The 72089-nt window shown below is 43.0% G+C and overlaps 1 long non-coding RNA gene across 1 annotated transcript; it reads right to left on the reverse strand.

Moving 5' to 3' along the window:
- Nucleotides 1-9762: 9762 nt before the first annotated feature.
- LOC142020704 (uncharacterized) lies at nt 9763-37783 on the reverse strand. The gene is made up of 3 exons (XR_012647486.1): nt 37667-37783; nt 35410-35454; nt 9763-9961 (listed from the first exon to the last, which is right to left on the reverse strand). It is a non-coding gene; the product is annotated as an uncharacterized LOC142020704 (long non-coding RNA).
- Nucleotides 37784-72089: the final 34306 nt, after the last annotated feature.

The raw sequence follows: 72089 nt of genomic DNA on the forward strand, positions 1-72089 counted from the left end.
TCCACCTGGCGACTGGGGGCAGCGGGTGGCTGCACATCGGCCCTGCCGGCCTCCACAGTCCAGCCCTGAAAGAAGGCCTCCCCCTTGCTCTCCACCAGGTTGTGGAGGGCGCTGCATGCGCCCATAATCTGGGGGATGTTGGTGGGGCCCGCATCAAGGTGGGTGAGGAGACACCTCCAGCGCCCTTTGAGGCGGCCAAATGTGCGCTCCACCACCTGGCGCGCGTGGTTCAGGCGCATGTTGAAGCGCTCCTGGCTGGCAGACAGATGGCCCGTGTACAGGTGCATGAGGCAGGGCCGGAGGGGGTATGCCGCATCTGCGATGACACAGAGGGGCATGGTGGTTTCCCCCACAGGGATCTCCGGCTGGGGGATGTAGGTCCCCGCCTCCATCCAGTGGCACAGGCCCGAGTTCCGGAATACCCGGGCGTCGTGGGTGCTGCCAGGCCAGCCCACATAAATGTCCAGGAAATGGCCCCGGCTGTCCACCAAGGCCTGGAGGACTACTGAGTGGTAGCTCTTCCTGTTTAAGTAGCGTCCACCACTGTGTCCCGGGGCACGGATGGGGATGTGAGTCCCATCCAGAGCCCCGAGGCAATTGGGGAAGCCCAGGGTGGCAAAGCCCGCGATGGCGGCATCTGGGCCCCAAGCCTCACGAGCCTGTGGAGGAGCAGGGCGTTGATGGCACGGACGACCTGCAGGGGAAGCACATGGGAGACCACCAATGAGGGGTGTGCAGGGTGTGTGTGGCCCTCCCCTGCTGCCTCCCCCACCCCCGTGGCTCCTCTTACCTCCATGAGGACAGCCCCAACGGTGGCCTTGCTGATGCCAAACTGCTGGCCCACGGATCAGTAGCTGCCTGGAGTGGCCAGCTTCCAAACAGCGATGCCGACCCGTTTCTCCATAGTGAGGGCACACCGCATGAAGGTGTCCTGGTGCCTCAGTGTGGGGGTGAGCCACTGGCATAGCTCCAGAAATGTCTGCCGGCTCATGCGACAGTTCTGGAGCCAGCGGTCGTCATCCCACTCATCGAGCACCAGCCGCTCCCACCAGTCAGTGCTCGTGGGGTAGCTCCACAGCCGGCGACGTGTGCGGCGGGGGGTGGGGGTGGGTGCTGCGGGGTTGGGGGTTGCGTCCTCCTCCCCTGCAGGCAGCTCCTCCTCTGTGGCAAGGAGGTGCTCAGCTGCCTCCTGCGTGGCATGGAGCAGGGCGAGCACTGCTCCTGCAGGGGTGGCTGTGTGGACCTCTGGCTGCTGCTGCTGCTGGGGGTCCATGACTGCGTCGCTCGAGGTGTGCGTGCCTATGGCTCTGCAGACCGCGTTCTGTGCAGACTGCGTGTGTCTGGGAGAGGCCCTTTAAGGGAGCGGCTAGCTGTTGCCCCGGAAGCGCTCGTCCGCCCTGTGACCCTGTCTGCAGCTGTTCCTGGCACCCTTATTTTGATGTGTGCTACTTTGGCATGTAGATGTTCCCTCGCGGCGCCTATTTCGATGTGGTGCTGCCCAACTTCGACGTTGCCAGCCCTGGAGGACGTGTAGATGTTATTCATCGAAATAGGCTATTTCGATGTAGCATTCATGTGTAGACGTAGCCGAGATGAAGTTTTTAATCATCTTGGTGTAAATGCTACACATTTCATTATAGTGATTTCATAAACTTGCCTGCATTTATTAATGCCACTGTAGCAGAGGCATCACTGAAATCTCCCTTTCCCATTTAAAGCATGCTCAGATTAAGCACTGATACAGATGTACACAAAAGAAGACTCCTAAAGGTAACATGCCATGAGCTTTTAAGCATGTTATTTAAGAGTTTGAACTAATGTCTTGTATGTTGTGTCAGTCTCACAGCACGCTGCCCCTCAAGTACACTGAGAAAATATTCTGAGTGTTTAGTAGATAAATGGATCACCATCAGTATTGTGGACAGCTCTGCAAAGTTACCACTTGCCCCTAACATGAAGATCTTTTGGTTGTGCTGCTTGGTGTCAGCTACCCAGTTCCACCTGCCACAAATCTCACAAATACCCCACTCTTGGCCTTGCAGGTCAGGCTGTCTCTTTCCAGGTCTGCAATAGCCACCCAGCAACCCCTGAGCCCTCTTAACATCTTCCTGCAGTGTCTAGATCCTGTTTCGCTGAACATATGGGCCACATCTACATGGGCACATTCCGTCGACAAAACTGGGCTTTTGTCAACAAAAGTTGCTGAGCACCTACACAGCCAAAGTGCTCTGTTGAGAGTTTGCCGACAAAACTCATCTGTTCAGTTGGCAGTGTTATACTTCTCCCTGATCAGGTATAGCACCTCTCGACAGTATTTTGTCAACAAAGTGCTCTTTTAGACAGTTCTGTCAACAACAGGGCTGGTTCTGTTGACAAAGCAGACAGCGTGTGTGGTCGGTTCCTGATGAGTGAAGGGATCATTGTTCTGGGCCCCTTTGGTATGTGGATGGGATCTGTTCACAGATGTACTGATGAGGTTTGTCTGTCAACTGTGACCTCTGTCAACAGAAGCTCTCCGTGTAGATGTAGCCATGCAGTATTCACACATCCACTGCTGCCAAAGAAGTAGTGCACCCCAGCTTACCAGTTTCACCTCAGAGCACCGTGCCGCTTCACACACGGGACTAAGATACGTTTCTGGTAAAAGTTTGTTAACCAAGACTAGATCTTCAAGCAGCAGCAAGTAGAAATATTATACACAAGTGATCACCTATAAAATAAATTCAGACTGTTCATTCTCAGCCTAGACTTAATTAACAAGATGGTCTCCTATTTAATAAAGTATTGCTCACCAGCACTTTACAGCTAGTCTCCTTCCTGTAATTACCAAAGAGGTTGCAGGATCTGGGGTTCTATACATATTAAAATAAACACGGATTTCATGAGGCACCATGTGCTGTCAGCTAAGTCCTAAGTGACGGATCCAAGGTGTGTCCTGGTATCCCTAGACATTACAAGCCAATCTTTTGGCCTTGTTCATAAACAAGCACTTGTTCATAAACTCCCTTCTGACTTTTTCTGCTCGTGTCTGGGTTTGTTTTTTTTCCTGCCAACTTCAAAATCTCTTATTTACCATCAGTCTCAGTATGCAAACAAAAGTACATTGGGAGGAAGACAATGCCCAATACACAGATGACGAGACAGAGGGATAAACATCTATTACCACCAGCCTGAAAAGAACATTCCTGAGGTATGTCATCTCCTGGTTATCTGCCTTAATCCCTGGTCCTTAAGAATGTAACTTCTTGATAGACCATTGTCCTATTGAAGACAGGGTCACATTCCACCCTTCTGAAAGCCCACTGAAGCCAAAAACATTACACCACGGATGGAGTTGGCCCATGCTGCATATTTTAGTAGTGCCTGAGTAATGCAAAAGAACCATGAATGCCAGATCAAAGAAATTAACATTTGGGTCAAGGGAATGGCTAAAACAATTACCAGAAGAATATCTAAAATCTTTGGCAGTTCCTGCGCTTATTCTCACCTTCTGTCTCTTAGCTAGAGGGGAAAGACATTAACTACCACCAAGTCAGTCATCTAGTTTTCAGATATCTTTCTGAGGTAACATGAATCTTCATTCTGGTCTTTATTTTTTTCACTTACAGAGGCTGGGGCAGTCAGGTACCATCTCACATGGGTGAATATCATTATTGTAGCAGGGTGGTAGCCATGTGATTGCACCAAGTCTAAGAGGAAGTCTAACTGGAAGGTTTGAGTTTTTGAAAATGATCAGTACAAAGCATTCTTGTCTTGCTTCAAAACACTTAGAACACTTGCAATAGTTTTGTAACAGTATGGAAACAGGTATATCCTTTCATCAGCATGCCAAAATGTAGTCATTCAGGCAAGGTGAGTTTATCACCTGCTGAAGGAAGTTCACCTCTTGCTAAACTGAAGAACAGCAGGCACTTATTAAATAAAAAATTACTCAAGCGAACAAGGACACCCAGCTGCAGCTATTCAGCCAAAATTACGTTATGAGTTCCTGAGCCCATAACTGCTGCATTAACAGCTCTTCAGTCTAGTTATTAGTTGTTTGCAGTGTTTAAAATACCTTTGTTTTCACACAGGAGTGGTTCTCTCATTTATCGGTCAGTCAGAATGGCCTTTAGTCCCTGTTTTAATTTGAGAACTAACTGCATTCACTAAAATCTTTTTCTTTTAAAAGTTTATGAGGTCCAGCATAAGAAAGAAATGGGGAAGGTGTAGATTATAAATAGGGAGGGGAGAAATGGCTTGGGAAGAAAAATGAACCCACTTGAGCAGGGGTCCAAAAACCAATCAAACACAAAACTCCTTGATCGCTTGAAAAAGCTGAGGAATTGTTGTTTCAGGTCAGCCATAAATATATTAGCATATTGTGGGGCCATGAGGCTGACCTGGAACAATGAAAACTCCTTGAGCTTTGGAAAAGTTTGGCCATCTTAATAAATTCTGTCTCATATTATTATGTACTTCTAATTCTTTATTTTCAAAGCACAGAGCAATTTCAACTGGAATAAGAAACTATTTCTTTATTGTAACTTACTGAATGATTTAATATTTGAGGCTGCAATTTTCCAGTGTACCTACAGTAGCTAGACATTAAATTCCTAGCCAAAGCCAGTAAGCACTGAATGGTTAACTCCAATAGACACTCTTGAAAATTTCAGCCTCAGTGGCCATTATATGCATAGATCCGTTCTGTAAGACATTGTCTACACTATCCCTCCCCTTTCAGAAGAGGCATGTAAATACAGTGGATTGAAAATGCTGATGAGGCACTGGTATGAATATTCAGCACATCATTTGTGTAATGATAGCCACTGCCCATTCTAGAAGTGCTGTTTTCAAAATGTAAAACAGCCATTTAGATGGGGTTCCTTCAAAAGGAAGCCCCCCTTTCAAAAAAAACCCCTTCTTCCTAAAAACAAAATAGGAAGAAGGGTGCTTTCAAAAGAGGGGGCTTCCTTTTGAAGGAACCCCATCTACACAACTGTTTTGGCTTTCAAAAAAGGCACTTCTGGAATGGCAAGTGGCTGTCATAATGCAAATTAGGCACTGAATATGCAAATTAGCACTTCATTTGCATTTTCAATCGGCCACAATTGCATGCTGCTTTTGAAATGGAGGAGCACTGTAGATGCACCTATCCAGATCAGCTTTCTGTCAACAGAATCCATCTAGAGGTGTTCTGCATGACAGGGGAGCAGCAGAACACCTCACAGACATGCCGCATTCTATAGATTTATTGTCAACAGAATGTGCCGTGGGTTTTGTCAACTCTCTGGTATAGACATAGCCTTTGATGCAAAGTCTTTGAGCTGGACAGGACTACTGGCATGCCAAGTTACATTCTCCGCCTCCTTGTTGAATCTGAAAATGGGTTAAAGTTACAGACACCCCCCCCAAGAAAATCTATGTCTATGCACGGAAGTTCCCACCTCTGTATGGAAGATGGACGGAAAAATTCCTTATCAAAAGATCCACAGGCCTGGAAAGGGACATGGATTCCAAATTCCATGGTCTCTTGAAACCATGTTGCAGAAAAGATGTGTAAGGTCAACTAAAAACTTCTCTCCACTTCCTCTCTTCCTGTGGATTCTTCCTGTCTACCCAAACTTTACCACTGAGTGGTCAATGTATATATACAAATCATCTTTTTTGGATCCAGCTATTATACCTTTTTTCATTTAATTAACTCCAAGCATTATGGGGCACTAAACTCCCAAATAAGGTTTTAATTTAATCCTGTCAAGTCAAAAAAAATCTAAAATATTCCCAAGTGACCTACAGGCAAATGAGAATTCATGTGGGTGCTAATTCCATCTTTTGGCATGCCGCTTTCTTACATATATTCAATGGTATTTCCAGTGGGTAAGGTTTTCTGCCTGTGCAAGTCTGTTTGCAGATGCTAAAAGACTGTTAAGTGTTGAAATCAGGGGATTTGAGGACAGCACCAATGGATTTCTTTTGACTTCAATGGGTTTTGGATGAGTTCCCATAGCGAATTTGCTCCCAAAATTCCCTGGCTTCTGAGAATTTAAGCCAGAAATTTATTATTCTAAACTATTTATATTCTATTTATTATTTTTGCAAGTAACTTCCATATTTGTTGCAGAATTATGAAATTAAACATCTAAAGGAATTATCTGGGCCTAATCCAACCCATTATTATTATAAATACAAAACCAGCCCAGGTGGGAAACTTAGAAAATGTAATTAACATTCCTCTATAGATTTTTGTATTTACATTTCAAATTTACCACTTAAGACTTTAATTCTCCATTAAACTGCTTAAATATACATAACTGCAGAGTTATTTAAATGTTTTATGAGCTTTCTGAAATGATCAGCTAATCAAAAACACTTACCTAATTTAGTACCTTCAACTTTATAAAGCCTCTTTTTATTTGGGAAGAAGTGGATTTAATGTCAACCTTTTGTTCACTTTCTTTGTTAGAAAATGTTAATTTTAAAAATCTCCATGACTTCAAGGAGGGAAATGAGTTTTTCAGACCCAGAGACTTATGTGAGGAATATTATAGCTCATTACTTCCTCCTAGCCGGCAAATTTAAATTAGTGATAATCATTAGCTACCATGTATGACACTGCATCTATAATTAAGAAATAAATTTATTACAGAAACTTGGAAATATCAATTAAAAAGTAGTCAAAGCAGTCCCATAAGGTCCTATGTGATTACCTGCGTTATCTCGGCTGTCACTTCCAATGCTGGTTTGAATCTCAAACACCTCAGAGGGGTGCTCAGTCTGTCAAGTTAAATAACTTAGACAACCTTAGCGGAAAAATGAAGTGATACAAGCAGGTGCAAACACAACTGTTTAATAGGGGAACAAAGATGTCAGCTGCAGCCTGAGTATTATTGACAAAAGTGTTCTTCTCTTGTACTGTACCTTTGAACTGGCTGAGAGGACAATTCAGTTTGCAGCTTTACCACAAGCTGCTCATCTGGCTGGAAGAATAGAACCCCAGGGACACTGAAGGACACTCAGATGAGTTACATTTGCTCTTACCTGCTACATTTTGTGTAACATTCACAGAGTTTAAGGTCAAAAGGGACCATTAGATCAGTGTTTCTCAATTTATTTTTAATAAATTACCCCTTTTAAAAAAAATTAAGTATCCCCCAGATTTCTCTGTCATACTCCTTAGGGTTGAGAAACATGGTCATAAAGTAATCCAAGGTCTTGAAACAAGTACCATTCAATCTTTCAGATTACTGTATCCTTTGCAGGAGTCAGATATGTTTTGCATACTCCCAAATTACACTTCTCTTACTTACAAAAAAATGTGAAACTATAACAAAAGACTAATACTAAAAACTTATACTTCAGTGCAGGGCATGTGAAGCAGTAGAAACAAGTTGCTGTCCCAATGAACTTTCAGATTGTACTGACTCCATTGGTGGTAGTTATGTAGCCTGTTGTAAAACTAGACAAACTTTACATGATCTGATTTGCCCCCTGGAAGAACTTGGTGTACCCCAAGAGTACCTCTATCCTTGGTTGATTAAAAATGCTTTAGATTTTCTAATGTGACCTCCTGTCACATTACATTTCACCCAGTTACCCCAGTGTCTTCCTTGGTGTTGAAAATATAAGTAACTTCTATTGTCTGTTTCCCACCTCACTCAAATATTCACCTTTTAGCCCATTTCTAGAAATGAACCCAAACACTTTGAAAATTCTCAAGTTTCTGATTAATTATTCTACTCCCCTCCCCATTTCCTCACATCTGCATTTGATCACATACTCTTCCAGATTCTGGCCACAGCTGGAAATGGAACAGCTAGAAAATGTCACACCTTGTGCTTTTCCAACACGCTCAGGATCAAGGAATACCCTATATCTGTGGCAAGAAGAGTCTTACTGAAAACATTCAGCTATAAAGACTCTCCTATCCTCTGTGTATTACCAAGGCTGATGACACTGAGGGCCTAGTCATAGCACAGGTTACCCACTCACATCAGTAAAGCACAAATCTTGTTCTAAAAGGCAATAAACTTTCTTAAGCAATAAGAAATTATCTGACACCAGTTAAAATGAAAGTCACTGATGTACCTTTGGTCACACTTTACAACTCCACAATTTCTCCATGCAGCGCAGAGTTAGTGACACTTAAGAGAAGCCAGGAAAGAGGGGTATGATGCTTTTAAGCTCTTATATATGATGGAATACCTGCAGTGTCTACTAGAGCTCAAACAATTCCTTCTCCTGGCACAAAAATGCAAGAAGCCAATTTACTGTGTTTGTTTTCTTTAAAATTACACTGAGCCTATCAATATCACTGTGCAGTCTTGGCATCTGGGAATGCCAAAAGGGACAATTTACAACTTCCTTAGTCCTTCGTGCAAATACATAGCATCAATATTTCCCTGCATTTGTCCCCTTGTCTTTCAAAATGTGTACATCAAACTCACAGGAAACTCAGCTAATTTCAAATCCCAGTACAAACTCAAAACACAGAGCAGATTCTTAGAAAAATTCATCAACCCATTAAGTGAAAATTGGGTCAGTGCCAAGAAAATCCAGGCAGATTAATGTTTGCTTTAAATCATCATCATCTGACATTCTCTGCATCTGATGTGAAGCTCAGTTTTTACTCTTCCTGTTGAGACTGTGAGATTGTTCAAACATGAAACTCAAAGCAAAACTCAAGGCACTCACAGTCATACCTGACGAATGTGCTTGTGTGAATTCCTTCAAGGCAGCCCATCTCTCTCCGGCTCTCTTAGCACCCTGTAACATTACTGAAACTTTCTGGGGGCATGTGTTTTGAACTGTACACTCATGACAAAACAGACTAGTAAATTAGTTATTTCTACACTTCAAACAGTGGACCAGAATGCAATACCTTTACTCCATTGAATAGAACTGTGCTCCACCATTAATTCCATTTAAGTCAAAGGGAAATACTTGTAGAATCATCAGTTAGGGCCACAATAAGTAGTTCTGGAAATTATCTTCCAGCTATAGTTGTGTCTGGCAGTGTATAAAACTCCAGCAAATGGGAAGTGGATGAGGAAGAGGGGAGGACAACCAATGATCTCATTTCTGTTAGCACTGACTAAACATTTGTTCCAACTGCCTGGGTAATCAGAAGGCTCCATAAATACCTTGCTGTGCCTGTGGGATCTCATGCTAAGTTATAATCCATCACTGGAGCAGGCAGCCACTCAAGAAGACATTCTAAAGCATTTCTGAGGTTGAATGTAATTCATTGCTATGTTCTCTTGTTGCACATTTGTTTAACACAGCAGGTGGAAGTGGCTATACAAGGAGCGGTTGTATGTTCCAAATTTCACTTAAACTTTGCATCATGATAGATAAGTATTGACAGAAGACTCTATAAGTTATTCTGTGATTTATTATCTTCTTAATGCTAAAATTCTTTGTCAATAACTTTTACAGGCAATAACAATACCTTGACATACTGTTTCTTTGCATTTACACCCATGTTACTTGAGATGTGTAATCGTTTTGAGGATCCAGGTAGGTAAGCATATTTAGCTAACATAAACATGGACCTAACCTTTTCCATGGATTGAAAAGCCCACTGCATTTTATCTCTTTTCTTCATTTCTGCTTTCTTTCTTATTAAATGACTGCAAGGAAGTTGCTCCTTGTAATATTTCTCACTGTACTGGAATCTAGAAGGAGGACAACAGACTGTGCTTGGAATATTTTCTGTCCAATTTCTAGCTTAGCACAAGGTTTGGGCAAGTAGGCAGGTTTGGGCATGCTGACGTGAACTGAACCCTTGCACTTTTGAAGCGTAGACTCTACTACTTCATAGTCAGCCTTGAAAGATATGTAGAAAAATCAACTCATACGAAGAGAGATCTGAGCTCCATCAGATCACAAGGAGAAGTTTTGCTGGCAATTGAAAATCCCATTTGGTCACGGATGATGCATTGTTTCTGTCATTCCAACAGACTGCAATTAACCTTTGAATCTGAAGAAAAATAATTTATCATTTTAATGAAGCATAACTATATAATTTCATTGCATGCTAGATAATATCTGGCCCTGGTTTGAGGGGGGATCCACCAAGTGCCTTTTTATGCCCAACAGACTTCTTGGATGACAGTCATATACATTTATAGAAGTACAATGATGAAAACTTTGAGGCAATTAAAGTAGTTGGGTATATATATTACTGTTCTATACTGCTTTTGTATTGCAGTAAAACACATTTTCTGTGCTCTGATTTCCTGCAGAAGAAAGAGGAACATCATTATTTGTATTTAAATGTCAATTTTGTGTTGATGTGAGATCATGTGGGTTGTGCTGATTGCAAAGAGGGCACAAAAATTTGGTTTATCTTGTTACAGTTATTGGGGTGAACCAGGGGTCCCCAAACTTTCAGCTGCCATGGCCACATCACTCAGAACCAGATCAAATATATACATTTTGTACTTAACTGTAAGGCAATCCCCATAAACAGTGTAAGAAACTATTCCTACCCAAAGAGCATACAATAACACAGACAAGACATTGGATGATGAGAGAAAACTGGTAAGTGTAGGTACTCATTTTATCTTAGTTGTCTGCACAGGGAGATCAGTAGGAGCTCAAGTAAAAGCAAGAGGGAAGGAAGAGGTGGTGGTCTGGGGGGAAGGTCGGGGAAAGGTCAGTGGAAAGGGAAGATGAGGTGGGGAGAAGTATGGGGCAAGAGGAAAGAGGATGGGAAAGAGTGCCTCTTACAGGTTTAGTTTTTTCTTTGGTGCATCAAGTCCTGTAGATGTTTGTACATGATGGTTTTGACTAAGTTCCTTCTGGGAACACTAAGTCCAAAACTCTTGACGCTACCCCTACTCACCAGAACTGTGTCTTTGAGCATCCACAGAGACAGACACCCACGGATCCCAGTGGCCACACTTCCATGTTCCTGGCCAATGGGAGCTGCAGGAAATGGTGGTCAGCACATCCCTGTGGCCCACACTGCTTCCTGCTGCTCCCATTGGCTGTGAATGGTGAACATGGAAATTCAATGTAAACAAACTCTCGGGGCTTACCAGTGAATTACCCTGATGGACTGTGTGCAGCACATTGGCTGCACACAATTGTAATGCCACTGACTCAAGAGGTCAGTCAAAATGCTACAGTGGGCTGGATGTGGCCTGCAGGCATAGCTGGGGAGGACCCCTGGCATAAACACTACTCAGAATCCTCTGTGTTTCAGCCTCACTCCTTTGAAGTCCTCCATCGCTGGCAACCTGTACTGGTGTGGAAATGAGGATAAAGCAGCAGTAGTGGACTCATGGGCCGTGTCTACACGTGCCCCAAACTTCGAAATGGCCATGCAAATGGCCATTTCGAAGTTTACTAATGAAGCGCTGAAATGCATATTCAGCGCTTCATTAGCATGCGGGCGGCAGCCGCGCTTCGAAATTGACGCTCCTTGCTGCCGCGCGGCGCGTCCAGACGGGGCTCCTTTTCGAAAGGATGATGCCTACTTCGAAGTCCCCTTATTCGCTTGAGCTCATGGGAATAAGGGGACTTTGAAGTAGGCGGCGTCCTTTCGAAAAGGAGCCCCGTCTGGACACGCCGTGTGGCGGCAAGGAGCGTCAATTTCGAAGCGCGGCTGCCGCCCGCATGCTAATGAAGCACTGAATATGCATTTCAGCGCTTCATTAGTAGACTTCGAAATGGCCATTTGCATGGCCATTTCGAAGTTTGGGGCACGTGTAGACGTAGCCATGTTGAGCTTGTAAAGACATATTGCAGGGAAGGAGAATGTGCATATCCAATTGGAATTCTCCAATGCCCTACAGACAGTGGGGCCAAAAGCCATCATGGGCTCCAGGGCAAGATGGGTGAAGGGGCTGACTCTGCACCCCAGAAGGGGCAGGGCCTCAGGCAGAAAGAACGTGGTCAAGCACAGTCAGCCCTTAGGGTTGTACAGGCCACAGTATATGCCCCAGGCCTCAGAGCTGTGTGGAGCAGTGCTGCGGCAGCAATCCAAAGGCACCCAGGGCTCTGGCTGCCGCACTTACAGCTATAACAACAGCTGTAGCTGGGAGTGCTGAGCCCCTTTGAATCACCGGGTCTCAGGGCAATTGCCCCATTTGTCCTGTCCCCCACAGGCGGGCCTGCCTATAGGATATATTCACTCTGCAGCTGGGACCGACTCTCACAGCCCAAGTAAACAGACTTGCGCTACTGGGGCTCCAGCTAGTCAGCCAAAAATAGCAGATATAAATATATAATAATAGTAGTAGTAATAATAATAATAATAATAATTACACCACCACTTCACACTGTTACAGAACTTCATGTTTCCAGAGCAATGGTACCAAATTACCTCACCAATAAGAAGAAGTCCTGTGGCACCTTACAGACTGACAGATATTTTGGAGCATAAGCTTTTGTGACAAAGCGGGTCTTTGCCCATGAAAGCTTATTCTCCAAAATATCTGTTAGTCTATAAGGTGCTGCAAGGCTTCTTGGTGTTTCTGATGATACAGACTAGTTTGACTACCTCTCTGATAGTTTAACAACAGGAATGAAGAACACTTCAGAGCACCCTAGAAGGCAGATGAATATTCTATTATTAATTCCCCCAAAATAACCTTGACTCCTTTTTACAGCCGTCGATGATAATCAACGTGCTAAGAACATTGTACCAGGCCATTAAAAAAGCTTGTGTGATGAGCAGGCAGAAATTTGCAAGGCTGGTTTGCAGGTATGTATGATACAACTTCAAAACTATATCTAATAATTTTGCTTTTTATTAAACACAGAATTAATCAAGAGTGGAGTTATTTATGACCCATAAAGAGTTGGATCATTCAGGGACTACGTGGGCTTCATGCACACCCCACTGTAGTCAACCACTTTGAGACAGTCTGCCAGTACAGCACTCTCATTGAAATCAATGGGAGTTCTATGCCAATATTACAGTGGCCAACATTTGCTGCTTCTCCTTTTTCTCAAAGCAATTACTTTCTGTAATTTAAAAAGCCCTTCATGAGTTGACTGGAAGCATACAACTCTGAACATCAGTGAACACCCATCCAAAGCAAATGGCCTTGACAGCATTGCCAAAGTTGTCCCTAGGGTATTCTGCAAGCAATATCCTTCTATTTGCCTGTAATGGGTACACCCACTCTAAAGTTCCCTCTAATCTTTCCATCAGTGTGCAGATTTTTTTTCCATCCATGTTCAGAATACATTTTATGTGCACCAAGGCATGTGTGAATGTGCACCACAAGTAGAAATAAAACTCAGCTGTGGGTGCTCTGCTAATCAGCTGGGTGTCATTTGAATCTCCCGAGCAGCTAGACAAGCACCCAACTTACAGGGAACACTGCCCTGTAAACACTTTACAAACATAACACATGGTTTCGTTCACACATTGCAGTGGTTGAATTAGGCCCCAGAAATTAAGATCACTAATATATGAATTCTTAGAAGCCAAACAGACTAGGATATTGGAAAGGCGATGAGTTAATTTCAAATAAAAAGGTTTACTATTATAAAAACTGGTTAAAAAACCACGCAGCCTGGTAGTTTCATGGGATCAGATGTATATCATACTAATCCCAGGCAATTTTTTTTGTCTTTAAAGTGCTACTCAGATACCTTTTTGTTTTGTTAGAATATAGACTAACATGGCTATCTCTCTGTTACTAAGCAAAGGTTGATCATTTTTCCCCTTTGTACATTTTACCAATAGATGGGTCCATCATAAAAGAGGTAAGGAGTGTACAGTAGCTGATGATTTGTAGCTAATGCAGGGATCGTCTAATGTTACATTTGCTTGTCTCTCCTACTTAAAACAGGAAAGAAAAAGGCTCTTTATAAAGTAAGACATAAAATAATTAGAAAAAACCCTGGTCCAAAATAATCCCTAGAGGAACTGTTGGAGTCAGTAGTGTTTCCAAAGGGATGAATTTAGCCCCTAGCCTCTCCTGGATTTTGAGTTTGTAATAGGGCTGATAAATCTAACCAAACATCTTTATTTTTACAGTACGCTTAAAGGAACATTTTTATTTAGTGCCGTCATCTGTCTCCACATTATTGTGAAGTATGATCCTTTATTGCTTTTGTGTCTTCGTCACTGCTTGAGCAAAGCATCCTTTTCTCCCTGCCTTTCATAGTTGCTACCCTGGTAGAGTATAACATGGATAAACTTGATTGTGATTAATTGAGGGCTCCAGCAGATTATGTTTTTATTCTCTTCCATCTCAGTCTTCCATCTGCTCGGGGGAAAAAGAAGTGTGGGTGGGTGGGAGGGTATTACCTTTATAAGGATACTTAGGACTCACTAAATAAATCATCAGAATGACTTGTTTAGCAATAATGGTTACAAGGGAAAAGAGCCTTCCTTAACAGGCTTTCTTGCTCTTACATCATCAAAATGTTTTTATAGCTCTGTACCACCATTCAAGCTAATAGAAGACTATAGCTGCTCAAAACCTGATCTATATAAGATTTATTTGCAAAGGTGAAATTTCAAGCCATGTTACTTTGAACAACCTAAGATGCTCTAGCATGAAAGAGCAGAGATTTATGGCTATTGCTCCATTATAAACTCTCATTTTTGCCTGGGGGTGGGGGAGCGTAATAACGTGTGTCAAAAAATATTTTGCCTTGTGTTAAGGGACATTAGGGATTTTCAAGAGTTACAGAACAATTCCTAGCTCTGTCACAGATTTCCTGTGTGGCCTTGAGCAACTTGCTTTACCTTTGTGCCTCAGTAACATGATAACATTTGTGGTAACATAAATGATAACATTTCCTGTGTCCCATCTTTCATCTGTCTTGTGCCTTTACATTGTAAACTCTCTGAGGTAAATCTGTGTGTCTAGCACAAGTGGACCTCATTCTACACTGGGGCCATCAGAAAGTACTAGTGCACATAAAATAAAATAATAATAATAAAAAGGAGGACAAGTTAAAAAGCGGAGATAACTTATTCCATATTTTCTAGAATGGGAATCAGATGGTGGTTGGACTTATATTACCACCAGCAGCTAATTTATTTATGAGAGAATTTATCAGGGGCTGTCAGGTTTAATTTTCTCTAATTCTCATGCTATGAAAAATGCCACTTGTCTGATTTTAATCTATAAACCAAAAATAGGTCTTCCCAGAAATAACAAAAATACAACATTCAGGGTATCGAAACAGTTATTGCAGGAATGTGAAAAAGATTGATTACACCTCAGCCTCACACCTTCATTCTGCCCCTCCCCACCCTTGTCTGCTTCAACAACGTCTGCAAAGGCCAAAAGTACTGATGCAGCAGATAAATTTTTAATGGCAAGAAACAGAATTTCAAGAACTCAAGGACCTTCCCTGACATGCTGATACATAGGAAGAGTTTAGCTTTGGTTGCTATATGGTTTTAATTTTTTTAATCAACTCTATACATTTGTTAAGCCGTCTACTTCCTATTATGATGGGTGGGAGACATTTCAAAGAATATTACTAGACCCAACACACAAAATAATCTAAATATACATTGAAGAATCTCCTAATTATGCGGGGTGGGGGGAGAGAAATGGATTTTCTTCACTTCAAACCAATAGGAAAAAGATTCAAAAGCAGGGCGATCAATACCCCCTGTGATCAACAGGAAATGCTAAGAATAGCTGTATATCATGTGTGGCTTCAAATTTACAACCTGACATATAATCTCATTGTAAGTGAGGAGTCAAGTTCAAGAACTTCGCCTCCACAGTAAAGCTCTCATTTTAACGAAAGAAGCCGAGGTCGACGGCCTCTCAAATGAAATAGATAAGGCAACATAGGGTTCTTGTCAGAAACAAATGTTATGTCTCTCCCTACTGAAAAGCTTAAAGATATTATCAGCAAAAGTCTAGTTGGGCCTAAAATGGGTCCCAGAGAAGTAATATTAACCAGGCTTCTGGCAGATCATTTATTTATCTCAAGCTAAATTCAATAAAGAGAGCCATATATAAGTGAGGGAAAATAATGCAGCTGCTAGTAATTTATCATTGGATGGAAAGTCATTGTTATCCTTATCTCTCCAATGATGTTCTATTTCCAACTGGTAATGAATTATGGGGCTTGCCACATCTTTACTATGTGACAGGTCAACACTACCTCATGGGTACTGTACTGTATTTATGCAATCAATAGAGAGTTTGCTGAGGAAATATTGGCATCCATTTTGTGTAAGTGACCTAGTGCTGTATGGCCTCTAGATCATTGATGGTGGTCGGCTTGTTATAATAGAATCTGCGGAACCTTTTAAAACAAAGATTTATCTGAGGGCTTTAAAAACATTTTTTGCTCTGCCCTTAATAAAGAAAAGAATGTAATAGAAAGCACTGGGTTGTTAATTATAAAGCACTCTGCTCATATAAGCTGGCTCAGCCACTAAAGAGCTCCTTTTCTGTTCCTTGGTTGCACTGATTAGAGGGATTTATTAAACCCAACTTCTGTACAGAGTTATCCAACATTATTTCTGCCTTCAGTGTGTGGGGTGCAGCAAAGATACCCAGACTACATCCTTGGTCGAGTCACTGCTGGGAGAGAAAAACAAGATAACAAGTAAGTCACCGTGTCTCTGCAGAGTCTAGGTGTTATGCTGTGGAGTTTAGGCAGGAAATGGTGCGATTCAATATTGTGTCACCTCCTGCTATGTAACAAGGGTTACATCTCTACCATGAGTTTTCAGAAGGTGTTCTTCTGGAAGATGTCTGCTGAAAAAACTCCTTTCGAAAGAGCATGCCCCACACGCAAAAAGGTGGATCAAAAAATCAATCTGCTCTTTCCACAGAAAGCCTCCACAAAGCCCCAGGTCCTTTGAAAGAATGGGCCAGTGATCAGAAAATCCAGCACCATGAGGAAAGAACAAAATCAAAAGCCCTGTTCTACTCCCAGATCTTTTTCTGAAAGACTATTTCAGAAAAAAAGTGTGTGTAGATGCTTCACTATCCCTTCTTTCAAAAGAGCAGTCCTCACAGCACTGGATTTTTCAATCCCAGGCCCATTCTTTTGCAGAACAGGGGCTACGTGGATGCTCTTTTTTGAACGAGCACATCAATCTTTCAGTCTGTTTTTTTGTGTGTGGATGTGCTCGTTCAAAAGATCTGTAAGAAATTTTTCGGAAGACCATCTTCCAAAAGATTGCTGTAGTGTAGATGTGGCCATATAGAAAAATGAAAAGAAAATTTTTCACAAGAAAAGCAACCTTCCCTGCTTAAGTGAAATGAAATGAAAATGATTGTGATCTTTATTATATTGGCACTGAATCCTGCGAAGCCGCATCCCATATTATTATGGAAATGTGTTATACGAGTATGGATAACTCAATATGCCTTGACTGACTTAAACCATGGCACTCCGAGTGGAGCATACGTCATCTACAAGTCTCTTCCACTTCACTCTATTTCAGGACAAAACTTCTAACTGACCCCAGGAGTACCCAAGTTGCTGTTCATCAAGCTCAGTAGATCTTCTTCACATTTCCCGAGGGCTTCCTCTTCCGCATTTTCCTTGTGGGTTCCATTTGAGAGCTTGACAGACTATACTGAATGATTGTTTTCTGAGAGTGTGATCTAGTCACCCCCACTTTCTTCTCTTGATTTGAACATCAAATGATTCTTGTCCTGCTCTGAACCAAAGCTCCTCATTTGTGACCAAGTCTTGCCATCTGATGCAAAGAATGTACCTCAGGCATCTGTTTATTCATGTCTGTAGCTTTTGATTTGAGGACTTTTTAGTACACCAGGTCTTGCATCTATGCAAAAGCACACTCTTCACATTTGTATTAAAGATCCACAGTTCCCTCTTCACAGATATTATTTGTATTATATTATATTTGTATTGTATTAATTATATCTTAAATATGCTCTGTGCAAAATGGGGCAGGTAACTGATCATTTAAAAACATGTAATCCCCAGAAAATGTGTATTTTATTTGCATGCATGTCTCTTTTCTGTACATGAAGTTAGAAATATAAAGTGTAAACCTGTTGATGAATCTAGGTCTTCTAGTCAAAGCCATTAGTGGTACTTAAGAAACTCAATGGGCCTATGCTCAAAACAATGATCTGTAAATAGTTTTTCCTGTGAACCTAAACTATGGTTAGTCCTATAAAGACACAGGATCATGCCACCTGGTGCTGGAATCCATCTTGAATTTGGTGTTTTTCCACAGTGGTGGGAGAAGTGAACGCAGATTTCCCACCTTGCAGAAATTCCACTTAAGGTGTCAGAAGCAAACAATGATGGTCTGCAGCTAGCTTCACAGACTGCTCCCCAACACAAGAGGACACATGAGAAGACCTAGAAATAAAATAACTAACAAAGAGGGAGAAGCTGTTAGATCAAGGTCAGAAAGAAAAAGATCAACTCTGGCCCAGAAAATCTTTATCTGAAATAAACGTAGGCTGAGAAATTATTTGTAATAATTTCCCTTAGGCTGTATCTACACTACCACACTCCTTCGAAGGAAGGATGGTAATTAGGGTGGTGGGAGCTTACTAATGAAGTGCTGAGCTGCATACGCAGCACTTCATTAAGCAAATTTCCCCCCCGCGGCAGCTTTGAAGTTTTAAACTTTGAAGTACCAGCTCGTGTCTAGCCGCAGTTCACCCACCGGTACTTTGAAGTGCTGGGGCAACTCTGAAGTCCCTTTACTCCTCATAATTTTGAGCCGCGGCTAGACGTGAGCCGATACTTCGAAGTTTTAAAGTTCGAAGCTGGGAGGGGGGAAATTTGCTTAATGAAGCGCTGCGTATGCAGCACAGCACTTCATTGGTAAGCTCCCCACACCCTAATTACCATCCTTTTTTCAAAGGAGGGTGGTAGCGTAGACAAGCCCTTCGTGTATTAGGCTTAGTCAGCATGATTTGTTTTAGCTTAGTTACTTACTTTGATCTGTCTGTTATCACTCACAAAAACTTAAATCCTATGTTTTATACTTAATAAAAATCCCTTTTGTTTACTATCAAACCTAATGTAAATGATTGTTCTGGGGTGGGGAATAAAGGGAAAGAAGGGAAGAAGGATTCTTTTGAAGATGGGTTTACTTTCAAAAGAGCAGCATCTACACTGGCTTTCTTCTTTTGAAAGAAGCTCCTTCGAAATTAGAATATGCAAATGCGTGGAATATGCAAATGTATGCCTCATTTGCATTTTATTTATCTCATTTGCATGCCTCTTTCGAAAGAGGAATGCAATTGTAGACACACTCACTCTGTGAATGAGATGGCTACATAATTGGCAAAAACTTCTAAAGAAATATAGGTAGGGCATTATGGTGCAACAAGAACTGAACCAATATGGGTACAGGCTAAGCAAAATACAAAAGATCACAAATTAAGATCTTAAATTTGAGAAACACCAGCTAGTTATAGAACATTTAAATAATGACTTAAATTACCTAAATTACACTAACTATGGTGTGTGATATTTACTCTGCTGAAAAACAAAGCCCATTATAACCATCTTTTTTAGTCTTAGAGGGATAGCTGTGTTAGTCTGTAGCTTTAAAAACAACAGTCTTAGTCCCTAAGGTGCCACATGTCTGTGTGTCATAATTTCTTATATAATGATGAACATGCTGTAAGGCTATAGAGACATACTGCACTTTCTGGCAGGGACACATATGTTAGTACATCTCGTTGGCCAAGTCTGTTCAGGAGAGTCTTGGTAATGGAAAAAGAAGGTTGTTGTAAGTGAACACAGAAGTCCTTTGGCAGAGATGTGCATGCAAGAATTCACAGAGCCTTTTGGATTGTGCCTTAGCCTAATCAGTGATGTCAACCTGTCAACTCCAATAGCATTTACAATTGTTCAGCTTGCTTCAGAAAGTAAATTAATGTATTTACACTGTGGTGGAGTCCTTGGGTCTCTCCATCTGCCTCCTGCACCCAGTCACAGAAAGGTAGTTCTCCTATCTAAACTCTAAGATGAAATCCATACAAACTGGATATGCCAGGAATACTCTTGCCCAGAAAGCCCTGACTCCTTATCAAAAGGTCATCCTTATCAAAAGGTCATCTTTTTCTGACAGAAAGAAGATCCTTCCCACCACCACCACTTCCTTTGTTAATGTCTAGGGAAATATCTTAAATCTTTTCATGAATGTTTGGTCACAACCTACTTCTATTTGCCTAAAGAGACACTGTGGATCATATAACAGATGAATCATGCAAAAGGAGGAGTGTACTTATTCATGGGGAAAAATAATAATAAGTTGGCTATTGGCAGAAATAAAGAACCACAGCAGTCACCTGTGCTTTGGATTCTCAAACTTTAGCAACCCAAGGACCCCTATTTGATTTAAAAAATTTCATGGACCCCTGAGCTGCCCTCTAATTTTCCCTGTGGGTGCTCAACCTTCTGCTCATTCCCAGGCCCTGCCCCACTCCTTGCCCCAACCCTACCTCTTCCCATTTCCACTCCTCTTCCCTGCTTCTTTCTGCCCCCTCCCTTCAAAGCATGTCCTATTCTCACTCCTCTCTCTCCTTTCCAGTGCCTTTGCATGCCTATTGGTGGCATGCAGGATTCACTGGAAGGGATAGTGAGAAGAGCAGAAGGGCCATTGGACCCCAGTTTGAGGACTGCTGTTCCAGCAAATGAATGGGAGAAAGCAGAAGACTGTGAAGATGGTGTTGCCATGGGGACTTCAGTTTCCTTGACCATAGGGTTCTGGTCCAGGAAAAAAGGATTGCTAAACAGAGATGGGGTTCACCTATCAAGGAAGGCAAAAAGAATACTTGGGTACAGACAGCTAATCTAGTGAGGAGAGCTGTAAACTAGTTCTGAAGGGGGGGGCGGGTAGGAGACCAAAGCCCAAAGATTAGTCAAAATATGGAGATCTAGGAGAAGGATCAGACTAGCATTTTAGATGTTTGTAAACTAATGCAAGATGTATGGGAAATAAGCAGGACAATTCAAAATACTTGTAAATAAACACTGGTGGGATAATATGGATGACTGGAATACTGGTTATAGAAGGGTAAACTTGCTCAGAAAGGACAGGCAAGGACAGACGGAGGAGGTGTTGCCTGGTATATTAAAAATGTATATGCTTTCACTGAGGTTCAAGTGGACATAGGAGATAGATGTGTTGAACATTTCAGTGGTAAAAATAAAAGGGGTGAAAAACAAGGGTGATGTCATGGCAGGAGGGTGGGGGGTCTACTACTGACCACCTAACCAGAAAGAAGAATTGGGTGAAGCTTTTTATTAGACACCTAATAAAATCATCCAAAGCACAAGACTTCGCTGAGATGGGGAATTCAACTATTGAGACTTCATTTGGGGAAAAAAAAGAAAAACAGCAGGGCCCAGATTATACAACAGCTTCTTGGAATGTACTGGAGACATTTTTCTTTCTTTTTTTCTTTTTTTTTTTAAATTTTGGAAGGTGAGCAAAGCTCCTGAAAGGGTGTTCTAGATTTGAATTTTACAAATAGGGGGAACTGGTTGAGAATTTGAAAGTGGAAGGCAGCTTGGATGAAAGTGATCACGAAATGGCTTGGATGAAAGTGATCATGAAATGGTAGAGTTTGTGAGTCTAAAGAATAGTAGGTGAGAGAACAGCTAAATAAAGACAATTGATTTCAAGAAGGCAGATGTTACCAAACTTGGGGAGTTGGTAGGTAAGATCCCATAGAAAATAAAACTCATAGGGAAAATATTTCAGTAGAGTTGGCAGTTTTTCAAAGATTATTAAGGGCACAAAATTAAACTATCCTGCTGCATAGGAAAGATAGGAAGTATGGCAATAAACCATCCGAGCTTAACCAGGAGATCTTTAATGAGCTAAAAACCAAAACTAAGTACTACAAAAAGTGGAAACAAGGTCAAATTATAAAGGGTGAATACAAATAAATAATACAACTATTCTGGAAGAAAAACAGAAAGGTCAAGGCACATAAGGAAGTCAGAACAACTAAACACATAAAGACAGGCCTGTTCTCTCCTACAGACAACCTCCCAACCTTATGAGGATTCTCACTAGCAACCACAGGCCATACCACAATAATACTAATCCTGGAACTTTTCCTTACAACGAACCCCATTGCCAACTTTGTCCACATTATCTATTCTGGAGATACCGTCACTTGACCTAACTATGTTAATCACAGAATCACGGGCACATTCTCCTGTTCCTCAACTAACATCATATATGCCATCATGTGCCAACAATGCCCACACACCATGTATATAGGACAGAATGCAAACACTCTTTGACAAAGAATGAATGGACACAAAACAGACATAAAAAAGTTCCAAACACACAAACCTGTCAGCCAGCACTCTAATGGAGTGGGCCAGTCTGTTAATGACCTGAAAGTCTATGTTTTACTGAAAAGGAACTTTAACAACCATCGACAGAGGGAATGCTCAGAACTTTCATTTATATTCAAATTTGACACATTAACACATGGCTTGAACTGGGACAGCAATTACCTGGCCCATAAGGACTTTTTTACATACTTTGTTTCATCTAACTCTTAACCTCCCCACCCCACATCCCTTCCTGCCGCCCCTCTGCTCTTCTGCTTTGCCAACCTTGATAACAATGTTTCTGATCTGTCAACCTTGATAACAATTTTTGGACCTCTGGGCTTTATATATTGAGTCTGTTCTGGTATGGCTATGATCCGAAGAAGGGGGTCTGCCCCAGGAAAGTTCATCACCTAATAAATTATTTTGTTAGTCTCTAAAGTGCTACATGAGTGCTTTTTCTGTTTTGATACAATACAGACTAACACAGCTATCTCTCTGTCACTATAAAGACATAAAAAGTAACAAGAAAACATCCTGTAAATACTTTACAAGCAAGAGAAGACCAAGGACAGGGTAGGGGAAAAACTTGGTGAGGGGAAGAACAAGTATCAGAAAACAGGGAAATGGCAGAGATGTCTAATGACTTCTTTGCTTCAGTTTTTACAAATAAATTTGGTGGTGATTAGACATCTAACATAGTCAAAGTCACTGTAAAAGAGGTAGGATGAGTGGTTAAAATAGGGAAAAAAAGTTAAAATTACTTAGACAAATTAGATGCCTTCAAGTCACGAAGACCCGATGCAGTGCTTGCTAAAATACTGAGGAAGCTGACTGCAGCCATATCTGAGCCATTAGTGACTATCTTTGAAAAATCAAGGAAGACAGCAAAGATTCCAGGATACTTTAAAAGAACATACATAGTGCTTTCAAACAGGGAAATAAGGACAACCTGAGGAATTACAGATCAGTCAGCTTAACTTCAGTACCCAGAAAGATAATGGAGCAAATAATTGAACAATCAATTTGCAAATATCTAGAAGATAATAAGGTGATAAGTAATAGTCAGCATCACTTTCTCAAGAAGAAATCATGCCAAAATAATCTGATAGCTTTGTTTACAGGGTAACAAGCCTTGTTGATTGGGGGAAAGTAGTAGATATGGTATATCTTGACTTTAGCAAGGGTTTTGATACTATTTCACATGATCTTCTCAAACAAACTAGGGAAATACAACCAAGATGGAGCTTCTATACGATGTATGCATAACTGGTTGGAGAATAGTTATCAATGGTTTACAGTCATGCTGAAAGAGCATATCAAGTAGGTCCTGCAGAGATTAGTTCTGTGTCCACTTCTGTTCAAAATCTGCATCAATGATTTAGACAATGGTAGAGAAAGTACACATAAAATTTGAGAATTACACCAAGTTGGGAGGGGTTGCAAGTACTTTGAAGGATAGCATTTTATTTCAAAATTACCTGAACAAACCAGAGAAATGGTCTGAGGTAATTAGGATGAAATTCAATAAGGACAAATGCAAAGTACTTAACTTACAAAGGTTCAGAGAAGAGCAACAAAAATGATTAAAGAACACAAGACCTGTGAATGAACATTGCAAAAATGGGTTTGTTTAGTCTGGAAAAGAGAAGACTGAAAGGGGACATGATTACCGTTTTCAAGTACATAAAAGGAGGAGGGACAAAAGTTGTTCTTCTTAACCTCTGAGGATAGGTCACGAAGCAACGGGCTTACATTGCAGCAAGGGATGTTTATGTTCAACATTAGGAAAAACTTCCTGTCAGGATGGGTAAGCACTACATCCTATTGCTAAGGAAGATTGTAGACTGTCCATCACTGGAGATTTTGAAGAGCATGTTAGGCAAATACCTTTCAGGGACGGTCTAGATTTAAAAAACTCCAGTCCATCCATGAGCACAGGGGACTGGTCTAGATAACCTCTCAAGGTCCCTTGCAGTTCCATGATAAAACTGGAATGTAAAATTAGAACATGCTAGTTTTCCAATATAAGGAAAGCAGTAAAAGAACAATTGCTTTGGGACTGCTTGTTTGGCACTGTAGTACCTTGGACAGCCACTTCATTCCAGGCCATTTAAAAGGAAAAGGGCAGCAAGCATCTGTGTCAAACCCTTTTTGTGTCTAAGCAGCTGAAACTGGACCATATCACAATGTTGGTCTTAACATATCACAATGTTGGTCTTTGTGAAGTGAAGATTAACCATCGAAGAAAGTTTATATGTAAGGAGATTTCCTACATAAACAGCCTAGGCCTGAGCTGGTTGGAGATTGACTACGCAAGATTAAAAAGGCCTATGTGATGGGCTGGACTAAGTCCTGAGGCCCCCACTGCTGGAGGCTTTGTGGTCCTGACAAGCCTTGCCCACCAATACAGAGGTGCTCAGGAGCTGATTACCGTAACTGTTTGGAAAGCAGCCAATCAGAGTCCATCAAGCTAGTATAGTGAGAGCTGCTGGAACAGAGCAAGTTCAGTTCTTTGCTGGAGCTGGAGGAAAGCAGATGGTGCTCTCAGCTGGCCACTGCCACACCAACTGGATAGGCCCTGAGGAAAGGGTCAAGAAGATTCTAGGGCCATGGGGAGGTGGTCCAGGGAATTATAGCAGCAACTTAGTTATTTAAATGGACAATGCAGATAATTGCCATCTACAGGGTTCCAGGACTAGAGGGACCTGAAGTAGGGGGGGACCCAGGTCTCCCCAAACCTCATTAGCTAATGTGGGGAGTGGGTTGGACAGGGAGGCATCCCCAGGTGTGTGTGGTGAATACTGCCTCCAGGAAAGGAGCCCTGGGACAGAGCTCTCTTCCAAAGCTAAGACAGAAAGAGACAGAGACACAGAGGGTCCCTGCTGGATTTGAACCCCAGAAGTTGTTTGTGTTGCTTTTAGCTCACATACAGATTGTGTGTGACTCAGACTGAGAGCTGAGTAAGCACACACACACACACAGAGCGAAACATAGTGTATCACACACACACACACTCATCCAGGGCTGCTCCTGATAGGTGAGTGTGACTCTATTACAGCCAGTATATACATATGTCAGGTGTGTCTTTTCCTTAATATTTATATAAGAAGTGTAAAACCAGTGACTTGGAGATTCATATTGGGAGCAGGAATTAAAGTTAGAAATGAGTGATGTTTGAGAGAATTTTTGATCATTGTCATTAGAATGAGTCATCTCATATAGTCTTATTTTCAGAAAAGCTCAATAGTTGTGTGTCTCTCCAAACTTCAAACACCTATGAGCAGATGGGAATAAGGGGACTTCGAAGTAGCCGGGGTCCTTTCGAAAAGGAGCCCCATCTGGACGAGCCGCATCAATTTCAAAGTGCCGCGGCCACCCGCATGCTAATGAGGTGCTGAATATGTATTTCAGCGTTTCATTAGTAAACTTCGAAATGGACATTTGCATGGCCATTTCGAAGTTTTTGGCTAGTGTAGATGTAGCCCTGGGGAGTTGTGCCATAAACTTCAGTGGGGCCAGGATTCCATCCCAGGTACATTATTTTCAGGGGTTGTGAAGGAACTGCAGCTTCCCTTGATTTTAGGTCTGGTTTTCCTGCATATATTTCCAGGCAAGCAGGGTAATAGATGAATAAATGTACCACTGCTTCTAAAAAACCATAAATCATCTTGGAAATACACAGCACCTGAAATTGCATGGAAAAGGGAGATTTATTCTCCTACTTTGCTGTTTGCCTGTGCAAGCTTTATTTTTCCATCTGGATGGTCCAAAACCTACAGTAAATTTTCTTTACCTGAACTCTTTGTTCGAAGGCCCTGTGTTCACTGCAGTGTTAGCTCAGGGTATAACTCAGGTGTTGCCCCTCTCCTGACTCCCCTGTTCTCCCCTTCCACACAAAATCTCTAGCTCAAATTACCTGGTGCTTTACACTAAAACTAGCTGGCCCATCGAGATTGACAGGTTGAAGCTCAAGCTCTGCTGATGACTGAGCTACCAATACAGTGAAGTCACAGCTACTCAGTATGGCTAACACAATCACTCTGCACAGGCTGGATGTTCTGCAACAGAGCTTCGTCCCTCACTAGGGCTGACAACTTTCTCAGCAAACAAAACTGAACACTTTTGCTATGCCTCTTCTCCGAACCCCATCCCCTGCACATGCTCAGTCCTTCTGTCACACATTCTTTCTCCCTGGCTCATTCTCACCAGACTAGGGAAGGTACCTTTCCAACTGGGTGCTCGGTTCAAAACTGGATAACAGGACACTCTACTTTGTAGGCTAACTTGAGCAGAGTTAACTTTAGAGTAGATTACTTAAACTGCTACTGAAGTGAGGACAGATTCTCAGTTGTTTGTGTGGGCATGCAGACCGTGTTGTCACATCTTTACCATTTGATAGTAATTAGCATCATTTCACATTCCAGGTACGTGCTAATGTCAGCACAAGAACATCTGTAAAACTTTTAATGGCAACTGCTGAATCTGTTATTCGTGGGCACAAGGGAGTGTGAGAAAGAGAATCTGAATCCCAGCCTCTCCAAATGTCAGGAATTGTAGGGGTTAATCGCAGAATTTTGTCTGCAACAGTTTAGGGGTGTTTTGGCAACACACTCCCCCATAACTGAAAAGCCAAGGACATGCCTTAGGAAAAGCCAGCACTCCAGATAAGCAGTGGTGTTACTATAGCAAAACATACATAGATAAGGATAAAGAGAAGGGAACAAAAACATTGTGATCTAGTGCAATCAGATGTAACAAACACACATAAGCAAAATAAGGAACAGAATAACTAGTGGTAGGTCAATAACTAGCAAACAAGGAAATACCTTAAATGGTAATGAGTCACCTAACAGAACTGCATAGCAAGGCAGGAAAAAATGGTATATAAGGCAAAACAGAAAGTATGGCAATTTGGACTTCACTGATGGGCCATGGCTCTGGTGCCTCGGAAGACTACAGAACTGCCACTTGTCCACAGCTGATTGGGGTCCCCAGGTGCTGAAGTAACATAAGACCTGCTTTCCTGGTATGCTTTTTAATTAAGGCATTTTGTTAAAACTTGTCAGGGAATAAGTGTGTTTGACAGACACCTGTGCAGCGTGTTTTGTACTCAGAGAACCCAGTGTCGAACCTAAATTACTCTTGCCTGCAATAGGGGTATTTGCATGAAGAAAAAATCTCCAAAGACACTGTTTTGATTTTTGGTGTCCAACAATCTGAGATTTTTGTCTTTCACCCTGATCTGGGAGGAGAAACCTTTCCAAACTCTTGAAAATTTTCAGAGGATAGGAAAACTGTTTCCTGTGGCTATAGTTTCTAGGAGTCTACATGAGACACATACAATACCATCATCCTCAGAAAAGGTTGCAATAGTTTGTAGTTGGTGACTAGGTCTATCGAAGTCAATGGAGGAACACAGATTTATACCAGCTGAGGATCTGGCTCATTCACAAATTCAATGTCACTTGTATTACATACATTAAAGGTTAATGACTCCTAATGCAATTATTCTTCTGAACCACAGGTAAAGACTTAAATAAACTGGCAAATATTAACTCTGGTTTCATTCGATAAGCTGTTTTTCACCTTGTTCACTTAGTATAGGCTTTCTTTTGGAACTTTGATAAGACAGCTTCAGACAAAAAAAATTATAAGGCACATGATCAATGCCAGTAGTTATTTAATATTCTCAGTTACCTGCAGTAGTTGAATATGCAATTAATTCAGTACACTTGAGGTGTATGGGGGGTTATTTTCAATGAGCCTTAACCCAGTGTTCCTTCTAACTTTTCCCATTCATGAGAAAAATAAATTTTGTTATGTGTACCAAGGCATGGGATGTGTACCACCAATAGCAACACATGCTGCCCACAGCTGGGCAGCACCTGAAACTCTCCTGGGAGGCCAGCCAGAGCGCTCAATTTACAGGGAACGCTGCCTTAACCTGGACCTTGCAAAAGGCACTGACACCAGTGTGGTCCTTTTGAAAGTGTCTCAGCCCTGTGCACACAAGAGTTATCACACTGAAAATGGCCACACTCAGGAGGAACCCAGGGACTCTTTCTCCTCTGTGATCATATATTGGTATCCTGAGTCCCAACACAGTTTGGGCAACACTCCATTTCATTAAGCAGTGAGAAGTTGATGGATGGGCAATCAAAATCCCATTGGAAGCAGAGGCTCACAAACTGCTTGAATAAGCAGGATCATAGCATATGTCACAGATCTTGTAATTATACTGAAGCAGACAAAACAAAAAATATGGATCCTGCTGTTCTTTGTGAGTAGGTGTAACGTGCCTCTGTTGACAGCAATCTTGTCAAGCGGTGGCAACGTTTCCATTTGCTAAACAGCACCTACAATTATAAAGCATGTTCCTTGCACCCTCCTAACTGGGCTATTCCCCATAATCAGCCCTACAAAGATATTAATAAAGAAACTGTGGAGGACTGCCCCTTACCTTGAACTGTCAGAAAAGTATATACTTATTGTAAAATGTATAAGATCTATGAACTTCAATCTGAATATTTTAAAAATAAATTTCAGATCCATAACATCATTTTTAATATACTCTCTTTAAAATACTGCAAAACATTTGCCCACTGCCCTGGAGAAGTTAACTCCAGGAAGACCCTGTGGTGAGACCGGGCATCAGGTGTTGTGATGGTCTTGAAAGAACACACATTTGCAGTTTGCTGCTGTTTCTTAACTTGTTCAACTCAGGTCTCTTGATCTGCAGGAAGACAGCCTAGAAGAGTTAATTAAGGGTTCAAGTGGAATCACTCGGAGTTTTTAAATCAAGATTGAATATATTTCTAAGCTGCTTGCTTTAGCTCCACCACAAGCTATTGAGTTCAATGCAAAACTCACTGGATGAAGTTCTTCGGACCTGTGCGAGGCCAGGTATTATACATGAGAATCATAATCATCCCTCCCAGCCTTAAAATGGGTAAGATAGCTTCTGGAACTAATGTTAAATTCCCATCAGTGCAAAGCTCTGTGATTAAGCTTTGCAAATGAAATGCTTAGAGAATCTACTCCACTCTGCTATCCCATGAAGATTTATGAGCGATACCCTAAATTCCTTGAATTAAAGCAACCATTCCAAGGAAATTCTCCTCTATTTCTAATCTTCAATGTTTTTGTTGTGCTTCTTAGTAGAGGAAATAAAAAGCACAGTCTTTTGCCCCAGGGTTATAGCTGGAAGGAAAAGACCTCTTTTGGAATGCAAGAAGAGCTTAACATTTTTCTTATTTTGTTCTCATCAGTATTTACTGGAGAAACACAGTCTGCATTTCGAATGCACCCTTCCACTGGAGATATCGTGAAACTTTACTGGTCTATCAAGGCGTGAAGACCTTTTGGAACCAGTGATGACTTCTCTGCCTGTCCAAAGGGTTAAATACCCTGTCTCCAGTGAATAATACCCAGGGTACAGTGAATGTGGGCAGGCATCCTTAAGTGTGACAAATGCAATGTCTTCTAAATTACAACAACACATATCCTGGAACAGGATTTATCAGGAAATGCTGATGTTACAAGCTGCTAGTATAAATCATCACTTGGAAGGCAGGACACATAAAACTGCCTTGACATGTGGAATAGTTTGGTGTATGCAGACTTTCAAAGCAGTGCATGTAGCCAAGAAATCACTGGCTCTCGATATGGAGCAATGTTTTTGGAGCACACCTAATCCACACATACAGAACGCTGGGTACTAGGGCAGAGTCTAGCAGCCAGCACAGAGACTTTTAATGGTATTAGTAAACACTCAGGTTCCACCATAAAAGGATGACACGACTCTTCTCTAGTGCCAAGAATGCACATTCTGCTACAAAGCAAAGAAAAGTATGCAGTTAGGCCCACAGGCAGAATACCCAAGATCCACTCATGCTCATAAATACTAACCAACTTATTGTGCTTATGAACCAAAATTAATTACCCGTCTCTGCTCATTTTGTCAAAGTAATGTATTCACTAATTCCACGTGAGAGCTGAACGTCATCACGTTACACAAGGTCACATTTGTATACCACTGACGCAGGGCCCAATCCTTCCACCCTTTGTCACAGAAATAGTCATCACTCAGATGTGGGCATCTGACAAGGCAGGTCTTTGCCCACTAAAGGTTATGCTCCAGAATATCTGTTAGTCTATAGGGCGCCACACGACTTCTTGTAGTTATCACTCACGTAAGTAATCTTATGTCAAATAAGTCAAACAAGGGATATTTTTGGAAGTGTCATTGGGTCAGGCCTGTGTTTCTGAATGAATAAGATGGGCAGGATGTACTGTACAGCAAAGATGGAATCAGCTGTTCATAGATTCCTGTTCCTCGTTGGCACTCCCATCCCACTCTCAACAAATATTTCTGAAGTTGATTGCAGAATGACTAGTACACCATTATGAGGAGATTCTAGCAGAAACAATGGCCCATTGGCTCCCCTTTGGATAGCCCAGGAGATAAAATGCAAATCTACTAACTTCCCAGACAATAGCCCCAGTGAACACAATGACTCTTCCCACAGATACTGATTCTTAGTACCTAAAGTCCTAGGCCCTTTACCAAGTGTAATGCCAACAGAAAGAACCGAACCTGGGACCTCTGGGGCTTAATATGTGAGTCTGTATTGCTTGAGCCAAAAAGCAGCTCCCTCTCAGCTAAGGCTATAGAGCAGACTTCACACTCCCTTGTCAGTGGTGTCAGTGTCTGTGGGGTTACACAAGTAAACCTATGTCCTTTTCAGCAATAACTGCAAAGACCGCTTCAGCCCAATACAATCATGTCTTTTTATTTTTATTTTTTGAAGCTGACATGATTTTGTACCACAACTAAAGCAGCATGGGGCTCTGCCACTTAAAACTAAGCTGTGTTCCCCTAGAGATGTCCTTCACTTCTGTGAAATGTAGGCATCTGAGGTACTCCAGAGGATGGAATGGAGTCAGTGGGGCGAAGCTGAGGATCTGGAACTGAACATTACTAAGGCTGGGGAGTTCAGAACTGCAGTTACAATGTAGGCTCATCTATAATGGAAAGCACAGAGCAACACTGAAATCATCTTAGCGCCTGATCCAAAGACCACTGAAGTTAGTGGGAGCCGCTCTCAGTAGACATTGGAAAGGGCCATCAGCTTCCAAATCACGCAGTTCAGTCCAGGTTTGCTCATAAATTGGCTAAAATTGGCTCCAAAACTCACAAATTTTAGAAAAAAAAGGCTTGGATTTTGGACGTTCTAATGAAAGCTTTGCATATCTCCTCTTAAAGAGACATTGTTCAGGCTTGGAACTATATTTAAGGAGAGTATTTTGAAAGGCCTGTGAATGCTGTTAAGGCAGAGCCATTAAAACACATGAATGAATATTTGCAGCAATTTCCTCCTATTTCAGCAATTCTTGGGCTCTCTATTTGATCATGCTGCATCTCGGGTTTCTTACATTTCTGGATAATGTTCTTGCTTTCACTTGTTTCAGTTGTTTCACACACTCTTTGTTGCATGAAAAAATATTTTTTCCAATTTTGTTTCTTTATGTACCTTGACATTAAATGAATTAGATGTATCTTGCTCTTTTTTCTTTTAGTTCTTATTAAACTGTTTGTGAGTTTCAAGGACTTATATCCCAGAGGTTTAATATCAGGATTATAGGTGTCTAGGCATCCAGAAAATCATTTAAGACTTTCACAGCATATAGGTTTGCGTCATCTCTAAACCTTCCTGATTAGCTCTATCTCTAAAACTGAATTAAACAGAACTGCTACATTTGGGTAAGAATGATGAAGTAACACAGAATAGTAATTCAGGGTGTGATCCTACTTCCATTCGAGTCAATGACAAAACTCCCATTCATTTCAAATAAATTAGGAATATAGGCTTAAATCTTATTGCTTTTGAAGCTTTTATACTTCTTACCCAAATTCTAACCTAATCCAACATCTAACTCCTCTTCCCATAACTTAGCACTCTTTTACTTAGATAAACATTAGGACTACAGTTACAGTAGCAAGTTTTACAAAAAAAAAAAACAAAAACAAAAACCAGTTTTGTGGACAAAACTGGTGGAATGTCCACCCACAAAATGCATTTTATTGACAGTTTGTCAACAAAACTCAGCACTTTTGCCAGCCAGCAGCGTTCTACTTCTCAGCCATGAGGCAAAATGCTGCTGTTGACAGAATCTGTCGACAAGAATCTGTCGACAAAAAAGCTGTGTGGATGCTCTGTGGGGCCTTCTCTTCACAGACAGAGCATTCAGAACAAAGGGCAGCTCTGTCTGCTGTACTTCTGGGTGCCTGTTTTATTAAGAGAACAGCCGGGCAGTTCAGCCACTCTGTTGACAGAGCAGAGTGCTCTTCTGACTGGCTTTTGGGTGGCCGCACTCTGTTGATAGTTTTGTAAGGATATCTCTTCTGACAGTGACTTCTGTCAACAGATAACTGCAGTGTAACCATCGCCTATCAGACTGAATTGACCTAAAGAATAAGTTTCTAAAGAAAAATATCTGAGCAACAGAAATAGTTGAGTAATTTTTTTTTAATTGCACTGAAAGTAGCCACTTGGTTTGGAATTAAGCTTTCCTTGGCATCATTTGCAATCTGAACTTTGTGCTAGTGCACGAGAACTAAGAAGCAAAGGAAAAAGTCAAAACTGACTTCTCTGCTTTTCTTGTCCAAAATGAAATGCAAAATAAAAAATAAACTGTTAAATATTAGATGTTTAAGATCCCTTTAATCTGAATAATCAAAATTCTGCATATAAGCCATTCTGTGTTTCTAACTCTGGTCTTAAGTGTTGTAGTGGAACAGAGTGGGCGCCCACTAACCTGGAAGGGGAGGAACCCCTCCAGGAGCCATTTTGTGATTGAACCTGGCCCCTCCCAGTCACCTGACCAAAAGTCAGGAGGTGGGGCCAGGTCTATAAAGCCCAGCCTGAGAGCTCAGTAGGAGACTGACCTCCAGGGGAGCCTGAGGTCTGTTCCAGGCCCATGGCCTGGGAAGCTGAGAACCTGCTAGCAGCTGTAGACTGGCATTGACCTCCCAGACCCTAGCCGCCTCTGGAAACCCAGAGAGACTGCCTGGACACCTGGGTATGTGCTGAGGGGGAGACCAGGAATGGCCTAGGGAACAGTGAGGATCATTAAAGGTGTGTGGGTCAATGTGTTGTGGTCTGGATTCCCTGCTGACCCACTCAGCAGACAGCTCTCAGTGACCCGTACCCTGGGCTGGGATGCGGTGTAGTGGGTGGGCCTGTGTCCCTGCCCCTGGACCTGCTCCCCACTACCCATCTACCAGGTGACAGTTTCCCCCTGCTCTGCCAATGCAGGTGAAGTGCCTGCCCTCTCAAGAGCAGGGAGACAATCGCAGACTGCTGCCCCACCCTGAACTAGGGCCTGGGCCCTCTGGGAATTGTTTGTTTGCTGCCCTGTCCTGAGCTAGGGCTGGGACCTTCTTTGAGACATGAGCTAATTTCCCCAACTGAGACTGTATGTCTGCTGCCCTGCCCTGAACCAAGGCTTGGGCCCTCCTGAGACTGGGTGTTTTGATGCCCCACCCTGTGCTAGGGCCTGGGTGCATTGAGGACATGTAGGCCCTGTCCTGAGCCAGGGCTAGGCCTGGACTGGAGTTAATTTTCACCAGCAAGGCCGGGCTCCTGAGCTGTTGCCTCTCCCCCAGTGGAGACAAGGTGGGACTCAAGGAACTAGTGATTTGTGGGTTTGTTGCAATACCTGTGGCAGTGGGGCACTACTTGAGTGTGATGGTGGTGGTAAGGCTAAGCTTATCCACCAAGGCCCCTCCCCCAGCCTAGTGGGAGGGGTTACTGGACCCAGACTCAATAATTGAACATTTGGGACAAATCAAAAAAACCTAGGGACGGGTGGTGAGGGTCACAGGTTTAAAACAAGGGAACTGGAAGGGGACACCAAGCAGAGACCCCCACATAGTGCCCGCTGCTCCTCGAAGCTGGCTAAGGAGCCAGCAGACACCAGCCAGGAGAACTCTGCTGGGATGGAGAGTGGCCAACCACTGACCTAGAGGGGGAGGAACCCCTCAAGGAGCCCACCCAGATACAGTGTGTATTTGCAGACAGAATGCTGTGTCAGGACCTATTTGCTGGAAGGACTGCTTAGTCAAAGGATGAAGCCCTGACAGATCTCACTAGGGATGTCTAAACATTTTAAGGAGAATGCTGGCAAAACATCCAAGCGTGGGAGACATGTGAGTGTTTCAAGGCCAAGGTTCTGTTCTTTGTTTTGAGAACCAAGTTGAAGATTACTCAATAGTTTCACTCATTTGCACGATTCTGGGTCTCACCCTCATGCTTTGTTTTTGGACAGTGGCATAAGGGAGCCCTGCTGCCTGATTTCTTGATACTAAATACAGAGGATTACAGAGTTGATACGGCTCAGTAGAATAATACTACAGCACAGAAGTGGTTTACCTCATGCAAAGAAATAATCCAATTGCTTCAACAGAGCCTGGAGGAAAGATGCCCTGTGTTTGGGGGTGTGATGAGCTGATAAATTTGGGAATCCCTCCTAACCTTTAGGGCTGGTGCTTGTTTAAACTTTCTTTATATGGGGTGGTGTCTCAGGCATGGGGTTGTGGCAGACCTACTGTGGTATTCTGCTGTAGAACTGATTTAAAAAAAAAAATCACCAGAAATATTCACTGCTGTGGGTCTCAAAAGTGTAAGGCTAAAGACAAGGTCTGTGTTACACAGGCAGCTCTGGTTACTTAGCTCTTCCCATCAAATCACGCCTGAATGAAGGCCATATTTGCAGGACTAGATGATGCTTTAGGCACATCCCTGAGGAATTGGTGATGAGTCCACTGTATCCTCCGAGGTATAGTCCAAGGAGGCACTGAGTCTCACACACACACTTTAGAGTCATTATTCTCTCCCTTCTTTTGGATGTGGGGAGGAGGGTTAGTCATTTAAAGTTGACCTTTCACAGAGTATGACAACAACCTCTGTCCTGACTCAGCTGTGTAAGCTAGTGAGTAGCAGGTACAAACCTGGACTCTGCCTTTTCCCACCCACGTATTCTGGGGAAAGAGTAAGCAGGTCACACAAGGATGTATATAAGAGGGCTTCATATTCTTGGACATGTGTGTGGTCCCAGCCACAATGTAGCCCTCTGTGTTTTGCTATTTAATATGCTTTGCAAGCTACTACTCACCTGAAGCCATGGCATGGGCTTTTCCATCCTTTTAGACAGGTTTGCCTTCAATGAAACATAAATTAAGGTTTTAAGAGAATGAACACAAAATATCACATATATGTGAAGAAATAATGCATTAAAGTGACATTGTACCTTCCAAGTCTTATGTTTCACTTGGACCTGACCAACATATTTCCTGCCAAATACCAATACTGGAATCTGATAGCAGATTTCACGCTGAGTGTGATGGATAAGGATTTCTGAAATGTATGTCAAAAATTAAAATAAAGGTTCTTCACTGCCCTTATTTAATTTCTCTTCCAATTTCCTAAAAAACAGTTGCATGCATGAATGTCATGAAAAAGACACAGGGCCCAATTTATGACCTTTCCAAAAAACTGCAATAAGCAGTTACAGCCCATAATTTTATAGTAATACCATATTTATGCAAACTGCAACAATCCCTTTTCCCAGGATTTGTGGACTCTGGTGCCAGAAGAACTCCCGTGCAACAGTGAGCGAGAGAGAAGAAAAAGGGAGAAAGAAAGACAAAGAAACAAACTGGTTGCTGCCTCAGCATATAGATGGCAGGATAAATAAAAACATTTTTGTTTTAAAAGTGTTAATAAAATACCCACTAGAAACAGAAAGGCAGCTTAGAGCTGACAAGTTGGCCATAGGGCCTTCTGCAGGCTCTGGCAGAGAGGTATGAGTCAAGATGACATCTTAAGAAACTGAACTATGCTGACATTGCTTGCATTTTCTAAAATTCCCTACTCTTCTTTTCTCTAGAACAGTATTATAAAATATACTAGATAGAATAAAAGCTTTGGTCTACAGCAAGGTACAGCTTTTCCTAAGCATTCCATACTGTGACTGGTAATGAAAGAGCAAATGAAAAATTCTGGCAAATTACTTAACGTTTTATTTGCCATTTATGATCTTTGAATCATTCTCACTAATGCAGCAATCCCTCTCTCACTGAGGTCAGTGGGAAATATTCTGTGTAATCAAAACAGGGCCTCCACAATATTCTGAGATTTTAAGAGCAATATGTTTAAAAGTGGGAAACAAAACAGGTAGGAATATTATATTTTTGTCTCTATATAGTGGCATGTGGTCCAAATCTCACTGAAGACACTGGAATGGGGGGGATTTCTAATTTTTACATGAGACGGGCACTAATCAAACTAGTATTTTGATGACTCAAACAGAAAACAGTTGTGGTTTTTATAAATGAAAGTTAGGCACAAGTAAACGAGTCTTTAAATCCCTTAGAACGTCATAGAATTAGACCAGGTGTCCACAATGACGTTACCTAGTACACTGTACATTAATGACTGATTTAAAACAACATTCCAAAAGCCCTTCCCCCCTTGCCCTACACAGAAGTGACTAATAAGCCGCGTCTACACGTGCCGGCTACTTCAAAGTAGCTGCGCCAACTTCGAAATAGCGCCTGCCACGTCTACACGTGGCGAGCGCTATTTCGAAGTTGAAATCGACGTAAGGCGGCGAGACGCCGAAGTCGCTATCCTCATGAGGAGATGGGAATAGCGCCCTCATGAGGAGATGGGAATAGTGGATGTAGCCGATCCACTTCCCGCAACATCGAAATAGCGGGGTACGCCATGGCGGTCATCAGCTGAGGGGTTGAGAGACACTCTCTCCAGCCCCTGCGGGGCTCTATGGTCACCGTGGGCAGCAGCCCTTAGCCCAGGGCTTCTGGCTGCTGCTGCTGCAGCTGGGGATCCATGCTGCATGCTCAGGGTCTGCAACCAGTTGTCGGCTCTGTGGATGTTGTGCTGTTTAGTGCAAGTGTGTCTGGGAGGGGCCCTTTAAGGGAGCGGCTTGCTGTTGAGTCCGCCCTGTGACCCTGTCTGCAGCTGTTCCTGGCACCCTTATTTAGATGTGGGCCACTTTGGTGTGTAGACACTCCCCTGCAGTGCCTACTTCAATGTGGTGCTGCCCAACGTCGATGTTGAACGTTGACGGCACCAGCCCTGGAGGACGTGTAGATGTTATTTTTCGATGTCGCTAGTAGCATTCACGTATAGATGTAGCTATAGTAATTTAAAAGATATTTTGTGACTTAAGTTTTGTTTGGCTCTCCCTTCCCAGTCTGATGTTTGGAAACTGGCAATTTTTCAGTGTAACTCTTCAAACAGTTCAAACTGAATTGCTGTAAGGCAACAGCTTTGCCCATTACATATCTCTTATTAATTATTTATGATTAGTGGCATGATCTTTGTTTGACATTTTACTCATTACCTACCTGATACCTATCATCCTGCACAGGGCATGCTCTGTTTTCTGTCTTCTGCCACATAGAGACTGAAGGTCCAAGAAGTTTATCAGAAGTCCATCTAGTATTGTTTCTAATCATTGTTACTGCAGAAGTAAGAGCACAACAGAGTCAAAGGCTGGCAGGTTAAAGGGGTTTTCCTCATGCAGTGAGTGCTGTAAAGAGGTGTGTTTAAGACAAATGAGCTTTCATTTTCTTTAGCAATAGGTTTGTTTTATTGTTTTGCTTCTCGCTCCACATTCTTTAAAGGGTGAACTAACCACAGCTAGAACCAGGTATAGGAGCAAATCCAGATCCCTTCCATGGGCACTGGTGGTCTCAAAGGCAGCAGAATCAGTCTGGTTTTACTGTACTGGGGGAAGGTGTGGTGCTTGGTGATTGCTCAGGGCCTAAGGGGCCGGCAATCTGCTTTATTTTGTGTCTGGTTCCAGCTGGCTGCCAGTAAGAATAAGAGCTGCACAGAACCCACCACAGAGGTGGTCTGTGAAGTGACACTCTGAAAAGCAGAGCTCATTATACCATAGAGAAGAAGGAAGGTATGAGGAACCTACAGCTGGGAATTTGCAGCCCTAAGTACAATAAAGCTTGGCTACGTTCGTACCTCTCCCTTGCCAGCACAGGAACTGATCTCTATCTATGGACCCTGAATACTAAGGGGAAGGAAACTTCAGTGTGGTTCTTTCTCTCCAAAAGCTTTGTTGAGATGCATAGGTAGTTGTGGTGGGGCTCGGTTATAGACCTGGAGGAGCTGTTGGAATTCAGAGCGGTCCAATCAAGCCTATGGAAGGCCAGAACCATCCATGAAGCATTTGCCTCTGTACTACCTCTGTATCTCCACCAACCTCCCTCGCCCCTCCCACCCCACTATTTTTGGGAGGTAAGCCAGGCAGAACTTCACTGACAGGGTTCATGCTGCCAGAAGAGAGCCATAACTATATTTCTTGTCTGCTCTGAGCTGCAGGGTCAATGGGAGATCATCCCCTCCCTTCCTTTTACCAATCTGTCCACCAGCACAGGTTCCAGCAGCCATGGAGAGCTCTTGTATGGCCTGGAGAGTGGGGGTGGATTTGAGAGGTTGTCATATGGACCCACATTCCAAAGGGGGCTTTAGAGAAGCTGGGGCTATTACTGGGCAGCCCAACAATGTTTGCTCCCATGACACAATGGGAAGATGTTAGGCAAAATGTAACACAGAAAGACCTCATTAGAATATTCAGTTCAGTCATTTTCTTAAACTAAAAAGACATTTTCAGAATAACAACTGAGTCCTTGACTGAAGCTATGCAAGTGCAGACAGCTTGATGTACCAAGCTGCTGCATTAGCAACAAGTTTATACAATCTCTTTCCTCCCAAATGCAAAAAGTGGAACATGTAGGGATAATTGCTCCCCTCTAGCCAGGGCGGGAGGGGAACAGTTAAAGAGGTAATCAAAGCAGAGCAAAAAGGGGACAGCAACTTCCTTTAATATAATTAGAGCAAAGGGGTAATGCAGATTTCAGAATCTCAGGGAAAGGACTGGCAATACTTATGTATTAACTCTTATCTTAGAATTGAACCTATCAAATAAACCATATTAATGAAAAAGCAAGCACATAACTCTTGCCTCATCGTCATCCGGCAACTCTCAGCAACTGATAATTGTATTGTATGCCTTCCAAAACTAAATACAGTCTTCACTCTAGGCACTAGAGTACATTACCATTTATTACACTCACAAATATGACTTGCTCTTGGAGGTCAGGATTTTTTCCACCCTATCAAGGCAATACAGCAAAATAAAAATGAAAAAATTAAAATAAACAGCCTTTCCGGCAGGCACAGCATAAGGCCAACTAACATCTGGAAGAACCAAAATAGGGTTTTGCAAACCAATCATAAGCAAACAATGATGGTCAGTGAAGATAAATCAGTGTAGCTTCACTGGAGCCAACCCTGAATTGAGCAGAACTCCCACTGAAGTCAGCATGAGTCATTCTATAGGGTTACCATATTTGAACTTTCAAGAAAGAGGACATCCCTAAGAGGAAATGTAACTGTATCAGTATCTAACAGCTCACATTGTATTAATGTAACAGAGAGTAAGCCGTGCTAGTCTATACACTACCAAAACAAAAAGCAGTCAAGTAGCACTTTAAAGACTAGCAAAATGGTTTATTAGGTGAGCTTTTGTGGGACAGACCCACTTCTTCAGACCATAGCCAGACCAGAACAAACTCAATATTTAAGACACAGAGAACCAAAAACAGTAAGCAAGGAGGACAAATCAGAAAAAGATAATCAAGGTGAGCAAATCAGAGAGTGGAGGGGTGGGGGGGAAGGTCAAGAATTAGATTGAGCCAAGTATGCAGAAGAGCCCCTATAGTGACTCAGAAAGTTCCCATCACGATTTAAACCATGTGTTAATGTGCCGAATTTGAATATAAAAGTCAGTTCGTCCACTTCTCTTTCCAAAATGGTGCGATAATGTCTCTTCAGTAACACACATACCTTGAGGTCATTGACAGAATGCCCCATTCCATTAAAATGTTGACTAACTGGTTTGTGGATCTGGACTGTTTTGATGTCTGTTTTGTGCCCGTTGACCCTTTGTCTAAGGGAGTTAGAAGTCTGTCCAATGTACAAAGCATCTGTACATTTTAATGGAATGGGGCATTCTGTCAATGACCTCAAGGTATGTGTGTTACTGAAGAGACATTATCGCACCGTTTTGGAAAGAGAAGTGGACGAAATGACTTGTATATTCAGATTCGGTTTAAATCGTGATGGGAACTTTCTGAGTCACTATAGGGGCTCGTCTGCATACTTGGCTCAATCTAATTCTTGACCTTCCCCCCCACCCCTCCACTCTCCGATTTGCTCACCTTGATTATCTTTTTCTGATTTGTCCTCCTTGCTTACTGTTTTTGGTTCTCTGTGTCTTAAATATTGAGTCTGTTCTGGTCTGGCTATGGTCTGAAGAAGTGGGTCTGTCCCACAAAAGCTCACCTAATAAACTATTTTGCTAGTCTTTAAAGTGCTACTTGACTGCTTTTTGTTTTGATATTGTATTAATGTGTTATAGTATATATGGTACATTAATACAAGGTGAGTAGGTAGATACTAATACAGATACACTCTTTCTCAGAGTTGTCCTCTTTTTGAACGTTCAAATATGGTAATCCTAGATTCATTTTAATGGAGTTACTCCAATTTGCACTGGCTGAGGATCTGGCCTTTAGGACTCAAACTTGTTTTCCTGTTGTGCCTTTTTGCTTTGACTTTCTCGTGTGGGGCAATGACTACTTCAAAATTCCATATGGGGCCCAACTCTCCCATGAAAAGCTACAAAGCAAGACTAGATCTGCATTTGGCCCAGAGTCAGCTATTAATTCTCCTGTCCATTGAAAAGACTGAGTATCATCTTTTTCTTTAGCTTAAAAATAGTTTATTAAAGAGACATGACAGCTGTTGATCTATCTCAGTGGTTTCCAAACTTTTCCAGATAGGGACTCATTTTGACAATTCAGGAAGACTTGGTGACCCAAGGCAATTCAAAAATGGAAGGCCGGGGGAGAGCAGTGCCATAACTAGCTAATTTTGTGTCTGAGGCATGAATATAAAATTGTGCCCCCTCATGTTTATATATTCATAGTAGTTATTTCATAGAAAATGGGAAAATGCATGAATAAAATAATACATTTATTATAGTTAATTATTTTATTATTATAGTTGCTCTGAACTGTGGTAGGGGAAAGACCTTCATCCCTGAACTGCCCACCTGCTCCCCCAAGTTAAACCCCACACTCGGTCCTGAGGGTTGGTAAGCTGGGGGGGGGTCACACTTGAGGGCTGGGTAAGTTGCTCAGGGGCTGAAGGGGTCACACTTGGGCTCTGGGGGGCTGGGAGGAGATACAGACAAAAAAAAACCCCTGACAAATCAGGTACATAGAACAGAGGGAGGGGGAGAGGGGTGCAAATTACTTACTGCAGGAGTCTATTAAGTAGCTTGCCTGGGATGACTACAAATATAAAAGGTGGAGAAGCTGTGTTTGTAATGTGTAATTGCTTCTCCAGTAGAGAGAGCTGCTGAGTGTGGCAGTGATAAGGAGCTGCAAATGGCTTCTTTAAGAGCCACAAGCAGCTCCCAGCTGGTGACCCTTAACAAATCTAATTGTGACCCATAGGTTGAGAATCCCTGGACTTCTATCTACAGAAGTAGGAGGCACACATTTCCAAACTGAACTCTAGCTTTGCTATGACTTCCCTCCTTTGTCTAAGGGAGTGTTTATCTTCCCCTTGGGTGCCCTGGTTGTAAAATAAAGATGAGAGTAAAACTAAATTGAATAACCTTGGGTTTACCAGGATTAATTAGTTAATGTATGATCAGCATTTGAAGATGAAAATGCTACCAGGCATAAATCCTAAATGCAATTTACACATACTTGGGAACAGACATTGGGAAACAGTCTAATTGGATCTATTCAAATCTATTCCATATCAGCAAAGCATTTCCTCCTGAAACTGGTAGGAATTACAGGGACAAAAGACCAAGGCTGTTTGTACACATGCCGCTTTCCTCTGAAAGTTGCATGCTAATAAACAGCCCTAAATGTGCTAATGAGATGCAGATGCAAATTCCTGGCACCTCATTAGCATAAGTTCATGTGATTTGGAGTCCAGAAGACATTTTTCCGGACTCCAAAGCAACGTGTAGAAGTGCAGCCTCTGTGTGGTCTTCCGGAAGGAAGTCCTTCTTCCGGAGGCCCCTTCTTCCCGAAAATTTTTGGGAAGAAGGGGCCTCCAGAAGGAGGACTTCCTTTCAGAAGAATGTCTTCTGCACTACAAATCGCATGACCTTATGCTAATGAGGTGCTGGGAATTTGCATCTGTGTCTTATTAGCATATTTCAGGCTGTTTATTAGCATGCCACTTTTGGAAGAAAGTGGCACATGTAGAAACTGCCTAAAGGAGTAGAGCAATGGGTAACACTGTCAGTAGCACCTAAGAAAGGTGACTTGGAGACTTAGGAGCCTAAGACAGTCAATGGGATTTTAGATCATAAATCTCTTCAGAGCTGTTGAAAATTTCAGCCCATTAATTATTTAATTTTAATGCAACCCTGCTTCAGTACAAAAAAAAGGTTTTTCAGTGAAAGTGCTGAATAGTAAATGTAGATAAATAATTTAGATCTGAATTGAATTAAGTTTTACAAGGCCAAGTAATATTTATTTGGAGGCCTGTCTTGGGTTTTAATTTGATGATTAGAGATAAGCAACAGAGCTTTAAACCAAACCACCACTATTTATTTGGCACTGGTGGCTGAAAATTTACTGTAAACAAAGCTTAAGCATAGTCTTTAGTGAAATCAAGGCATTGGAATTCCATCTTCTCTTCCCAACACTTTCAGAGAGCAAATTAATTCTGTAAAGTCATAAGATTCTATTTTGCAGGCCTAGAACCAGAAAAGCTGGGCCACTAAAAAAGGTGAAGGGGGCCTACTCCAGTGGTCTTAGGTGAAAGGGGACAAGGCTGAAGGCTAGTCTCCCCCAGCTAGCTCAAACTGCCCAGGGCTTCTGTGGTGATTTAAAGGCCCCAGAGCTTTGGCCACTACCTGTGGTAGCAGCAACAGTAACTGGGAATCCTGAGCCCTTTTAAAGTGCTGGGCCCTGGAAACAGCTGCCTTCCCACAACCCCATTTGCAACCCTATTTGCAGTCCCACCTATGCTGTCCAGTGGGATTTGGCCTAGTGTGAGCTATTATTTGTAAAGCATTTTTAGATTCTTGACTGAATGGTGGCGGTATCAGTGCAAAACCATTTTCTAGATACTCATGTGCTTTGTTTCAGGGTCTGTTCCTGAAACATGCAAGGCCCTTCCATTCCTACTGAAGTCAACAGAGGTGGAGGACCTGCAGTACCTTGCAAATCTATAGGTGTATGGCATAGTGCAGGATCCACGTTAATTTCACTCAAAAATGTACCTGAGTAATAAATACTGGGTCAAGAGGAAAAGGCAACAAATTTCCAGGCGTTTCCAGCATTCTGTGGCCTTTCTGATCTAACACTGAGACACGGGAAAGATTAAAGAAGACAACAATCAAAAACTTGTTTCAACTAGTGAAGTGGGTCCAAAGTTTCTTCTGAGATCTTGGGCTATAACTTCCAGATACCACAGAGGCAGGGTGAACTGTTTGAACCTTGCCTGTAATTAACAGCTGATTGCTACAGTTATCTCACTGCAAAAGGAGCTAAATATAACATTTTAGAAACTACTAGAACAAAAACCCAACTCTGAGCAGGGAAAATGGAGGTCGGGGGTGGGGGGGGTGGACAATTACATTCCCTTGCTGAAATAAAAGCAAGACTGTGAATTTTGTTCCTGCTCCCACTGAATGCTGAGCACTCCTATCAACTTTGAATGAGCACCTAACATATAGAAGGGCATATATGCAGGGTAGAGAGATGTAAGAAGCAGTAAAACAAGTCTTTTGCTTGGCCACAGTGTGCACGTCATCTCAGGGTAGTTTCCCCCATGCTGCTATGACATGGGCTATAGTCCTATTAATCAGTGTAATTTTGATGCTCGCACTCAGAGCTGGGCGCAGCATCAGCTACATCAATAGGAATTTTTCCATACACTTCTTCAGAGTTTTACGAAGGACAAATCTAGTGCACTCTCACAAACTGCAGTGAATAATTTACTATTTCTGCTCCTTGAGACAGAAAGTGCTAGAAACCTATTTTGCTCATCTAACCTGTGGATTAGGGATCACCAGCCCACTGGGGATCTACCAGAGCCCCACCATTTGCTTTCCTCTGCGTCACATGTCTCTCACACATTGGGACACAGAACCCTTTGACTTACCTGTTCCTCTTCTTCCCTCCCAGAGCTGGAATGCTGTGAACAACTGGTTCACAGGGTTGCAGCTCTGGGAAAGAGCAGGAGGAGTAGAGATGGAGCATGAATCTGACAATCTGCACACTGAAAATGCTCGGAGGGAGGGTGGTAGCATAGGAAGTACAGGGCTCCAGTGCCCCTGTGCAAGAGAGGGACTTGGAGGAGAAGGACAGCCGGGGCATATGCAGGCTGTAGGTTGCCAACCATTGCTTTAGACACCCATATGAACTCTTTAGCAGCGAGATGATCACATGAAATTGGTGGAAATATTATTTGCTATTATTCCAGGAACATTGATCAGTCCCAAACACAATTGGGACAGCATTGGTGTAAGCACCGCACAAACACTGAGACACTGTTCTCACCCTGATAGGCTCTGTCTAAAGAGGCAAGATAGACAAAAAGTGAAAGGGGAAACAGCAAACAGCATTAGTTAAACTCAGCAGTTTTTCTGTAATTCTTCATATATTATCTTACTATTTTTCTCTCACTCTCACAACTTTACCTGTCCGGGAACTATTTGTAGATTTAAGTCTTTTTCCTTATTTCTTTAGCAGACAAACAAGTAGCAAAAGAGAAATTTCCTTTTCCCCACTTCTCCTATTTAACACCAACAAATTATTTGCTTCCATGCCTATTGTATGAATTATTTGATGTCCTGAGCAAATTAATTGCTGAATTTCTCCTTTTCTCATGTATTTAGCTCTAGGCTATGACATTTCTTGTCATAATGCTTTTCTTTTACCTGTTAATCCTTTGCCATCAAAAAATACACTGCTCAAACTTTGCTGAGAGCCAAGGAAATCCAGAAACTTTCATTAAGGTTGACATATCCCTAGAACCGATGACCAACTTCTCTCCTATCTTTGACAGGTGATAAACAGTTGCTACAGCTACCCAGCAGGCTCAAACGCTAATGTACATTGAGCTTGAGTTCAGTTATTCAAATGTCATGAGGAAATGGGTACAAATCAGGAAATTGTACAATTTGTACGATCTCCCCATAAATGCAGTAGAACATTGCATAAAATGGAACATTCCTCTGGTGGTTGGATTTGTAAGCTCATGGGGGAAGGTAGTCTGTCATAGTCAGGCCTGAGAATGGTGGGGAGGAGCAAAGGGGCAGTTGCATGCAGGCCCAGCATCTTAAAGGGAGCCTAAGCTCTCAGCCACCTTGAAACACTGTGCTGCCACTCCACATGCAGTGGGGGCAGCCAGGGTTGACTGTAATAAGCCCTGCTCCTTCCACTTTTGACCATGCCCCTTCCAAGGGTGGGGATCCCAGCCCCCTCCCACCTTGTCCCTGGGCCTGGGGTGCGATCATAGCTATATTTGGAAATGACACATTTGTACAGCAGAAAGGGCATTTGGTAACAAATAATAAATGGTGTGAAAATCCCCAACATCTCCAGTTATTTCAGTTAAGGCATAGTCATTTTATAGAAGTTTCTCTCCACTTCAAGTAAAGATTCATCCCACTAGGAGCATATTTCACTGGGCTAATTTATGTCTACCAACTATCTACCAGATAAGTATTTACTTTCTGTATTCCAAAGAGATTATATTATTGCCTCTCCATTCCTTTCTGCTGCGGCTGATGGAGAAGTGTTGCCTCATTCAGTGGGGGCAACAATTTCCAGTCTTTCTGCAACTAAGGGAGTTACCTCTATGCTCAAAGAAATGACACATGATGCACTTCTATTATCACATCTCTGTATCTGGTCCAGGATGTGACCTGGGTGTGGAACAGTGTAGCTGCATAATATGGGTCCTAGCTATACCAATACACTTTGGCCTGAAGGGATAATTTTGGAGATGACATATAAGAGAATGGCAGATATAAGCCTTCAATTGTCATCTGTGGTTAGGGAAGAGTTTTTATGTGTAACACCAAAAGATCCAGATTACCAGCCCTAGCGAGTGAACCTGCAATCAGAGGGACTAAAGCCCTGTGCTCTACCACATGAGCTAAAGGCCAATGGGCACTGAGCTAAGGCTGTAGGGCAGAGACTCCACTCACCCGAGTATGAGGTCTCAGTGCCTCTGGGTACTACATATGTATGGTTCAGTACTCTTCAGACCACGAAAGTTGTGTCTATAAATTTAATAATAGATCAATAGGTTTAAGTAGCCTGTCAGACATTAAGGAGGAGAAGCTAGAAAATAACCCAAGTTTAACAACCATTGGGTGATGCAGAAAGGAAAAACTGGGTGGGATTTCCTGTGGAATATTCAAGGAACATGCACAATACCAGGCATATGGCCAGCACAATCTAGGCATATCACCCAAGCATAGGGTAGAGAGGAATTTGCAGTTTGTGCAGAAACATATATTTAATGTTCAGACAAGGAACAGCTTTGGCAGCGGTTGTGGATTTGCCAAGCATCCAAAGAAAAGTAGAATGGGAGGGAGGGAATATAAACAGGGTAGCAGAAATCGATCTAGAATTTATTTTGTCCCTTTAGTTATAGACCAGCACATAAAAAACAATGGCAATTCCAAGCATCACAGTGCCCTCCATCTTGTTCAGATTTCACCCATGAATGAATAACTGGATTTATACCAAACTACCAAAAATACAACCCTGTAAAATGTTTGAAAAACTGGAATTAGATAAAACGCTTATGAGACAGATTTAGTGGATGTGACTTTCATACAAGTTGATTTGCTAGGAAAGAAATGTGATTGAAAATATTTGCCCAGAGTTCACAGGGGCTCTCTAGAAACTAGTTATACTCCATGTCCTATGAATAGCTGACTGCATCAGAGCTTCTCCTTCCTCTCTCTGACATTATTAATGATACTCCACAGGGTTTGGGCTAACCTGGTTAGGTTAATGGTAACCACATTTTGATTTAAAATTTTATTAGTGTGCTACCCTGAGTATATAAAGTACAGGTATGTACTGAGAGCATGTTTGCAGTGCAAAACAGATACAGTAAAACTACAGTTATCTGATATAATTGAGATCTGATAATGGTCAGATACGTGAAAATGTCAGTTAAGCCAGGGTGGGTTGGGGGTCATGGAGGGGAAGGTCGGGTGAGGGAGGCCTCCTGGGCCTCTTCTCAAACGATCACAGCCAGCTCCTGGGGGCTGACCTGGGATGGAGTGCCAGCTGCCCCAGGCTGCCTCCCTGGAGCCAGCTCCCTAGCTGTCTGTTGCTGCCAGCCCCACGGCAGTGAACACTGGCTGGCCAGGGACACTCTGCTGGCTGCCCCAGCTGGCTCCCTAGAGCTGGCTTCCTGGGTGGGCAGCCGCTGCATGCCCTAGAGTGCAGAGCCCTGGCGGCTGGGGCACGGAGCCACCACAACCGACCCTAGGGCACACAGCTGCCACTGGTCCTAGGGCAGGGAACCCCAGCTGGCCCTGGGTGGGCCGGCACCATCTCCCCTAGCCAGCTCCCTTGGCAGACAGCCCATGCTGCCCTGAGCGGTCAGCCATTCCCAGGTCATGTGGAGCCCCAGCCGACCCGGGCAGGGAGCCACTGCTGGCTGCCCAGGGCACGCTGCCAGCTGTAATGTGCTGGGGGAGACTATCTAGCCCCAACAGTTATCAAACATTCAGTTTCATCCCACACTACCTCGGACGGTGTCAGATAAAATGAAGAGTTGGTTAACCAGAGGTCGGATAACCGGGGTTTGCCTGTATTTGGATTTGATTCTTGGGAAAACAGCTGTGAAGTTTGTTCAGCTTATGCTTCAAGCCACCCTGCCCTGAACACATACACATGCACACAGGGCTAAACTGTGTCTGTGCACGTAGTGAGCATGCTTTGTGGGGAAAGCGGTGCCCAGCTGTAGTGACAGAGTGGTGGACTGAGGCATTCCGCTCATGCCATATAGACCCTCCCACAGAAGAGCAAGGAAGAGGTGGAACTCTGGTTTTTCATTACACATTTTTAAATGGTTAAGCTTGTGCTTCTCCCATTCCGGTGCACCTGTTGCCAGAGGCTTGCAGGCTGTAGCCAAATTGTTATTGCAGCTAGACACACCTTCCTGGGGCTGTAGTCCATGGTGAGCCAGGCCATTTCCCAACTCCTTGCCCTCAAGGGAGGACCAGAGCAATAATCCAATCTTAGTCAATCACATTTATTTTCTCTGGCCTCTGTGCAGAGATAGAACTGTCATCTCAAGCACCAGCAGAACGTATTTATTATCTTTTCTGTTAGTGTTCCCCAGTCAGTGCTATACACAGCCCAGGCTGCACCTTGGAAGCACCACTTTGTACGTCCAGTATTTGCTGAGCCACTGGCAGGTGTGCTTGCTTAAAAGCTAGGACAAAACACTGTTAATAAAGTGATTACCAGCTATAAGCATCACGAAGGATATATCCGCCCTGCCGCTGCTCTTATGACAACCTATGTCTCTTTGAACATAATGCAGTTTACTTTACATCTATTACCTTCTGATGGTCTCCCTAATCAATTGGCAGACCAATCTGTGATGGTCCTTAGCTGACTCTCTCCTAGGTGACAGTTTTACCATTCCAGTTTGATGGCAATGCCTCTGACCCAGTAAGAATTCTCAGCAAGTATATTGACAGTGAAAAACCACTGATGCTACAGAAGTACTAGCACAGGCTGAACCTCTCTAGGCCACCACTCATCCAGCAACATCAGGCTGTGTGCCGATTGGCTGAGCGGTCATCAGAGGGAGGGGCTCTCTCAGGTAGGCCAGAGCTCTAAAGCCCTGCTGGTGAGTGACCAGGGAGCTTGTGACCCGGGGGTTGCGAACAGGGTGGTTGCTAACAGGAGGGAGTTTTGAGAGGGGAGTTCAAAGGGGGAGCTTAGAGGGAGCTAAGGGACCCGCTGCAGCATGAGGAGCTGGGGGGCGAGATCAAGGGATGTCAGTGGTGGCAAGTGGTTTGGGGGCATCTGGTATGGCTGTGAGGATGGCAGCACCCACAGAGGCTGCTTGCAGCGTGCTGGCTCAGATTGCATGGCTTCCAGGCCCAGTCCTGCGCTCCCTGTATGTATGCACCGCACCAGATCTGTGGGGCTCCAGGGACACCTGTAGCCAGATGAAGAGTTAGTAGCTTTGGGTGGGGCTCAGGGTGCAGCTGAGCAGCAAACAGGGGCAGCAGCTAACAGAGAAGGGAGTTTGCCTCTGGGCAAAGCGTCCTAGAGGAGCTTGGGTGAGTGTGGGATTTGGGGGGCTGTGTGGTGAGCTGGTGGGTGAATGTCTGTCTGTCTGTGCAGCTATGTTACTTTGCAGAGAAGGGCAGTTTGATCAGCTGCCTGTGTGCCTGAGTTTGTGTGGTGCAGAGAGGAGCAGTTTGCAAGGTGTGAATTGGGGGAGTTTCCTGCCAGGTGAGCCTTCAAGGGCTGATTAGCCTGGAGGCAAGGCTTTGAGCCAGGCGTAACCAGCTAGCAGCTCTCCCTGTAAGAAGGGAGCTCTCAGCGAACACTGTGAGCAGCGAACAGGGGGCAGCAGCTAACAGGGAAGGGAGTTTGTCTCTGGGAGTTCGCCGAGGGAGGAGCCCCGTGTTTGTTGTCCTGTTCAGGTATGGTGTTCCACTTGTGCCCTGCAAGGTAGCACTATCAAGAAAAGCAGTCTCTGAAGAGAAGAGCCTGAAGAGCAATGGGGGAAAGTGGACCTGGGGGCGCTGAGAGCAGCTGAGGGGAGAGGGGCCAGTGCAGTGAGGAGGGCGGACATGGGAGCAGATGGGAGTAGTGGGTTGGGGAGGGTCCTATGGTGATGGTAGCTGGGGGTGGGGGGCGAAAGGTAGGGAGGAAGGTCCCAGGGATATGAGGTCATTGCTCCACAGGGAGCTATGGTGACTCGTGGTGACAGGGAGGTATGAAGTAGTGGGATCCTTAACCACATTCTCCACACCCCACTGCCTTGTGGGTTATCCTGGGAAGGAGCAAGGCTAAGGGAGTAAACCCTGACAGAAAATCCGGAGTGGAGTCCGAAGGCGGTTCGGTGTCAACTTCTGGCACTGTCCCGGCAACTCCTGCAGCTGAGCTGGTACCAGATGTGGAGATTATCCTCTCCTTTGGACTATATCAGTAAAGCTAAGAGGGGGACACTCGTGTCTGGGCAGCCCAGAGTCTCCATAGTAAGTGCCCAGGCTCGCGCCCGGAGAGGTACTCCGGCATCGCTGAACAGCATTGCGTCAACATGGGAGGCAACAGATACCGGTTATAAGCTCTTGCTCGATTGGCGTAGAGAACGAGCGCCAGGGGTTGCCTTCGACCGTGGGAGAGATCCTCGCATCTCACTGGACAGTCACCGCCCTCCTCAAGCTGGGCAGCCCCCAGCCAATAGGGTACTGTCCCGCCACAGTTCACCTGCCTCACTGGGTGCGTGAGGCTGAAGGTTCCCAAACCTGACAAGTGACTGAAATTTGGGCACCAGGCAAACCAATAAGAAAATCAACAAGAAATGAGAAACATCAACAATTCAAGCTTGCTTGCTGGAATGTGCGGACCATGCTGACCGGCTTGACTGAATATCTTCAGGCCATAAGTGACACCCGAAAGACCGCTGTCATCAATGAGGAACTGAAGAGGCTCTGAGTTGATATTGCTGCACTGCAAGAGACGTGACTCGCAGATTCGGGATCTCTAAAGGAAAAGGACTACACCTTTTTCTGGCAGGGTAAAGCCCAAGAAGAACCCAGAGAGCATGGTGTTGGCTTTGCTGTCAGAAACACCCTTCTACAAATGGTGGATTTAGTCACGGGCGGATCAGAAAGACTTCTTCGGACCACACTTCAAACTTGCGTCAGTCCCGTCCACCTGATCAGCGCTTATGCTCCAACCATGTACACCACACCAGAAGCAAAAGACAAGTTCTATGACGTGCTTAGTGCTGCTGTAGCGCAAATCCCTGTTCGTGAACAACTGTACATCTTGGGTGACTTCAATGCAAGAGTTGGAGCTGATTGGGCCTCATGGCCTTCCTGCCTAGGACACTTCGGTGTGGGAAAAATGAATGACAATGGGCAGCGTCTCCTTGAACTGTGTATGTACCACAATCTGTGCATCGCAAACACATTCTTCCAAATGAAGCCCCAGCACAGAGTGTCATGGAGACACCCACGCTCGAAGCACTGGCATCAACTAGACGTGGTCATCACTAGGCGTAATAACCTCAAAAACGTCCTTCTGACATGCAGCTATCATAGTGCTGACTGTGATACAGATCACTCGTTAGTTTGCTCCAAGCTCAAGCTGAGACCCAAGAAGCTGTACCGCTCTAAACCTGCTGGAAGACCCCGCATTGATGCCAGAAAGACAGCAAACTCAGCGAAAGCTGAAAAGTTCAGAGAGACCCTCCAGGAAAATCTGCGCAGCGGCCCTGGGGGCGCCGATGTGACATTCAGATGGCAACATCTGAGGGATACAGTTTACAACACGGCCTTGTTGGTGTTTGGAAGAAGAGCTAGAAACATGAACGACTGGTTCGAAGCTAACTCCGATGAGATGATTCCAGTCATTGAAAAGGAGCATGCTGCACTCCTGGAGTACAAACGCTCACCAAGCCAGAGTACCCAGCAAGCACTTAGAGCAGACAGAAGAACAGTACAGCAGACAGCCAGGTGCTGTGCCAACAACCACTGGCTCCAGCTGTGCAGCAGCATCCAGACCTGTGCTGACTTTGGTAATCTCAGAGGAATGTACGAGGGTATGAAGAAGGCATTAGGACCCACCCAGAACAAGATGGCACCTCTGAAATCCAAATCTGGTGAAATCATCGCTGACAAAGCCAAGCAGATGGAGCGCTGGGTTGAGCACTACTCCGAGCTGTACTCACACGAGAACGTTGTGGTTCATGCAGCCCTCGATGCCGTCGAGCTCCTACCAGTAATGGACGAACTGGATCAGGAACCGACTGTGGATGGACTGAAGAGAGCCATCGACAGTGTTGCAGCAGGAAAGGCCCCTGGCCAGGATGGTATACCACCAGAGGTAATCAAGTGTGCTGCGGACACACTCCTGGAACTCCAACATGAGCTACTGTGCCTGTGCTGGAAAGAGGGTGAGGGTCCACAGGATATGCACGATGCTAACATTGTAACATTGTATAAGAACAAAGGAGACGGAAGCGACTGCAACAACTACCGTGGAATCTCCCTCCTAAGCATCACTGGTAAACTGTTAGCTTGCGTCATCCTTGGCAAACTCCAGAAGATTGCTGAGAGGGTGTACCCCGAATCGCAGTGTGGATTCCGCGCAGAGAGGTCTACCGTTGACATGGTCTTCTCTCTAAGGCAGCTGCAGGAGAAATGCAGGGAGAAGAGGAAACCACTCTACATAGCCTTCATTGACCTGACCAATTCCTTTGACTTGGTCAGCAGGGATGGTCTGTTCAGACTGCTCCACAAGATAGGCTGTCCTCCACAGTTACTCAAGATGATCCAGTCGTTCCACGAAGACATGAGAGGAACCATCCAATATGACAGCGCTTTATCGGATGCTTTCAGAATCAGGAGCGGCGTCAAACAAGGATGCGTGCTTGCTCCAACATTGTTCGGGATCTTCTTCGCACTCCTCCTGAAGCATGCCTTTGGATCTTTAACAGAGGGTATCTTGTTGCACACAAGATCTGATGGGAAAATGTTTAATCTTGCAAGGCTGAAAGCTAAGTCTAAGGTGCGGGAAGTCCTCATCAGAGACATGCTGTTCGCAGACGATGCTGCTGTAGTGTCTCACACAGAAGACCAGCTTCAAAAACTGCTGGATCAGTTCTCCAAAGCGTGCAAGGACTTTGGGCTTGCCATCAGCCTAAAGAAGACAAACGTACTTGGTCAGGATGTTGCTGAATCCCCATCAATCAGCATTGACAACTATACGTTAGAGGTCGTCCACGAGTTCGTTTACCTCGGGTCCACCATCACTGACACACTGTCGTTGGACACTGAGCTAAATAGGAGGATCGGGAAAGCGGCCACAACTCTGTCCAGACTCAGCAAGAGAGTGTGGAATAACAACAAGCTGTACACTCACACCAAAATGCAAGTCTACAGAGCCTGCATCCTCAACGCCCTCCTTTATGGCAGCGAGACTTGGACCCTGTATGCCCTCCAGGAAAAGAGGCTGAACGTCTTCCACTTGCGCTGCCTCAGGCGCATCCTTGGAATATCATGGAAGGACAGAGTGACCAACACCGCCGTCCTCCAGCAAGCTGGAATCCCAACCATGCACACCCTCCTCAGGCAGCGTTGGCTCTGCTGGCTTGGCCACGTCCACAGGATGAATGATGGAAGGATTCCAAAAGACATCCTGTATGGTGAGCTAGCCTCTGGCAAAAGACCTCCCGGACGCCCCCAGTTGCGCTACAAAGATGTCTGCAAGAGAGACCTCAGAGAGGTAGACATCGAGCTGGACAACTGGCAAGAACTAGCAAACGACCGCGGAAGATGGAGGCAGGGGTTACACAAGGGCCTTCAGAAGGGCGAGATGAGGATCAGACAGCTAGCAGAAGAGAAGCGAGCTCACAGAAAGCACAGTAAGGACCTGCCAGACACCCATTACACATGCAACAGATGCAGCAAGGACTGTCACTCTCGTGTGGGTCTTCATAGTCACAGTAGACGCTGTAAATGAAGTCCTCAATTTAAACTATAAAGGGCGCAATCCATAGTCTATGCAGACTGAAGGATGCCTACTACTACTACATCCAGCAACATCCATAATCCAGCATAATTTTAGTTAGGCAGATGACCACTTATCATGGCTGTGGTGAAGCTTCCCGTTGACCCACAAAATGTGTTTACTGTCACCAATCCTGGCTCTCAGTGTTCTGTGCTGTTATTTAGTTGTACTTTACCCATGCATGTCTTCTAGGGAGCCCAGTAAGATGTGGAGGTGTTAGTAATGCTGCTAGATAACATTGCCCTCTAATGGTCTGGCAAATTTGCTCATTCTGCATCAGTCAAGTCTCAAGGGTACCACACTGGAGAATTTTTCCAACCCACTGTTGACCATGGAGGACTTTTCAGCTCTGTAAATATGAGCTTCTTGTGCTCCTTAAATCTTACCTGAGCTAGCAGGGGAAAGTGAGGTCACTCAGATATGCTATGTCAATTCTTAGCCAATGATGCAATCCCAGATAAAATAATCCAGAACCACAGAGTTCACACAAATTGAGGGCTAAACAAAACCCAAAGCTGTGGCAGTGAATCTCAGAGCCCAGGTCAACTGAAGCTTTATTCCTCGTGGGCCTGACCTCTACAGCTATCAGCTGATCTCTTCAAACTGTAATTAACTAATAAAATGGCTCTCTAATCTCCAAGCTGCCTAGAGCACATTGTACTCCATGGACAGTGGCTGAAACATTTACTGTTTTACTACTAGTTTAACTCATTGAATACAATCAGTTATCAGGAATGCTACCTGTAAAATAACCGTGTTGACAACAAGACCAAAGTCCCAGATCAGGATATTTAACAAATATTAACCACTTCAGCCCACTTCACTATTATTTCAATTTCACTTACAGCCTGCCTAGTAATTCACAACAGGCTGCACATTCTCAGAGAAGCAAGCTTAGCTCACCTCCTATTGGACCAAGGAAGAGGAAACACTCTTCTGTCTCCCCTGTGTGGTTGATTATTTCCAGCCCATTGGACAGATTATATTTTAAATGTTATGCTTGCTGAGCCAAGGACCATGTCTCCACTACTAGCTTTGGAGTATCTAGCACATGGTAGATGCTTTGGATAACAAATAATTGATCTAGGTGGGTAGCTGTGTTGGTCTGTAGCTTCACAAATCACAAGCAGCCCTGTTGCACCTTCAAGGCTAACTAATTTATTTATAAGGTAATGAGCTTTCATGGGTAAGACCCACTGAATCAAACAATAATTGGTCATTTATAATTATCAGATTTGCCTATAACTAGATGTTTGCATGTATACGAGTGCCCAGTTCATGCCATCAGTCACAGACTTGCACATGCAGTAGGCCTTATTTTCCTTAAGCCTCAGATTTCGCTCCAATAAAATGAGGGTTTACATTTACCTTTGAAAAGCACTTTCAGATCCTTGGGTGAAAGACCAGATATAAATACAATTATTACTTGTTTCTGTCTGAGGGTCCAAATAGGTCAGAAACTGGTGTTCATAATCAAACATATGAATTGAGTAATAAATTAGCATAGTCTTTGTTAGAGGAACATTATGCACAATGTGTTATATTCTGAGTAGCAGCATTTCACATTGCAGAAATCTGTCAGGATTTGCACACATCCAGAAAATAGAATCATATATTTTCACAAAGCAATTAGAGTTTTGTGAGATCCCTTTAGAGCACCGAGAGCAAAGGACAAGGAGATATTGCTTTTTAGTTTTTCTTTTCCTCTTTGCATTTATGATTGTTGTGGCACCCTCTCTGGTACTTAGACACCAGACTGTGCCTAGTGCCCAGGGTAATTGTGTTGATCTTCTTTTCCTAGTGTTGCACCAAGACCAAGTAACCAGGGGGGACTAGATGCCTCAGTAACATTCAAGAGTTCTTCAGCCAGATAAGCCTGTTACCTCTCCCCTCCCACAGCCCCTCAAAGAATATCTTGTTTGGTTTCCCCCAAGCTCCTTGTCAGGTTCCCTCGGATCATGACTGACACCAATAATGGTAGAGCTATGGAGTTTAGAAGCAATGGACAGAAGTCTCTAAGTGCTAGGTTCCCAAACAAAGGAGAGAATTCTTTTTGAAGTAGGTGGTGTACTTTCAGCCTCTGTCTATATTACCGCTGGGCATAAGTGATCATCCCAGAAGGCATGGGCACACTTCCACCAGCAAAGCTCAAGTTGGAGCACTAAAAATAGGCATTCGGCTTGTGTGATTCTGGTGGCAGCCCACCACTGCCATGTGTCTGAGTTAAGGTGGCTAGCCTCAGTTTCTGCTAGAGCCGCAACATTCCAACAGCTATTTCTGCACACTAGCTTGAGCCATGCTAGTGCAAGCCTGTCTACCCCAGAGCTTGTTCCTAGCTGCAGTGTAGACATACCCTCTGGCTACTAATTCCTCATAGAACTGGGGGAGTCAATGGCTAAGGATGCATTTCTTTATAAAACAGAGGGATTTATAAAACAGAGCAGATTCCTTCTCCTGCTATCCCTAGAAAATGGACTTCCTGAAATACCGCCACAATATCTGCTTGATGACATCTCTGCAACACTGAAAAGATTTCCAGGAAACTAGATTTTATTTTACTTCCCTCATTTGGATTCCAAGTATCTGCAGTCCAACTGATTGTATTCAAACAAGAACCAGGGCCCAGGCACTTTCAGCCTAATCTCAATCCAAAATAACAGGATGCAGTTTGGATCTAAGTACCAAGAACCTGGAAGCTCACAGAATTTGAAGGGGCAGGAGCTGCATTTGTGTCTGTTTTTTGTTCCGCTCTTAACATAAAATATTTTTTTAAAATAGAGATTGATTGTTTACACAATCATCATCTATAAGAGAGACTCTGAACCCAAGGTATCAGATAGTATTTATTTATTTATTTATTTATAAATAGAAAAGAAACTTCTACTGCTTGGTTGAGCTGAGCACTCAAATCACCTCCCCCTGTGGTCAATGGAAAGTCTCCCATTAACTTGGATAGAAGTTGGAGATATCCCTAAATCATCAATTTATCATTAAATCCTGCAAGGATGAATAAATTTTGGGATGTATTTCTCTAGACATCTAAGAACAAGGAGTTTCTAGATGAATTACTCATTAAATAATGTCAAGCTAAGTAGACCCTTTTAAGGAAGTGAGAGTGTCTCATATCATTTATAGCAAATTTCTATCTCTGCTGTGAGCTGAACTTCATGTGCCTGTAGCACAGCAGAGGTAAGCAAATACCACAAAGTTTCATCTTCCTTTTTTCCTGGAAAATAATTGTCTCAAACTGTCTTATAAAATTAAATCAAGCAAGAAAAGCAGTTGATTTAGGAACTCTCCTTCTAAGAAATGTCACCAGAACACTGTTACTATTGACAAATGGACTGTACAAATTATCCAACAAAATAGGTTTGCATTGGCAAACAGAATTCAGCCTTACATAATGCTGCTTTAAATTCCAGGATATCTTTACCAGATTTCCCTTTTAGTTGGCAAGAAGGAATACACTCTCAGCACAGTTCAGTTCTGTAATTGCATGGTTGCCTTATCCATCTGGTAAAGTATATTTTTTCAAGACATAATCAATCATGCTGTTAAGGGACAACTCATCCTTGATGGCCTATATAGAGCTAACCAGAGACCTCAACATTCCTTCACCATTCACAAACATGCAGTGCTTTTTTTCCCTCCTAACAACCAAAGTATCATAACTAGAGTCTCACAAAGAGCCATTGCAATAATTTTCCAGAAGATTTTCTGATTTTAAAAGTTTCCTTAAAGTCAACACGAGAAATACAGTGGGTTTTGCCTGAGTTGGGAACTTCAGATATCAGTAGAGGGAAAATATAATTAATTCTGTGAATTAATGTTGTACAGTTTTGTAGCACTATGAATTCCCTACCATATTTCCATGATTATAGTGTGGAAAAATCACATCACATATATTTGCTTTATTTTCCCAGCAACCAAGCTACAGTTTTCTGTTTACATTTAGAAGCATCTTCAATTTTTCAGTGCTGTGGCAATATGAAGGTGAGCAACAGTATTGCTAAATTTTCTTTCACCATATAGAGGACAATGTTAAGGTCAGATTCACAAAGGTGGTAAATAATCCATGCTCCATTGGAATCAAGCTAAGCTGATTCACACCAGCTGAGAATCTGGCTTCTTTACTGAGGTTAGGTAGATAATTGCAAAGTGCACTTTTTAAAGTATGTGTGTCTTGTTCCTGGATCTTGCTGCCTGAGATAAATTAATTGTTTTGTTTATAATTACAGCTGGATGAAGTAACTCTGACTAAACTATCTTCCACTAGAGAATAATTCCATCAAAACAGCAATGCTCATCAGAATTCCACTAAAACTTTGTTTTGCAGGAAAACTGTGAAAATGTTTCCATAATTGTGAAATTTTCAGATGGAAATATTTTAACTTTGTCGTTTTGAAACCACCTATATTTTGAATTTGTCAAATTTTAGCATTTCCACAATATAAAATAACCAAGTCAAAAATCAAAACATAGCATTTCAAATGAGCCAGTCTGAAAAAAATATTCAGAATTTTCTTTGGTAGAGAATTCTGAATTTTTCAGGTTTCATTCCAATTCACAACAAAGCCTAATTTTAAAATCTCAACATACAATTGAACACAGTTTTCATCCTCTGCACAGTGCAGCTCTACTTATAATAAGAGTGAGCTTGGTCAAGCAAAACACAATCACATACAAAAGTTTGGGCAAACCACACAAGAAAGTATAGACATAGTCAAAGACAATCAAAAAACTGGTTCTTAATTTAAGACCCTAAGGGTGTGTCTACACTTGCTTTCCTCTTTCGAACAAGGCATGCAAATGAGGTAAATTGAAAATGCAAATGGGGTACAAATTTACGTGTGCTGCACCTCATTGGCATATTCTAATTTCGAAAGAGCTTCTTTCAAAAGAAGAAAGCCAGTGTAGACACTGCTCTTTCGAAAGTAAACCCCATCTTTGAAAGAATCCTTCTCATTAAATAAAGGGAAGAAGGATTCTTTCGAAGATGGGGTTTACTTTCAAAAGAGCAGTATCTACACTGGCTTTCTTCTTTTGAAAGAAGCTCTGTCTAAATTAGAATATGCCAATGAGGTGCTGAATATGCAAATTCATACTTAATTTGCATTTTCGATTTGCCTCCTTTGCATGCCTCTTTCGAAAGAGGAATGCAAGTGTAGACACACCCTAAGACTTCTTATAACAAACATTAGTATAGCAATATCCTCTATGCCACTGACTCCTGCAGTGGAATATATTCAAGGCTATACCTACACTACCAAGGCAGACTGACCCACTGATGGTTGATCTTCCAGGGTTCAACTTCACGCAGCTAGTATGGATGCACAAAATCAAGCTCTCAGGGGTTAGAGTGGACCCCTGCTCTCCTTGCTACACCCAAGGAATAAGCAAGGTCAAAGGGAGAAACTCTCCCATCGACCTTCCCCTGTATAAACAGATGAGTTAGCTGAGCACAGATAGGTCAAATTTTAGCTACGCAATTGGCTTAGCTAGAATTGCATATCCATGGCTGACTTTCTTAGGCTAGTATAGATAGCCCAAGTCTCAAACTATAATGTGACACACTAAATGCTGCAGATACTGTACCTATATCAAATACCAACCCACAACATTGTAACCCAGTGGCAATGGCAAAAAAGAAATCTAAATTAGAAAGTAGCCTGGGTACATACATAAAGGGCAGAAAAGACAGTATTTGTCTGTGTATCCCCCCAATATCTATTAATTTAGAAGAGTCAAGGTTAATCTCTGGTTAAAGAGAATAAATTCCAAATCATATCACTAAAGCTGAACTTTTGTTCCATTGACTTCAACATTAAGATTCACACCTTCTTCATAGTCCTCCTCATAGCAAAGAGATGGGCTTTGGGACCTGGGAACTACAGAGCTATTGGCACTTTGAACTTTGAAAGAAATCTAGACCAATGAATGGCTGGGGAAGGGGTGCCAACCAGGCTACCTTTGATGCAATTAGGCCTCCTGGAGTGCTGTCTGCTTTGAATCAAGATTCCCTGCTGAGCACCCACTGTCATCCAGACCATTCCAGAAGTGTGAGGGTCTCACTAGCGTGTAAGGTAGCATGGTGCAGATGACTAAAATGGAACTGCAGCAAGTTCTTCTCCCAGTTCTGACACTGATTCCCATGACCTTGGTCAGGTCATTTAAACTTTCAGCCTCAACTTTCCATTTGTAAAAATGAGATGAATGAAGGAGTGCAAGCATGAAGGGAAGAAAGAAGAGCATGTAGATAGACAAATAATAAGAAATAATAGGTAATCATCAAAAGAAGACACACACACACACATCACTTTTAGTGAATGCAGTTTTGTCTGTGTGTGGTCTCTGACTCTATTACACTGACCTGGCGGGAGTCATCAACATGTGTAAACTTTGTCCAAAGTGAGGAGACATTTATTTTGAGCATTTTCATGTATATTATTGGCTACTCTGGATTTCCTATTTAAGTAGATAAGCAACAATAGGGTTGTAATGCATGAGAATGCATATGAAGTCCTGAGAGCTCATACAAGTGAAAAAAAAATCAACCATCTAATTATCTGCTACCCTAATTTAAGGTGAATAATTAGCAAAGCATCTTCCCTGCTCAAGTTACCATGATTGGATATATGCCTGACATCTCTAATAAGAAGCTGAGCATCCAGCCACTAAGACACTCACATAAGCCGTACAACAATCCTCTTAAGGATTTAGGGAAATCAGAGGATCAGCTTTGCCATCTGTGGCTTAATAAATATTTTCTTTAGGGGCTTTATACTCGATTTTAGCTACCAAGAAAATACAGTCAAACTGGAATTTTTGAGGAGGTAGCGCTGCTATTTATCTCCCTTCCCTCATTTAGTCACTTCCCTGCCTTTGTGGGAGTCCCAAGGATTGGGACTTCAGCCTTTCCTCATATCTGCCTGTGGTACATCATAGTCAAGTCTCCAGAGGGTCTGTAACCAGGCCCAGCTTTAGGACAAGGCAAGAAGAGCAGTTGCCTGGGACCAGCTGTGTTCAGGGCCCCATGCCCACCATCTCCACCACTGGGCTGGCTCTGGTTGTAATAGTTTGGTCTAGTGATGGTTGTCAGGTTTTATATGCACACCCTGCGTGGGGTTGATGGCTGGTGACATACAGGAAATCAGAATAGATCTGATGGACCCAAGTGGCCATCAACCCTATGGCTATCTCCCTGCCAAAGCTTCCCCTCTCCAACATCATCTTATATGAACTTATGCGTCAAAGAAACCAGGCTGTACACATATAGGGGCCTTCAGCCAGCTCAGACAAAAAAGGGACAGTTCTGAGCCATTGTGGGGTCATCACCACTTTCAGTGACCCAGCATCATTCAGTAGTGCCACCTCTAAGGAACTGAAGTTGAGTACGCCTCTGTCCAGATGACCTACCCTGGCTCTGAATTCACAGACCTATCCAACTCTGGCCAAGGATAAAGGAAAGCAGAAGAAATCTCTCTGAGAGAAGAACATATTAAGGAAACAAAACATGAACATTCTATTCCTCCAGAGCTTTAGAAGACAACAATGTGGAGCTAATATAGACCAGAGGATGCCAGTAAAAGTGTGCTTGTGTATGAACTAGGAGGAAAAAGGCCACTTATGAAATTCAAGCAAGAACTAACCATTTTCCATTGCTTATCAGAGCCCACACACAGAGAAAAGGATACAGAAATGAGGGAGCATGATTGTGGCCAAACTTAGCAGGCAGGGCGCCGTAACTGTAGTAAAAAGACTTAGGAATCTATTCCTGGCTCTGCACTGACCTGTCCACTCAAATCCCAGCAAGCACATGTGCAATAGAATCTATCACCATGTGTGGAGCTGTTTATGACTGGAAAGGGCACGTGCAGTTGTGCATGGGCAGCAAGCAGAGGTCAGGATAAAGCCCTACATTTAAGCGAAACCCTTCAAGTAAATCTGGTATATTTCTAAATGAAACAAATGTAAATTCATTCTTGACTTTCCAAGTTCTGCTGCTTTGCTGTAAACTAAAATGAATGATGCCTCTTCGTCCATGTATGTAGTAGTCAACTTTGGGGACTTTTTCAAGGAAAATCTATTCATGACAAGCCAACCTACCTGTACTATTAAGAGCCTGTTTTTCCTCAGCTGCTTTTCACTTGAGTTGGTGTGCCAGATACAGACTTCTGAACATCAGGCCGTAAATAGACAGGGCCAGATTTGTAAACTAGTTAAGTATATAATTGCATGCTAAAATGTGTGTGCAACTGCAGCTCTAATTCACAGAATTACCACAACTGTATCCAAATCAGATAAGTTACCAAGCAAGTGGATAATTCTGATCATTTGTATATTTAATTATGTGATCTGAACATGCAGTCGTGGTAACTGCATGCATAATTTAGGCACAAAATTAAACGCCTAACTTGTGTCAAACTCAGACAGTCTGGCAGTATTGTACTACCACCGCAGAGGAGTCTGACAATAATCATAACTTGCTTTGCAAGCCACTTAGAATAAACTCAGTGCCTCTATGTAACAATTTCCAGCTGTCAGTTTTGTTTGTACTTTTACTGGAATAAACTTTTTATATATGATCAAGAAAGATAGCTGAATTTCATTTTTATTTGACACGTTTGTAAATTATTTTTTAACAACCAGTACCATCAAAAGCAGCAGATTATATCCCTGTTATGAGAAGTGCAGATCTCTAGCAAGGCTCTTATCAGATCCATAAACGCATTAGAGAATGTGGTGGGACATCAATGGAGTCAGCACTGTTTGCTAGAAAGGCCCCGATTGCCATCCCAGGCAAAATGCCCAGTCTCAAACTGAGGATTAAGGGCTTCATGGGACATGTGAACTCACACAAATGCAAACACTACCATGATTGAAATTTAGCAATCTATGATGTATAGCCCCTTGAGCAATATCAAGTAGACACAACTGTATTTATAGCTTGTTACAAAGAAGTTCTGTTAGTACTAACAGCAATTCAGTAATAGAGAGCCTGGAGATAATTTGGGATCTCTGTCTCAAATATTAGGATTCACTAGATTTCATACAGTACATTTATCCTTACTTAAACTGATTCTTTAGGGAAACAGCCTTAACTACAATTGCTAAACGGAACATTTTTTCCTGTGCATCATTCATTGCATTAAGCCACAGAAGCAAATTTGTAAGGCCATATTGGATCATCGTATTAAAGACCTGGAACTATAAAAACTGATTAGGTCATTTCTGGATAATGCTCAGCATTGGCATTTTGTCTGTCCGGGTGGTGACAGGCAGAGGAAAAGGTTGGAAATGGTGAGAATGATGAATGGAGAGTCAGGCGCTGTTATTTGGAGTGAATGCAGAGAATGACATACACGGAAGTGCTTAATTTAGGTAATGAAGACATCTAAACAAATGTAAGCTAGGCTCGAAAGTCTGACAAGAAAATCATAGCTTGTGCTGTCCGAGTTTCACACTGCAGGAAGGAACACGTGTTTGAGCTCTGTGAAAGAGGCAGGAAAGGAACAAACACAGGTTATGAAATCTCACATCCTCAGGCTTTCACCAGTAGACTCACTGTGTTGCATTGCTGCTACTGGCATGAGCTTTGAAGAAAAGTAGGAAACACCTTTAGGCATTCTGAGAGCCAGTAGCCTTATGATGGGGTAAAAATCATAGCATTTTCTATTATATTGAAGAATAATAACCATGTCCTGGACTGATGACAAGACAAGAGAAATGGTATGTTATTTAAATGTGGAGTAGAGGATTCTGATATAACACAAACCACAACTCTGGCTCAGATGATTCAATTCTCCTAGAAAATGCCACACATTCAAACAAATCTGCAACCTTGCTTCTCCAAGGGAGTGAGCCTATCTGAGATTCCAACCTGAAACTTGCAGTTGTTCCCTCTCTCATTGGGCTGTGTAGAGCTAGGCCATCCTCACCAGCAGCAGCAGTCACAGCTTCCTCTCAGCACTATGAAAAACTCTCTGATTGGTCAAAGGGTAATAATGAATAAAGAACGTGGCCTCTCTTTCACAGCAAAGGCTGGATAGGAGTGTGTTTAGTTCTTAGCTTATCTCCTTCATGCTGTCCAGCCACTAGCCCACTGACTCATTTCCTCCCACTCCCTTTTAAATCCAGCATTTCTTACTCCCAAGTCTTGTGTCATATCTAGGCTGCTGTAATTTACAATCACACAGGGAGTAAATGTATATGTAAGGTGCAAGGCTGTGGAGAAACAGGTCCTCGGTCTTCAGGAATATCAGTCTGTACTCCACTGGTTTATATGCTCCCTGGAAGACATATCGTCTTGCATGTTTGGATGAATGTTACCAAGATTGATGCTGTTACTCTATGAGACTAACAATCTTTAGCATCTCAGTGAACTAAGGGTGGTGGGGAAGGGCAAAATGGAAAGATCCTTGTCTCCTGCAGAGAAAGATCCTTGTCTCCTGTGGCTGCTCACTGACCAAGAGAAGGGAAAAACCGGTGGGCAGAGCTAACCCAGCCCCCTTACCTGACCAGAAGTCAGGGGGTGAGACTACTTGTATAAAAGCCCAGGCCAGAAGCCCAGTTGGGGCCCAGCCATTGGAGGAAGCAGACACTGGTACTGAGAACCCAGGCTGCGGGGCCAGTATGTCCCTGCAGGAGGCTGAAGACCGGGCCAGACTGCTGGGCCTCACTGAATAGGAGCCAGGACAGAGACTCTCCTCTACCCAGGCACAGAGGTACCTAGCCTGCTGCCCACTGGAGTATGATCTGGTGGTGGAGTCTGGAAATAGCCCAGGGAAAGCTGACTCAGTATGTTGCAGTTTTGATCCCCGGTGACTCCAGTGGCAGACCGCTGTGCTGCTAGTAGGGCCCTGGGCTGGGGCACAGTGGAGTGGGCAGGCCTGTGCCCCCTGCCAGCCCTAATCAATGGGTGGCAGTCCCCAACTCTCACCATTCTAGGCACATGCCTAGTTTTGTCAGCCCTCAGCCTTGCTGGGAGGCCCAACCTTTTCCTACCTATCCCTGACCTAGTGCTTAGGCCTATACTGGGAACTGTTTGCTGCCTTGCCCTAAACCAGAGCCTGAGCCTAGTGAGTCCTGCCTGAACTGCTATTGTTGTTACCCTGCCCTGAATGAGGGCCTGGGCCTCAGGTCTTCAGTTTTTGGGCTGAAAAGACTAAGCCCCAGGACTAAGCCTTGTTGGCCAAAAAGGATGAAGCTCATACCACATTCAGAGCAACAGCAACAAGGTAAACTACCTTTCTTTTTCAGAGAACTGAGACCAGATGCACAGCTGCTAACAATGATGTTAACCTTCATCCACTACTGAGAACATATTGCACTTCAGTTAGTAATAATCTTTAGGGGTAGATTCTCACAGCATTACTGATACTGAATATCACCTAATCGCACAGACCTTTTGGAATGAATGGGCCTTTTCACATAGCATGGTGTTATTCAGAATCAGCAGGAATATGAAAATTTACCCCTCAGTATTTAGAATCAGATTCTGTCACTCTTACTCATGTTGAATATTACAGGTTGGACCTCTCTGGTCTGGCACCCTTGGGACCTGAGCAGTCCTGAACCAGAGAGCTGGCCAGACCATGGGTGGTTAAGGCTTCATTTCTGCCTGCCGGCTTCCCATTCCTGGACTTCCCTCCAACCCATTGGTCTGCTTGTGGTCACTAGCCCCAGCCACTGGGCTCTGCTCCCAGTCTGGCAGAACTCCAAACCACTGGTTTCCTTGCCAAAAACCTGGCCAAGGTCCCTCAGCTAACTCTGGCCTCCCTACCGTTGGCCTTGTCCCAGCTGGGGCTCCTGGCTGGGGCTCCCTGGCCACCACAAGTACCCACAGCCACTGGCCCCAATTCCTCATGGGCTGAGCTGCTCCTCAGCCTAGCCACTTCCTCCTGCAGCTCTCCCATCTCCTTTCTGTGAGATTCCACCAGCAGAGACCTTCACATTGAATGCACCCCTCAGGCTGGATTTCTGTAAGCGGGAAATGTGAGCCACACCAGGATCTAGGCAGAGACATCCATGGTCATGTCTGGCTCCAGGCACAGGTGGAAGACAGCAGTAGCACTGGCATGGGTGATGCAAGGCTTCCTAACCATACTAGGCCTCCCACAGACTCCCTCTTACAAACTCCATCATCCTTCCAAGGTTCAGATGATTAGTTCACCTCCTTCTGCCTTTCTCCATAATCATGGATTCAGCACAGAGCTATTTTGAATATTGATTTTCCCTGGACCCCTTTTGGCCTGAGCATCTCTGACAGTCCAATAGTGTGTCCAATAAAGGTGTGTCCTCACTAATCCCTGTCTCCCTTTGTCTCACATGGACCAGAACGGTGCTGCTGGTGTGATGTATATCAGCCACCATGAACAGATCCTCGACGGTCCAATTTGGAGCCACACCTTTCAATTTCACTTTCTCTTTGAGCAATACACTGTATTAAATGGTGCTTTAAACCTTCCTGAAGGGCCATTGTACATCATATAAATGAACAGCGGGGCTGGGAATCTGGCTTCTTATTTCCACAGCCTCACATGCGGAAGTTTAAAATTCTCCTGGTCAGCATGTTTTGAGCATGGTTGTTTAATTATTGTACCCTAGTTTTAGCCTTTCATATTTTATTTATGTGGGTATCAGAATATAAAGCGCTCTGTTTACCACGTAATCTTTGTCTGTGTCACTTGAAGTGTCTGGTAGTGTTCCCAGTCTTTCAAATGGGGCGGAAAACAAAACTTACCTAAGAGTTAAGGATGCTGCAATGAACACGTTTAGAATCTGCCATGCCTAACTATCTCAAAGGTTCCATTAGAGTTCCACTTGAATAAATGAGGCATCTCTTGGAGTATGGTATAGGTTGAACCTCTGAAAACTGGGGCTGTCTGGACCACTGATGTAGGCAGACCAGAAAGCCCCAGTGGAGCAGAGGCCAGCTGGTTTGTGCATTAGCCTACTAAACTCAGCGTTGTGAGCTCAGTTCTTTAGGGGGACATTTAGGGATCTGAGGCAAAATAGTTTTTTTTTAAAAAAATGGATGGTGCTTGGTCCTGCCAACAGAGAAGGGGACTGGACTCTATGACCTCCTGAGGTTCCTTCCGATTCTATGAGATGTGTATCTCCATATATTGTAGTACCTTTATAATTAGCTTACTTGTCCCCTATTATAATGTGCTTTGAGATCTTTGGGACAAAAAAGTATTATTGCCTAAATGCAACGTAAATACTTACGTAAGCTTTCCCCATTAGAAATAAATCCAATTTAGGGTCCAAAATTGTTATCTTTCTCTTTCTTAGGGCTTTTAAACTGTTAATCTTTGTTCACTTCTCTTTGCCTCCCAGAATCATCTAATCATAGTGCTGTACTGGCACATCCTGACCAGACAGATTTAGTCTCAACCTAATTTTGCCCTGATGCAAAACTATTAGGCTGTGTCTACACTTGCATTCCTCTTTCAAAAGAGGCAAACAAATGAGGGCAATCAAATATGTAAATGAGGTACAGATTTAAATTTTTTTAGGAAGAAGGGTTCTTTCAAAGATGGGGTTTACTTTTGAAAGATGCATCTATACTGCTTTTCTTCTTTCGAAAGAAGCTCATTTGAAAGAATATACAAATAAGACACCAGATATGTCAATTTCCCTCATTTGCATGCCTCTTTCAAAAGAGGAATGCAAATGTAGACATAGCCTTAGCTTCCTTTTGAAAATATCAGACACTATTTTTGAAAGTAACACCACCAATAATCTCCTTCTCTTTAACTCACTCTATAAACCCATAGGTTTAAGTATTTATTCTTTAAACCAACACTGCATATTGCTTTTATCATGCTGCATGATGTAAAACAAGGGAACACGGAAATGTTAGCATTGATCAATCTAATTTTACCATATCATTAAAATAATCCTGGAGATTAAAGAGTGTTGAATAGCATAGTTCTGATTTTGTCATAAGCAACTTTACAAAAGAGTGAAAGAAGGGATTTGATCTGGGGCCAAATACTCAAAACTCTTTACAGCTAGCAATCAGCACAAAATACAAATTCATCTATTGCACTCTCTCTCAGCTATGCCTGCATAAACTTGTTTGTATGTACAACTATCATGCAAATCCTATGTGTCTATCTGCATAGATAAGAGGTTTTTGTGGAGCTTTGCATTCTCATATTGTTTGCAAGACTCATCCATTGCACAGGCCTTTGAAAACCTGACCAACACCAAAATTTATATCACATATGGCAAGACTGATTGCTTGTGTGTTTGTTCGTTTGTTCAGGCCTTGTGGTGAAATGTGTATAGTTCATTCAGAAGGGTTAAGGCTCTGTGTGAAAGAGCTTTAAACAGTGGAATTTGAAAAAGCACTATTACTTGCAGGCTTGATTTGTTCACACAATCAATGTAGTTAGTTCCAGAAACCAATATCCCCCTCAGTGCAGAGTTGTTCCCTGTCACATACAGCCTAGTGCTTTCTCCAGTCTGATTTTAACCATCCCAAGAGATAAAGTTTCAGCCAAAGCATCTCACTTATTCAAGACATTTTATTTAATCTCCAGCCACAATTTGCCCTGTAATACTTTCATCCTACTACTCCTAGCTCTCCCCTCAAGAGATGCAAGCTCACAACCCTGGGTTTAGCAGGTCAATGCTGAAACCACTGAGCTCTCTTTCTCCCACAGGGTAAATGTCAACCACAGAGAGGTAGAGCGAGGGACATAGTAACTGTCTACAGCTACTGGAGAGATGAGAAGACTATGGAGACCTTGAGGGGACCAAAAAAAATCTTTCAGGGCTGGTGATAGGTCCTGCTGTAAGTGAAGGGGACTGGACCTGATGACCTCTGAAGGTCCCTTCCAGTTCTATGAGATAGGTATACCCAAGGTCTTTTCATCTTTCTTCATAAATGATTTTCCTTCCCAGTTGTTGACATCTTATATGAGAAAAACTATACCTGGAATGGAATGCACTATACCTGGCTGGAACAGTCTGATCAGAGACACGGAAAGAAAGATTACCACCTCTGTCAGAGGATTACCACCCATGAATTTATAATTCTGTCCAAAAGAGATCAAGTTTGTCCCACAAGATGTGTTCTGTATATCTGTTCCACATATGCCCTTTGTACTAATGATTATTGTTGACTTACTGTCTAGAGAAGTATTCCAGAGTGTATTCCCTTTTCTATAGCAGACCCTCACTCCTATTTAGCTGAAGTATACCTGGGGACACTCCCCGCTTTAATTAATCTGCAGAGGTTAGAGTTCTCATGATCCCCAGGTTGAGTTTACTGTTTGAGAGACCTATCCTGCACCACAGAAGCCAAAGAAAGTTTTGCCATTGATTTGAAGAAGTTCAGGACTGGGTCTTAAATTGAGCAAGATTTCTACCCTTAATATTCATTGAGAAACTTTGATTCTGAATCTTAGACAAATATATTTGCCAACAGTTACCAAACAGTGGTAGCTCTGTGCTTGTAACCCCAGTTCACTACAGTATCTCATACAATGTGATGTGAGAAGTGTTGGGAAATATTGACTTTTAAATGGCAACCACAATATACTATTATTGTTATTATTATTATTATTATTATTTAATATAGACCTCACAGCCTGGCAACCACTACACCTGTCAGTGAGCAGTTTCAGGACTGGACTTGGTTTCTGGAGATGGCATTGTCTCATGCCCTCTTGTCTTTGGATAAAGATTCTGTCACATATGAGATGCACTTGGTGCCACTGGAGAATACAGGAACAAGCTATCAATAGCTCTGACTCTTTGATCAGTACAGGCATAGCAAGGAACTAGATGGTCCCTTTCCCACTTCAAATGACTGTGTGGTCCATGGAGCAGAATAATCACAGACGGCTTAGGGATCATTGCAGCCCATATATTTCACCCTTGTTGGTGATGGAGGAATAAATGTAATTGCAAGAGGGGTAGAAGAATAAGTAGGGAAAGGTGAGTAAAAGTGAATAAAACTTATACACCTCTATATGAAAAGACAAAACTGTCCATCCCCATGAAAAGTGAAATGCACTGACCCTTTACAATCTATGGAAATCAAATCTGAGCAAATGGAAATAGTACATGTACAGCTGGGATGATCATATGGCTAACAGACAGAACTGAAATCATTCTTTGAAAGTAGGAATAGCTACTGCTTTCTAAGTTCCACAAGAGTAATGAATTGGAGAACAGCAAGAGACATCTTTCACACACTCTTTATTTCCCCAAGGCACCTTCCGCTCCACAGTCTTTGCTGCATGGGTAGAGTTTGCCCTGCCATTCATATTACTGCCAGTTTTCTTTCTAGGAAGCTGCAGTCTGCTCTGCAGATGCTGTAATTAATTTCCCATTAACAAACCACTAAATGGGTAAGGAGTAAAGGGAATGACGGGGGAGGGGAAGGAGACTGCATGGGTCACTTAGACTTTTAAACAAGTGTCAGCGGTGGATTTCCTGTAACATGAGGACTTTAAAACGTGATGTGAGGACTTCAGTAACTCAGCCAGAGGTTAGGGGGTCTATAATAGGAGTGGATGGGTGAGGTTCTGTGACCTGCAATGTGTAGTAGGTCAGACTAGATGATCATGATGGATCCTTCTGGCCTTTTAAGTCTGTTAAATCAAACACCATCAGAAACCCGATTTTCTAAGAACCATTCATAGTGTCATCGTCGTCATCATCATCATCATCATCATCATAACCAACACCAACAACCAGGAAAGTATCTTGAGTGCATCCTTGTAACCAGGTAGTAAAAGTATCATGAAATCTTCTGTGCCCAGTATAGCATACAGGCAAGGGAATGCACATACACACTCATGCTATAAACCAAATATAACTCAGTATTTACATGCACACACTCAGTCAGACACACACACACCAATGCTCCACAAGCCTTAAAAGCAAGGTAGATATCCTGGTGGTTGTACTTTCACATACACAAAGAGCAGCCATATTGTTTTCAGGCTCAATTACCTTATTTAGATGAAAGAAAGCAACAAGAGGGACTAAACTCAAGTTTTCAAGAGAGAGCACAAGGGTATGTTCCTATCCCGTAGCAACTGCAGCACCTATGAATAGTGAGGAATTTGGGCTGAGTGTTTGAAAGGTACCGATCATATTTGTATGCCTAATCTCTCTTAACTAGCTTTAGAAATCTCAGCTTTAAAAGGTGCAGTACACAGGACACAAAGCCATCACATAGTATAGCTACACACAACACTCTAGACCAAATACAAATTCAAAACAGTGGTCAGGACCCTGAGTGTTTCAACCCTAACTTGTGCAAACGCTCCTTGCAACTTTCGTAATAGGAGCCATTATAAAGATGGTTGGCAGAGTCCCTGAATTTCTGTATTGCACTCACCTAATCATGGAGCTCGGATTATAACAGTGAGTAGTTTATCTCATCTGAAACAATAACAGACTGCTGTGGCTTTCAGACCTTTTATCTTGTAGATCTTCTCTCTCCAGCTTCCAAACATGCCCAGGGAAATAGAAGGAGGAGTAAATGAAACCCAGGAACTTAGTGCAGCATTATTATTAGTAGTATTAACCTAAAAACTAAGAACAAAAAAGTGTGCTGCTATAAAGTGCAGTGCTTGATGCCCGAACTCTCTCATTGAAGCACAATGTGGTCAACTCATACCTGCCACAACTAAAGCAAATGCATAATGATAAAAACCACGAGCTAAGCTCTTACATCATTTTACAATCAAGCATATCAAAAATGGTTTATCTGATCAGCACCAAATTCTGTCAGAGCGTTGACATGTGCATTTCTAAATAATTTCAGTATGTCAACCTGAATAGACACACAGAATCAGAGAGTTAATTATCTTTGACAGCTTTGCCAGCTAATTTCCTATTTATATGTACCAAACGAGGGGCCTCTTTTATCCTCCCTTGT

Source organism: Carettochelys insculpta, chromosome 14 (assembly GCF_033958435.1).
Source record: "Carettochelys insculpta isolate YL-2023 chromosome 14, ASM3395843v1, whole genome shotgun sequence".
NCBI classification, from domain to species: domain Eukaryota; kingdom Metazoa; phylum Chordata; order Testudines; family Carettochelyidae; genus Carettochelys; species Carettochelys insculpta.